At 47.9% G+C, this 72,089-nt stretch overlaps 1 long non-coding RNA gene across 4 annotated transcripts; it reads right to left on the reverse strand.

Moving 5' to 3' along the window:
• Window positions 1-7,679: 7,679 nt before the first annotated feature.
• Window positions 7,680-13,560, reverse strand: LOC149347205 (uncharacterized). 4 transcript variants are annotated; one of them, XR_016292512.1, is made up of 6 exons: window positions 9,407-13,560; window positions 8,681-8,828; window positions 8,418-8,568; window positions 8,137-8,301; window positions 7,965-8,034; window positions 7,680-7,766 (listed from the first exon to the last, which is right to left on the reverse strand). It is a non-coding gene; the product is annotated as an uncharacterized LOC149347205 (long non-coding RNA). The 4 variants fall into 4 exon arrangements; XR_016292513.1 differs by having other exon boundaries at window positions 8,681-8,737; window positions 9,407-13,498; XR_016292510.1 differs by having other exon boundaries at window positions 8,681-13,480.
• Between the last annotated feature and the right edge of the window lie 58,529 nt (window positions 13,561-72,089).

A 72,089-nucleotide genomic window follows, 5' to 3' on the forward strand; every position in this document is an offset into this window, starting at 1 on the left:
TGGCCTGGCTTAGCTTATGGTTAAGCCTAGGATGCGAAGCATACCGCCGGCGGAGGCTGCGCGTCCGCAAGCGAGCGCACGAGTTGAGCCCCAGCTTTCACAGCTGTTGTGACGTCATATCACGTGGTGCGCCGATGTAGGTCAAGTGGTAGCTACGCGGCCGCGCGCGGCGCAGCAAGGAAGAGCTCGGTTGTGCGGCTAGTATGCTTCACATAAAAGAGCCGCTTCACACTGCCACCACCTGACGCTACACTAGATTGAGTATGGTCTGGCGGGAACTGCAGACAAACTGCTGCATCTCTCCTTACCTTCATCTGTACCACCCTGCCTTGACCCTCCCACTCTGCTCCGCACGTCGGACGGCGAGGGCCACTCTCATACACTGCCTGTTTGAATACGTCCAATACATGGCAGTTCCCCCGCACCCAGCCCATCGCCCTCCTTATGGGAGGCCGCTCTGCGGGTTGCTCAACCAGCTGGCCAAAGATTGCTAATGGCCAGAGGTCTCCATCAGGCGCAGCTCCGTGGACTCGGGGACCAGTAGGAGCCCACCCTTGTGGACCTTCTTTCTTTTGTTGCAGTAGCTACACTAGGCTAGCAGAAGTGCATTTCGCGGAGCCACGCAAAGGCCACTACTGCGCATGCGCTGGAGCCACGGGCACGGCCGCTCGAGCTCCCTTGGGAGCGGCCTGCCGAATGCGCCTCGCGGCCTGTGATGGCGGAAGTACCAGCTTGCGCCGCCGCGGCAGCCGTGGCGCTGGCTATCGGTGAAGGAGTAGAAGCGCTGGCGGGGCGGTGTGCGCATTTTAACGGAATCGTTGCCTGCAGTTTTGCGGTGTATGCACTGCACCTCGCGGTATGCACTGGGCCTCGGAGCCCTGTGAGTTAGGGCTCCAAAATTTAATAAAAATTATATTTCGATCTACTGGTTGTTTATCCTGTAGTATTCATAATGGTATAAAGTAGGGAACGGGGTGGCCGGTTATGATTTCACACCTTTGGAAACGCAAATAAAATGAGCACGGTCGCGTACGCGGATGTTTGTCGATATCCGCGTGGTCGGTAAATTTCGCAGCACCGAAAGCTACGCAGAACACGCAACTAAGATTGCCATAACGACTACTGACATTGTCCACGCATGCTCAACTCATGCCCTTTGTTTACGGCACAGACGCACTTACGTTTTTCGAAGAAAGAGCGCCCTCAGATAACCAGAAATTTTTTTTTACTCAGTAGGCGAGCAGTAACAATTCTCCGTACATTTCCGCTTATGCAGGACATAAATACATGTTGTAACGTGACGGCGAGCCGAAGACAAGACTACACGGCGAATGGCCATGGCATGATTTAATAGTGGTGGTGGGCCTTGCGCGAGCGCTCCTGTACTCGCCACTGCTCGCTCTGTAGTCTTGTAGTTGGCGACAATATTGTGAATTATGTCAAGGTGGAGGGGCTAAAGGCGAACCATTCTTCTTCTCACGAGACTTTCACATGTGTCTCCTCACGAGACAAGCCGCCGCGGTGGCTCAGCGGTTATGGTACTCGGCTGCTGACCCGAAAGACGCGGGTTCGATCCCGGCCGCGGCGGCTGGAATTTCTTTGGAGGAGAAATTCTAGAGGCCCGTGTACTGTGCGATGTCAGTGCACGTTAAAGAACCCCAGGTGGTCGAAATTTTCGGAGCCCTTCACTACGGCGTCTCTCATAGCCTTAGTCGCTTTGGGACGTTAAACCCCATAAACCAACCAATCCTCACGAGACGAGCACATCTGACAACAGCACAAGGATACTTCGTGCACCTTTGATACAATAATAAATATACGCAGCACACAAAAATGAAAGGTAATAGCTAGAAACACTTTAATAAGACCATCGTCAAACATGTGCTCTCTATAGACGCAAGACTTTTCGAGACAGAGGCTTCCGCGAAAGTTTTAGGATACTTTCCAGCGAGCTATTCACGTCTCCTGCCCAGTTGGCTAGGAGTGGCCTCAACAGCTTCTGCAGCGTGCTTCGGCACGGCAGTTTCAGATGCTTTCTGCCGCGCACCAAGTCGTATCCTTTGGAGGACGTTGCTTTCCATAATATACACTCTCTCAATGTTGGCTCGTCCCAAGCTGGTCTTGCTTTGCCAAAGTTCATGACCTGTTCCAAGACAAACTTCGCAGTCTTGTCCCCGTCTGCTGCAGCCTTGGACATGTTCACTGCGGCCTGCACAGCTCGGTCATCTTCATAACGTTTCAATCGTTGGCGGACTTCGTCATAACTTTCTTGCAGCTTTTGCAGTCGCTCATTAAGTCCTCGGGTTTGCATTTCGAAGCGATGAGCTCTTGTTTTAGTCTCGTCGAAAAAGCCTGTCAAATTGAATGACGTCTGACAGTCTTCATCTTTACACTCCTTTATCCGACATACTTCTACACCAATGCAATCGTCCGAAGAATGGCTTTCTGCTACATCTGACTGGACTCTGAAACTTTCGCTTCCGCTGTGTTCAGTGCTGAAATCTGAGTGTGCAGATTTCTCTTCCGCATTTATTCCTCTCGATTTACCTTCTAATGTACCGGTCGTCTGAGATATAAGAATGTCAGGTTGCGCACGACAAAACACTTGCGCTTCGTTCCTTGTCGATAATCCTCCTGATTGAAATGCAGTGAGCATACAACAGCTCTGGAGCTCGGTTGCCACTGGCTGCCCTTGTCACCACCTTGCCGCGAGATGTTGCGTAACCACTCCTTCCGAAGTGTCGCATTGAACGGTAGTTCATGGTAACAAAGTTCCGGGTTTCTTGCAGCATTCGATAGGGAGCGCGGCACACAAGTTTTTAGGCATTATCGAAAACCCCTTAAAGGATCTGGCAAAAAAAATGGCTGAGGCTTAGCTAAGGTTAAGCCTAGTCAGATGCGAAGCATATTGATGGCTAGGCTTGGTAATACATGGCTTTCCTTGGTTGAATGCTTGGTCATTTTAATGCAACCACTAGAAGCCTTCGTCGTGGGGGAAGACAACGGCATGGCTACAGCGGAACGCCGACTAACCCCGAGACGCGCGTTGGGTGAGCGCCTGGATTGCCACGGAAGCCGCGTCCGCCTGCCCGGTGGAGCGAGCGTTTCACCTACACCGAGTGTGAACGCGCGTTCGAAATGCGCGGGAGTGTGACGTCACCATACCAGGTGATTCACACGGCGTGCAACCGCAGCGACGGCACAAGTTGGAGCCCCGTCTGTCATCTGTCATGACGTCATTGTGTCATGTGGTGTGACGTCACCATACCACGTGGTCTGCACGGCGTGCAGCCGCAGCGACGGCACAAGTTGGAGCCCCGTCTCTCATCTGTCGTGACGTCATTGTGTCACGTGGTGTGACGTCACCACACCACGTGGTCTGCACGGCGTGCAACCGCAGCGACGGCACGAGTTGAAGCCCCGTCTCTCATCTGTCGTGACGTCATTGTGTCACGTGGTGTGCACGGCGTGTAACAGTCACGAAGGGCTTGGGTTACCTATTGTAATATGCTTCGCATAAAACGTAGCTTAAACGCCATCGTGGTAGGAGCACGTGCAGCAGAGCTTACCGAGGAGCATTCTTTCGCTCGACGAAGGCATACGACAAGGCACCGCGTTTACGGTTATTCGCCAGTGTTGTGCGCAGCTACACTCATAAAAAGTGTTCACAATGCTTGTTTTCGACGCACGTACGTGGACGCAGTGAAGTTCGAACAGGAACACCATGTAAACGCAAGAGAAAACACACAAAACCTCAGCTTCCGAGCCTCCGACCGCGCCGGCCTGCCGGGAGCGTGTCACTAAAGTCACTGGAACTCTGAAAGTACCGCATCTGTTTTCTCTTCGCCGCCGCGCCGCCTATTGGCCAGTTGCGATCACGTGATTAGGCGCCTCCATAGAGGGTCCACTCGCTCTAGGAGCCGACGGGGCGCAGTGCTTCCGATGCGGTTGGACTGCGTGTTTTACGAAGTAGCACGTTCAGTATCGCATCTGTGTGCGTGTGTGTCTGTCTGTGTGCGTGCGTGTGTCTGTGTGCGCGCGCGTGTCTGTGCCTCTTATCTGAGCGTATGTCTGTGTGCGTGTGCGTGTCTCTGTGCGCGCGCGTTTGTCTGTGTGCGTGCGTGTGTCTGTGTATGCGTGTCTGTCAGTGCATGTGTCTGCGTGCGTATCTGTGCACCGCGTGTGTCTGTCAGTGCGCGTATCTGCGTGCGTATCTGTGCACCGCGTGTGTCTGTGTGCGTGCGTGTCTCTGTCAGTGCGTGTGTCTGCGTGCGCATCTGTGCACCACGTGTGTGTGTGCACCACGTGTGTCTGTGTGCGTGCGTGTGTCTGTGTGCGTGCGTGCGTGTGTCTGTGTGCGTGTGTCTGCGTGCGTATCTGTGCACCGCGTGTGTCTGTCAGTGCGTGTGTCTGTGTATGCGCGTCTCTGTCAGTGCGTGTGTCTGTGTGCGTATCTGCACACCGCGTGTGTCTGTGTGCGTATCTGCACACCGCGTGTGTCTGTGTGCGCATCTGCACACCGCGTGTCTGTGTGCGCATCTGCACACCGCGTGTGTCTGTGTGCGTGCGTGTGTCTGTGCATGCGTGTCTCTGTGAGTGCGTGTGTCTGTATGCGTATCTCTGTCAGTGCGTGTGTCTGTATGCGTGCGTGTCTCTGTGTATGCGTGTCTCTGTCAGTGCGTGTGTCTGCGTGCGTATCTGTGCGCGCGTGTCTTTGTGCACCGCGTGTGTCTGTCTGTTTGCGTGTGCGTGTCTCTGTGCGTCGTGTGTCTGTGTGAGTGTGACAGCTATAAATGTCTTCGGAGACGTTGCTTTACGAGATTTCGGAGAGCTCGTCGACTTTAGGGTCGCCCAACTGCCTCCCACAAGCCTCCGACCGGCTACTGACCACACGGAGGGAAGAACAGGCGGCAGGAAACAGTAAGCGTAAAGGGAACGTTTTATACGCAGCAGACTTCCAAGTGAACCTATTTACTAAACGTTCTGTTATATGCCGCTGGTATGTACGCAGCCTGCCGGCTTTAAAGTTTTCCGGGTCCCGAAAACATGCATTTGCGAGCCTCTCGCGGAAGCGATAGGACAAGCCTGCTTCTTACGTTGTTAGCTCACACCCATGGGCTCAAGAATACGAGAGGTTGCGCAGCTGTCGTGCAACGCTTTCAAGGTTTCCGAAACCCTCACCTCATCTGAGCTCTCAATCATGAATACTTTCATTAATTTTTGCGCAAAACCGATGAACAAGGCCGCCGCAAGGTAGACTTTCTTCGCCTAGCAGACGACGCGCTCGCCGCGCTGGACCACCTCTGGCAACAACACCTCAATGTTGCCTGCGCGCCGCCCGCTGGTTGCGGTACTTTCAGAGTTCCAGTATAGAGGCTAGAAGGTTTGACTAGTGTCGTGAACGCGCCAACGGAGTGGAAATGATTTGCAATGACGGCTCACAGATGGCGCTGCCGCTAGCAGGTGTGTTGTGCGCGCGCTCGGCAGCAATGCCGGGAAACGCGTTTCGCTACGCGCATCTCGCTGTAACGGCTGCGATATTCGTGTGGCCAAAGCATAAAATATAATACGAGTGTCCATATGCTCTGCGGTGCATGCGGCGTCGGTCAGCAGCGGTATTCTCAGCAAACCACTTTCGAAGCTACTTCTTCAGGTGGACACAGCCTGTTGAAGCCGCGAGCAGTTATATTTTTGCTTTTCTATGCTTTGGTTGACCCATTTTCGCGGAAAAAGGAACAAATAAAAACTGTGCAACAAGACAGCGACGAAGGGAAAGGAACGAGCACAACACGACATGCGCAAAAACAAGAAAGGCTCGTTATCCAAGAGTTTGAGCTTGTCTTGTATAGCGACCGAGCGAAATTACGGCCTCACGTGTGCAAGGCACCACTCGCAGATGGTTGTTACAGCCCCGAATACATTAATTTAATCACATAAATAAGGGAACAGAACGCATTAACGGAATGTTTGTTTAAGGGAACATTTCACTGATGCAGTTTCATTGGCACCGCCTCGAGCAGCTTTTGCTTCCCGCTATTGGACGCCTTATCTCTGCTCATTGCCTTAGTAAAAAAATGCTACCTCGTCAATACATAAAACTTAATGATATCCCTTGTAAGAGCGCGGGAGTGCTCGCTGCAGCCAACTTCTTGGAGTTCACGCCCTTGTAGAAAATGTAAAAAAGACATCATGCTACCAGCATATGCAGCTTGTTTCTGCTGAAAAAGGCAGTGAATGCAGTGAATGCATTTTCTAGTGCAGTTATTAGCACTTCAATGCGCTTTGAAGCGTTCACCAAACCTCCATTATCATCCTGCCTCGTCAGTGAGGCTAGCCACCCTAGTGAGGCATTCGCATTTTCATCAGCCTGTAGGGGCAAGACAGCCAAGATGCACATGCGAAGGGGCACGGGAATATTTTCAGTGATTTCCTGAGAACGCAGCCAGCGACATACAAAAAGTGAGTCGGCTGTCGCTTTTCTTTTCTACACAGCCTTTATGGTCAAACATGTTGTCCTGCTCTTGCAGCACTGCTGAAGCATGTGCGAGATTTCCCTCGTCCAAGAGATCATCGATTAGGCTCGTTATCTGTGCCGCCTTTTCTTTCCTTACATCACAGAGCTGCAGAAGAGAACTCACAACCTCAGCTGGTGAATTTCCATTCCTTGGCGACCTTGCCAAGTTGTAGAAGGCAAGATTACTTACTATAAGCAAAAACTGTGCTGGAGAGGTGGTCACTGCAGCCGAATGATTGTCTTACAATTCCAAATAAATTCTCCAATTTGTCGTGGCTCAAATTCGCTGTCAGGAGGTATTTGTATTTTATAATGATGACGCGTCATATGATTCACAAGTGACAGTGTGCTTTTCAGCGTCACACGAAGTCCGAGGGCAGTCCCTGCACTGAAATTCCTCGCCGTGCTGAGCGGCGTACTGTCCCATTCATTCAAAAAAAGCTAGAAATTTTTTAGAAAGCTCGCACTTCCCACGAAACACAAAAAGCGCTAATAGACGTCTAAGAAAAGTCTCGGAAAAAAAAACTTGACATCTAGAAGAAGTTTCATCTAAGCAGTTTTTTAGACTTAGACGTTTACTAGCCCTCTATTAGCTCTGCTAACGCTACGCTTGTATACGGCTAGAAAACTTCTGAGGTAGAACTTTATTAGAATTTTTTTAGACGTTCCTTTTTTTTTCCGAAATGGGTGCCTGTATTATTTTACGCATTTCAAGACTGATTTTAGTGCTTCCTTTAAACCCTCTAAAGCTTTAAAAATGTTATGGTTCATTTTTCTGGTATACACCACTCAAAAATGAACTCAAAACTGGTTTGCAATGACCCGATCAATGAGCCCACATTACAAGGGATGTATAGCTGTAGTAATGAGCCATAAATGCATGTGCTAGCACACTTTTCAGTCACTGCGTTACTCTTTATTGAATCCAGTGCATATACACCCATACAAAAAAAAAAGAAAAGGATCAGGAAATTAATGTTAGAAGCCACGGAGGAGGTAGCTTCACCAGTTTGGCTGACGTTACAACGGTAAGCACTTGGATGGCGGGAAAGTGTCGACCAGCAACCAATTGTTAAATCAAAAATTCATTCGGCCCCGGGCGTTGTTCACAAGGGTAGCGTTGATGAGCAAGTTGCTGTGATGTGGATGGCACTGAAGAGCTCGCTAGGTGTTCCAAAAATCGCTTTTCTTGCAAGGAGGATGCCAACTAGACGGTAACAAGGGGAAGTCAAATCCAGCTCTGTTCAGCAGCCTGCAGAAGTGAAAAATATTAGAGTAACCAAAAGCACAGTCAGTCAGGTGCATGTAGAATGGCCAATGAGGAGTCGGAAGCAAATAAGACCAGGAAATGGAAAGGAGTGACAGCACAGGCAATAAAATAAGCTAACCAAAAACATATATGCATATGATGTCACTGCAAGCGGCATTTCCGCAGAGTGCTACGGCTCACCATAAACTCAAGAAGTCAATCACTGTGGAGGCCTTTAACAGAAGCAAAATCCAAACAGCGTGCATGGACACTGAAAGCCAAGCAGTCAATAGCAAGTGCACTGCCTTACTGTGATGCACACTGTACTCATCGAACCTCCAAAGCTGCATCTTGCAAACAGGCTTTCTCTTACCTGCAAGATGTGGCTCAATCAAAAGTGGTTGATGTTTGACATCTTGCACCGTCGCATGAAAACATAGCAGAGATGCTGCTGTCCTGGTAATGCCTGCATCACTTCAGTATACACCAGAGATGTGTTAAATCTTGGACCTTAACTTGACAGCCACACAGGGCACATCTGAAAGATAAGACAAATAAAAGTGCATGTGTATAAGGTTCCTAACACTGCATTGCCAAAGAAGCCCTTTCTAATCTGTACGATGAAGCTCAAACAGTGGGCAAGAGATTACTTACACCACTGCACAAGAAGCATTAGTCCAGATTCCCACCTCAGAACTGAAACAATCTCCAGGCCAAGTCGTCTGAACAACCAAGTACAAGGTGCTGCTATTAATTTGCGTGAAACTAGACCAGGTCCTTGCTCCTCCGGCCAACAGTTGGAGTTCTAAAGGACAAACAAATAATGGGGCTTGTGGAATGAACATTAGCAAAGAGCCTAGACCTATACAAGAAATCATGAAGTGAAAGAAAAGGTGTCAGCTGCAAAGCGTGCTTACCAAAACTTGAGAAGTTGAGCAGGCAAGGAGGTCCCCTGAAAACCACTGGTGAACAGCCTGTACCCAAAACGAAATGTACACAGTGAAGTAGGGACAACGCCAGCTGTGCACGGTGCAATGGTTTTCCAAAAAATAATAGCTGCCATGCCTGCAAAGAGCCGTAGTACTTCACTGCGCTGTCAAACAGCCTGCACACATACAGAGCAGCACCACTGAGTAAACTACCTTTGTGCCGGGGCTCTCAATCGCAATGAAATAAAAGCTTGACGCAGTTAAGATAACCACAGCCTTTTTAACGCGAGTTTCACTGACGGCAATCACAGCAAGGAGAATTGGAGCACACAGGTGGCCAGATGAGAGTCCTTGGCAAGAATAAAACCCTGCCAGAATGCAATAGAGCACAGACTTTAATCAATGTGTAGGAAAAAATTCGCGCCTTATCAACGTACGCTTAAACAAAGCTGGTTGGTTTGAAGCTTTGTCACGTTCACCTTGTCATCGCCTTGGTAAAGAAAGCAACTCGCATGCGATAGCAGCCTAGCTGTATCCACTTAACAAAAGCTCAAATACATGCAAATGCCCTGTTTTAATACATTCAACGCTGCACTTTGGTATGTAAAACACTGGCTGATACTGTTTTGTGATTTGTAAACCAAAGGTTCAATCAGGCGCGTTAGTGGCAAAGCCGACACTTTCACCACAGAAGAGAAATGGAAGGTTACTTACTTTTGCGGAAAACGAGGCTCACATCTCAGTGCAACACTGGTAGTAAACGATACCGCAGAAAAAAGGGAAAATGCAAACTGCAGCGGCGTGAAGTGCCAACCAGCGCGGAAAAAAGTGCGCAGCGAAACGTACTACAACGTGCGCAGCTGTGAGGACTCTGTGAGATTGCAGGTCTTATTTTAAATAAACACAAAAGTACAAACAATAAACGAGGCGGCTTTTATCGGAAAGGAAACCAATTTCAATACGAGCGAGAAAAAAGGAAAGGAACAAGGGAGCAGGGCGGCAACGCACGGGAAAGAAACACACGGTGGAACAGAACAAAGTGCTTACGGACAATACAGGGAAAAGAAAATCAAAGCGGAAAGTTCACACTACTTGTCTTATTTGAGCAACAAGCGGAGAGGACTGGCTGGGTGTCGGGCAGTCAAGGAGTCTCTTGGCGTTCCGATGTTGATGCGACGCTACCGCAGCGTCGGCGTCTGTGGGCTCCCGGCACGGTTTCCAGGTCTGGTATCCCGGAAAAGTCACGTAGGCGCCAGAAGCGGCCTGTGTGGAGCAGCTGACGGATGGACGGAGAAGAGTGGCGCCTGGGCCTGGTGGTTGAGGCTCTCGACGATGGATGTCCAGGTCTGGTGGCCCGGACGTCTGCGGCTGAGGCCCAAGCCCGTAACTCGGGGAGCCAGCAGAACTCGTCCACGTCCGTCGTCCACCGCGCTCTTCTCTTCTCTGCCACGTAATCCTCTTCGACCTGCCCCGCGTACCCCTCCGCACGCGCTCCTCGTGCTTTTTCTTCTCCTCACGAACGCCGCTGGGTGGCGCATCTCCTTACAGAAGGCCCCCTCTTCGGAAGTTTTTTCCAAGGGAAAGAACTCAACTTCAGGAGAGCGACACCAGACGCGTTCGACGATCGCAACACAGAACACCGCACCACAGCGCGCACACTACACACCACACACAATACGACGGTCGTCAATGTTCGAAGCGTTCACAGACATTTGCACACACAACACAGAGAGCACATGGAAAGTCAACGTAAAGCGTCCATAGAGGGCGAAGAAACACGGAAAGCATAAAAAGTAAGTAGCCGACACCCAAAAACAAAAATGAACAAACACAGACAATGCCAACAAGAACAGGTGTGGGCTGCATTCTTCCGTATTCCATTCTTCACATCAAACCACTTCACCGTCGCGAGAACTCTTTCAACTAGTACTTCCGTTTTCCTTTGTGAAACCGGTTTCTCCAAACCGACCTCGGTCTCCACCATGGTTTTAAATATCCCCGTCCTACGATGTTATACACTCTGTGCCAGCCGTTGTCCGCCGGCACCGATGGAACAACGGCGTCATTTACTTTGTTCTCCCTTTCCTTTGACACAGTCGGTTGACACTTAGCACACGATCTGACATAACTCTTAATGTCAGCCTGTACACCGGGCCAGTAAAACTCACTGAGCACCCTTGCTATTGTTTTCCGTATTCCTTGATGGCCGGTTAATGCACTCTTATGCGCCAACTTAAGGACTTGTGTGCGTAAGCCCTTCGGTACCACCGCTTGCTCAACGACTCGGCCAGGACACACTTGGTACGTCCGGAAAAGAACACCGTCATCTGTATCAAAAGAGTGGGCGGTCTGTCCCTTGCCACGAAATATTTGCCCCAACTTCCTGCGACACACCTCTAAAGTCGAGTCTTCTTCCTGTTTCAGGCGAAACTCCGGCCGTGACAAGTGGAGTGTGTTCAGAGTGGGGCTTTTACTACTCACTGAAACCTTTGCTGTCACCGTAAGGGAAGGAACATCGACCGAACTCGTCATGGCAAGGGAAACTGCCTGATCAGTGAGAACTGGCGGGTCAACCGGGAATGGAGGTTTAGCCCCGGGGACATTGCCTATTATAATGTCGTATAAGGGTGTAGACAAGCAGCGCGCGATGGCCTTACCCGAGAAGTATGGAGAAGAAATCACCACCTCCGCTTCCGGAACTTCTACACGGGTCCCATTGGCCAAGAATAATGTAGCCTTTTTCCCTGTTAGTGCCGCTGGCGGTACAAGAGACTCACGCACAACAATACCGGTGCTGCCCGTATCCCGTAATACCGAACCATGCTGGCCGAACACCTCACCGTGCGCCACGGGCATAGCAGTTTCCACCGGGTTGGAAGGACAGACCATCTCCCCCAACTGGCCCTCTACGCGCGTTACCACTGCAGGGTTATCGGGACATGAATACCGAGGTGTCATGCAACATGCGGACGCCTGACGGTCTTCTGGTCTCTTAGCTCTGCATGACTGGGCATCATGTCCTACCTTGCGACACCAGGTGCAATACAATTGCTTCGGCTTCGTCCGACAATCCGACGCCTTGTGCCCCAGTCTTGTCACAAAGAAAACACCGAAGGCGAGACTGTGGACCTGAAATCTCGTCTTTGGCTTTACCTATCGTGTGCTGCCCCTTTTCTTTAAAGACCAACAAGTTATTTTGCCGTTGTGCTTCGAGAAAATGATCGGCAGCCTCCGCCAGCTTGCAGACTGTCTTGCCCTCCCGTTCACGTAAGAAGAGAGCTAAACGGGGATGACAGTTGTTCAGGAACTGCTCGCTCACGACCATTTCACGACCCACCTCAAAAGTGCGGCCTTCTCCCCGCATCTCGACCCAACGGTCAAAGAAACTAAACAATCTGGCAGCATATTGCGAGGCCGTTTCTCCATCCTGGGGCTTGCTCTGGCGAAACTTCTCTCGGTACCCTTCCGCGGTGAACCTAAACCTCTGAAGCAAGGCAAGCTTCGCTTTATCATAATCCACGGAATCCTCAGGCGAGAGCCGACCGAAGACCCTAAGTGCTTCGCCGCCAAGGCACAAGCTCAACGCCGTTGCCCACTTTTCTTTTGGCCAACCCTGCCCCGTGGCCACATGCTCAAACCTCTTTAAGTAGGCATCGAGGTCATCCCGCGCTTCATTGAACTGTGGTATGAGGCTGTGCGGGTTAATGGAGCTAGCCGGTGCGACGCTACGCTCTCCACGGTCACTCGGAGGATTTGCGCCACCCTCCATGAGCCTTATTTGTAGCTGCAAGTTCCGCGCCTCTAACTCCAATTTCTGTTTCTCCGTCTCTAAATTCCGTGCCTCTAATTCCAATTTCTGCTTAGCAGCTTCACGCTCCGTCTCTAAATTCCGTGCCTCTAATTCCAATTTCTGCTTCGCAGCTTCACGCTCCGCAGCTCTCTCTCCCCGTGCCTTACGAAGCTCGTCCTCCACCCACGCTCGTAACTCCGCGCCGCACAAGCCCATGCGCTCGCCTAAAGCAACCAAATCTGAAGCGCTCATATTGTTCCTAAATTAACACAACAGGCAAATGAATAAAAACCGACCTCGTCCTGTCGTAGTGGACGCCAAATTTGTGAGGACTCTGTGAGATTGCAGGTCTTATTTTAAATAAACACAAAAGTACAAACAATAAACGAGGCGGCTTTTATCGGAAAGGAAACCAATTTCAATACGAGCGAGAAAAAAGGAAAGGAACAAGGGAGCAGGGCGGCAACGCACGGGAAAGAAACACACGGTGGAACAGAACAAAGTGCTTACGGACAATACAGGGAAAAGAAAATCAAAGCGGAAAGTTCACACTACTTGTCTTATTTGAGCAACAAGCGGAGAGGACTGGCTGGGTGTCGGGCAGTCAAGGAGTCTCTTGGCGTTCCGATGTTGATGCGACGCTACCGCAGCGTCGGCGTCTGTGGGCTCCCGGCACGGTTTCCAGGTCTGGTATCCCGGAAAAGTCACGTAGGCGCCAGAAGCGGCCTGTGTGGAGCAGCTGACGGATGGACGGAGAAGAGTGGCGCCTGGGCCTGGTGGTTGAGGCTCTCGACGATGGATGTCCAGGTCTGGTGGCCCGGACGTCTGCGGCTGAGGCCCAAGCCCGTAACTCGGGGAGCCAGCAGACCTCGTCCACGTCCGTCGTCCACCGCGCTCTTCTCTTCTCTGCCACGTAATCCTCTTCGACCTGCCCCGCGTACCCCTCCGCACGCGCTCCTCGTGCTTTTTCTTCTCCTCACGAACGCCGCTGGGTGGCGCTATCTCCTTACAGCAGCATCCGCTTCGCGCGCGTAGCTATCGCTATAGCCTCTGCAACGCGAAATGATCAAATGAAGCACTAAATTTCTAAACGTAAAAATAAACAAATCATCAAAGAACCAAAAAACAAATTGAATCTAATACTTTCATGTAAAACTAAGCACTTGCAGCTTCCACTAAGATTTTTTTCTGCTTTAAACGGTTAAAACCATTTTGGCAAACTAACCTGCATCGCCACCGTGCGGATCGACACAAAGCAGCAAGCTGCGGCGTGACTAGAGTGTAGCGTGACTCAAGAAAGATTGCCTCCAAGATACGCCGCCACGAAAAGATAGCGCGTGGGTGATCTGCGCGATAAACCGCGCGAGCGAGCTCGGCGAAGGCGGCGGGAAGGCGGCAAAGGCAGCGTGCGCTGCGCCTGTCAATCCGCCTGCTGCCGCCAGCTAGCCGAGGCGTAACAGATGCGTTCGCAACGTGAAGCAAATTTTTTCACTCGCGTAACTACCGTCGGCTTTCAGGGCCATTATATGTTACCTAAATCCAGCCTTACGAGTGGCGGGTTAGCTGCACTCGATATGGAACGTGATTCGGGCTCCGTAGGATAAAGCGCTTTCTGTGTTTGAATACAAAGAGCGGTCTTTGCACCGGCGCGCCTGCTCTTCGAAACGTCAAGCAGGAGAGCCATATAATTTATGTGCCGTGATTTACAGCATGTTTAATACACGGTGGCAACTCTGCTGATTACTGGCGCATCTCCTTGACGTGGTCTCAAGTTCCACGCGTTAGAAACAAGTCTAGAAAACATCTGACTACAGATGTTTCACAGAAGTTTCACAGCAAACGTCTGACTGCAGATGTTTAAGAGACGTCGCAGAGGAAACTTCTCCTTGTCGACATCTATGAGACGTTTGAACACAGCGCAAGACGTTTGTAGTCATTTGAAGCTGTTCCGAGACGTTCGTAAGACGTTTTGTGTTTCGTGGGTTGCTTCTGGGCGAAGCCCAGAAGCAAGTGCGAGCATAGTGCGAGCAAGTGCATGACAAATATCAAGCGTTCCATGAGCTTCACCAATCGTTCTGTTGGCTCAGTAGTACCGAAAATTTTGTCGAGCTTATCCTTGTAAAAAAAAAGTCCTTTCAAAACCTCATCGCTGAACTGCTGGAAGGCTAGGTAGGCACGCATTTTATCAAATGCGTTGTCATCCGTTGCGCACAAACATGCCAGGCAATAAGGAATGAAGTGAGCGAAGCAGAAACAAATGAGAAAGACGCCCTTTCACTCGACGAGCGACACCAGGATCTGCGGCGGCATCGGTCTTCTCGGCTCGTCTAACTCGCCTGCCGCGAACAGCGCCACCTACGCTAGCATCTAAACAGGTTTCGGCGTGGCGGCTGGCGAGGGCGCCTCCTCACGACACTAGTCAAAACTTCTAGCCTCTATAGTTCCAGTGACTTTACGTGTCACCGATGCTTGGCGCACCTAGCGGCCGAAATGGCAAGCAGCCGCATCACACTCTCCCCTTTGTCTGCTCCGCGACTCGGCAGGCCGCTCCCAAGGGAGGAGAGATCGAGCGGCCGTGCCACGGGCAGGGTTGCCAGATGGCTCCGACCTCAGGTAGCCAAATTGGCCTCAGTAGTAGCCCAAACGTAGCCAAAAGCGAAATTTATGCGTAGCCCAAAAGTAGTCAAAAATATTTGTTTTTGAGACGACATTTTTTAAGCATATTGAATTAATTTCCGGCAAGAATATTTACATATTAGATTTCTTTCCCGCACATGATGTCTGCGGGGGTGCGCATGGTGTGTTATTTCTACTGATCTCCATTAGGGGAGCTGGATGCCGCATCGGGCGCCTGAAAGTGAAGCCACCGGAAGTAAGTGGCCTTGTCCCGGGAGTCAGCATTTGGCAGTGCATGAAATGGGACCTCAGCACGCTTTTTCAGTTCCAGTTTTGTTTTCATAATTCGCATTTCGTCTTTTCGTCGTTTTCGTCTTTTTACATGACAATGCCGACCTGTTGCACCGTCAACTGAGCGAGGAGACCAGCGAAGTCTTCGGTAAAGACGTTTCAAAAATAAGGGTGCATTGCATCTCAATGGGACGACACTAGCAGACGACAGGACGTCGCTACACGTAGCAAGTATGGAGCCTCGTCTACTCGGCTCGGTGTCGTCTCGTTTGCCTAGCTTCGCCTACTCTGCTCTTTACTGTGATGCTTGTTCCCACGCTCAAGCCCAAGTTATGCTATCAATGGGGGATACATATAAGAAAGAATAGGTTGAAACATTCACCAGGCAGCTTACTTTGCAGCTACCATTTTACCGAATTATGTTTAGGCCGAACCGGAGCGAGGGCTAGGCTACTATCTGGGCAGGTGTCGACGGTGTTCGGTTGGTTCACATTAGCGCCTCCAAAATGTATGGTACTGCTTTTTCGACGGAGCGTGTCATGCTCTGTTTCGTACTGTAGCAAGTAAAGCCTGAATGGGCTTTTATTCGTGGCGCTTGGGGCAGTTGACTTCTAACAGCGCTTCTCACGCACACTGCAGCATTTGTCTTTCTTGTCAGTCGTTCCTCTCGCACTGTGCCTTTTCTTTCCTGCACGAAAATTTCTGTTTTAAGATGAGCTAGCCTCATCGTCATTCCACTACTTCTCCTTCACGGTCGGAAGACAAGAACCAGACAAGAACATAGTGTTTAATGCACGTACCCCTTTGCCGCGGCAGGGTGAGACATGCATGACTGTTTTCTTCGGTTTCTCTGAAATTACAGGGTTATGCAAACAATGCTCACATTTATCGCGTTAAGCTTGCTTGTTCCTTTCATACAACAGCAGACATTACACGAGAACAGCGCAAAAAACTGAGAACGAAAGGGCGAAAGATGCGACTTTTTGCATTGAAATACACAGCAGACACCTGACTTCCGGGACAAGCCGCCTAACTTCCGGTGGCTTCACTCGCGCTCGTCTCGGAAAGCGGGAATGCGGCATCCAGCCACCTAGTGAAGATCAGTGGTTCTTTCCGTTGTTACGTTTCGCATCCGTCATACACGCTAACCAGTGCGGCTAACTAGGTGCGCTAACCAGGTCCTAAAGATGGGGCCACAGTTCCACTTTGCCGGCGCGGCAGTAGGCCATATCACCCGAGGCGGGTGACGACAGCCAGTCTGCACGCAGAAAAGAACGGCGGCGCTACATAACGCAATCGCAGCTCTAGTTTAGGAATATTTCACCTTTTAAATGTTCACGCGCAGATTAGACACATCGACAGTGAAAATACCTTACTGTATACTTACGTAGCCTCACATTTCAATTTTATGCTTTAAGAGAAAGGTTCTCACTGAGAGCGTCACCTGAAAGCATCTATAAAAAAAAAGGATATAAGCCATTAGATGATATTCTATGTCGATATTATCTTCAGTCTAAAGGCATGTTCACAATAATGATAAAAACATATTACCCTTGAATTCCGGCTCCTTTTTCCATTTCTTTTTGTAGTTCCGGATGTACATCGCCCACTTGCCCATTCTGATTAAAGTTCTCGTAGCGACGGATCTAATGCCATGTCATGCCACTAACTTCCGCCGCCTTCGTTAGTTACAGTGGGTTCCGCGCCGCGCCGAAGGATGGCTCCATGGCTCCGCATGAGGGCACGCAGATTACGCAACGGAGAGGGCGCTCTCGCGTCGCTCGCAATGAATCTCGAGGGCTGCACGTGTGCCGCTTGAGGCTGCGGAAAAAGCGTAGGCTCTTGCGAGAGCCGCGCTTGCTGTGTCCACCACGAGAATAAGAAGAAACAGGAAGAGACCTTATTAATGCGTAAGCATTACATGCCTCATGCGTATCTTGAGCAGAATGTGTCCGCAGAACCAGATTAAACAGTACAAGAAAAGAACATGCCTGGCGGTGGGTTTCCAACCAGCCACCTACCGCAGCCGAAGCGGACGCCCAAACCACTAGGCCACGTCTATTGTTAACGGTTAACATGTGAGTATCACGAAACCGCGCAACAGAAGCGAAACAGTAGCATTTAATGCTTACGCATTCGCACCACGTAGGGAGACATAAGTTCTCTTCGTGTTTTACCTCTATTCTGGTACCATGGTCACCCGTGGTGCACCGTCAATTGGAGAACGCTCACATATGCAGACGGCAACAGTCTACGTTCGGTGGCGCGTGCGCGCGGGTGGCGTTAGTTCGCGGATTAAGTGGAATCTATAGGCCGTGAAGTGTTTCCGGGGGGCAACTTTCACGTAGTGTCCACTCTTTATGAAAGAAATCGACAGGCCATTATCCTTGACCGCCTGAAACACATAAGTTTTCTTGAACACAGCGTTTACAAATTGTCATTTTGTAGCAGACGCGCTCAATTTTTTTAACCATCTATAGCCTGCATTTTGATTCCAGCATGGCTTTTATTTCTGTCACTGTATAACTGTAACAGATCACATTATAATACTTTAACTTTTTTTTCACGCATGAAAAAGACGTAGCCCAAAAGTAGCCACATAGCCAAAACGAAATTTCTGACGCCAACTCGGACAAAAAGTAGCCCAATTTGGCTATTAATAGCCCAATCTGGCAACCCTGGCCACGGGTTTGTTCCTCGCGCCGTCGCTCCGCCGCAGCCGCTGCGCCGATTTTCGATCACTTCGCTATGAGGCTCACTACGCATGCGCAGAGTTGCGCCGCGCAGCTGGGATGTAAGTCGTACGCGATGCGCTCGCTTCTCAGACGCTCACCGTGGAAGAGCGGCCCTGCTCGTCACGGCAGCAGTATAGGTTACGTGAAATTCAGTCTTCCAATCGAGAAGTCGACGAATGGCACAAGGCCGGCCGACACCGTGACAAGGAGAGGAGAAAGGCTAAGCGGGTGCTCGAAACACCCGAAGAACGAGAGGAATGTCTCGCGAAGTGACGCCGTCAATCAGCTGAACGACGACGACGACGGCGTGTCGTTCTTCCTCCTCGTCTTCATTTCTTGTTTCACTCCATCCCCTTTTCCGGCGCGGTTCGGGTCTACATAGAAATGTCAGTCACTGCGCTATTTCCTTTCCGGAAATGCAGTTTTCAATTTGCAACTTTTCAGAGCTGCTAGGCTTAGCCAGTGCGCGTCATTTAATGTCATAAAGTGCGAAAGGTTCAAACAAATTAATGATTTTAGCCCAGAAAGGCACTGCTGAAAAATTAAGGCCAATCGCTTCTTTCCTTATGTTACTCTGCATAACGAGCTTACGGGCGACCCTGAGGAATGCAATTTCTGCAACGTACCTCTGAGTAAAAATCTGGCAGTGCCCTGAATCTCAGGAACCTCAACAGACTGATCCCTTTGATCAAGTCGCCTGGGAGTCCTACATCTGTGGCTGTGCAGAAGATAGTCCTCCACCTGGCGGAGGAGGCTTACTCCAGGACCTTCTCTGCGGTCATGGCGCGCGAGAGCCGGCAAGGGAGAGACCTTCCTGAGCCACTACCCGGAGGTCCAGGTCGAGGTGAATAAAGTCCTCTCTCTCTCAGGAAGGGGTCACAAAGAATAATTCTTCCTCAGTCGCCATTGAATAAATTATGGCTTAATTATAGAGTGGGCACCCAAAAGTTTCAGTGATCAACATGAAATATAAAAACACATAATGGTCACTTGCAGCGGTCAGTCACAAATATGCCGTTATTGCATAAGTATGCATAGAAATGACACTGGTTATGTACAAAAAGTTTTATGTAGATATCTTTCTTCTGTATTGCAATGGAAACTTTTGGATACCCCCCTCGTATATTCTAAGCTCTCCGTTCCAGCTTTTTACTCAGGATATAGGATCATACCATTTCAAGAAACACTGAAAACACTTCGGCAGCCGCCTGTTTTTCGCAGTTCGTGATGCAGGATGGAGACTGCGTCGACGTCACGCCGCGCTGGTGTTTGGCGCGCGAAGTTATAGAAAAATACGTTACACATAAATGTGATTATTGCACAAGTATGCATAGAAATGACACTGATTATGTACAAAAAGTTTTATGTAAATATCTTACTTCTGTATTCCATGGTAGAGAGAGGGTGTGGTAGATGGTCCTTGGCGATCACAAAATGAACAAGGGAGGGGAAAACCTCAGGTTGCTTGAGCCAACGTTTCGACAAGAGGACTTGTCTTCGTCTGGGCAACGTGTTCATCATTGGAAGGGATTAAATAGGGCCTTCGCTCCGAGGAGGAAAGCCCCGGGGGTGGAGAAGGAAAGTGGTGTGAGAGGGGATGCGTGTCAGGAAGGGGAGGGAGGTGAATCTTGAATCGTTAAGCTGCTATAGTGGAAAAAACTTATATCCGGGGGATGTGTAATGAACAAAGGCTTTGAAGGGGCTGCGACGGCGGGGAGGCGCTGGGCGGACCTGTAAAACTCAGATAAGAGGATTAGCAGCGTGGCACAGAGAAATGAGAACAAGGCAAACAAAATAGGCTGGCACTGGAAGGAGAAAGAAAGGGGGGGGCATTTCTAAGGAAGGACATGGCAGGCAGGGGGGGGGGGGGTTAATGGCTCGAGTTTAGAGAAAGCCAAAAGGTGGGGGCGGAGGGGGTAACAGGAATGTCATGGTTTCCGAGAACTGATACGGGATTAGGGAGAAAAAAATGTGAACAAAGGGAGAGGGTGAGAAGGCCAGAAATGCGGTGGAAGATATGACGTGGGAAGGGTGCAAAGAGCGATAATATACTTATGCGAGGTTCTAGGAAATGGTCTGACCACGTGGAAGACATTTGTTAGTTTAAAATTATGCTAACCCTGGAATGTACCTGAGAGATTCCAGGTTTCCTCTGGACATGTTAATCCCTGTTGGCTGCAGTGTTTTAAATTTTGTGGATTAGGAATGCTTCTCTGTATTTTCTGTCCCTAGTCGATTTGAAGCCTGACTGAAGAATGAACAATTTGAGTTCATCGAATTTGTGATGGCGTTGATTAAAATGGGTTGACACTGCCTTCTGTTCATTCCGTGTTGTGTCAGCCCGGTGCCCGTTTAATCTGGCACTCATTGTTTGCCCGGTTTCTCCGATATATTGTTTCTGGCAGAAAGAGCACTGGAGCATGTAGATAATATTGGACGATGTGCAGTCAAAACTAGTTTTTATATCGAAACTGAAATCGCTTGCCGTACTTTTAACCGTAGTGTCCCTTTGGAAATGTTTGCATGTCTTGCATCTAGGTCGAGAGCATGAAGTTACTGTCGGTGGTGATTTCTTACCGAGCCTAGCATGCACCAGTATGTCCTTCAGGTTTGTGTTGCGTCTGTATGTTACCCTTGGTGCGTCGCGAAATATTTTCTTGAGACGGTCGTTACCAGTTAAAATCGGGTGGTATTTCCGCAAAATATTGTTTATGTTTGGAAGCGCGTTTGAGTATTTCGTTATAAGTGCAGGAGGTCGTTGACTGTTAGCTTTTGTTCGTTTTTTAACAACTACATCTCGTTTCAAAGTAGTTGCTAATTGGAACGCATTATTAAGGGTTGTCTGTGGATGGTTTCTGGTAATTAGTGTGTTTTTTAGCGAGTGGAGCTGTTTCAGGTAGTCGTCGTCGCTACATATTCTTCTTAGTCTCGTTGCCTGTCCTACGAATATGCCTTGTTTGCAGTGTATTGGATGATGGCTAGTGAAATGTAAGTATTGCTGTCGGTCAGTAGGCTTCCTGTAAAGTGTGGTTTAGAGCTTGCTATTTTCTAAATGGACAGTGGTGTCAAGGAAATTGACTTGCGTTTTCGAGGAGTTGAAGGTGAATTTAATGCTGGAGTAGCATGAATTGAAATGTGTGAGGAATGCTTTCAGCGTCTCAGCCCCATGCTCCCATATCATGAAAATGTCGTCTATGTAACGCAGGTATATGAGTGGTTTTTTTAGAAATGAATTTAGAAGTTTAGATTCTAGTCGCCCCTTAAAAATGTTCGCGTAGGTGGGTGTGAAGGGAGTGCCCATACTTGTTCCAAATACTTGAAGGTATTAAGAAGAATCGAATTCAAAGTAGTTGAGTGTTAGTACCAATTCAAGTAGCGTGAGGTACACTTCAGTTTCGTGCGGGTGAGGACTTTGAGTTAGAATTTTGGAGAGCGCATCGATACCTTCATTTATGGGAATATTTGTGTACAAAGCGGCGACGTCAAGTGTGACAAGTATGGTATCTGCTGGGATAATGGAAGCGTCATTCAGAGACTCTATTATGCGAAGAAAGTGCGGTGTATCCTCGACAAAGGAAGGGAGGTGGGGGGGGGAATATCTGCAAGATAGTTGTTCAGAAAAATTGATAAATTCTCTGTGGGTGTGTTATTGTTTGAAACGATAGGTCTGCCGGGGATATCTGCGGTAAACAAGTCTTCTGCGGAAACCTTATGGTTTGGGGAAGTAGGTAAAAGCGTCCTGCCTGTTTGTTTAGCGAATTTAAGAAGTGGTAGTGGGACTGCGTGGTTAGTTCCCTTGATAATAAGTTTGCCAGGTTGTTCAGAATCAATTTGCAGAACTATGAAGTGGGATCTGAATCTAATTTCCTACAATGACAAGGGTTGTTGAGTTGCCTAAAAGCTTCTTTTTTGTATTTTTCGGCCAGCACGATAACTATGCTACCTCCTTTGTCTGCAGGCTTAATGACTATATCGGCTCTAGAAGCTAAGTGGTTCAGAGTAGCCTGTTCCGTTGGGGTAATGTTTCTGCGTTTTCGAGCTTGCTTTGTTTGGTCTATAATTTCTTTCGAGACAGATTTAATGTACAAGTCTAATTCGGCACTCTGCTGCGCTTCCGGCGTCCACGTGCTGTCGGCTTTGAGAGGGATGGGATTAAGGCTGGTTACTTCAGTAGGGTGAGCACGTGTTGACCACGTGTTACTGGAAAGAGCTAGGTTAGGAATCGGGGTGTTCGTTTTTTCGGTAAAGAATTACTTAATTCGCAATCTTCGCGCAAATTCTGTGAGATCTCTGTGAAGTTCATACTCGTTAAAATTATTGTTAGTTGGGCAAAATGTAAGGCCATGCTTCAGAATCCGTTTGCCGCTATCACTTAGGGATTTGCAAATATCGACAACGTTGCTGTCAGTGCCCTGCGGCGGAAAAGGCGTATCTTTTGTCTGTATCGAAATTGGCGGGCGGTTGTTAAACTGTCCAGATGTGTTCGTATCTAGCGGAAATTTATCTCTAATTTGTTCACGCTGTTGTTTATCGTGCAGCTTGCGTTCCTTTGTGGCTACAAAATCTGCTAGTGCCTGGCTTTCGTCCGAATTTAGTTCGATCTTACTAAGTTGATCATCGAGGGAATTTAACTGCTCTTGACAATATTCTTTTACAATAGCTATGAATGAAAGGGATGCGTCATTTGAAACCTTTTCCCATCGAGCGAGGAGTTCAGGCCTGAGCGCACCGAGGGAGCACCTAACATTAACTCTAAGTCCTTTGGGTATTGTCCTGTGCTGCGAGTAGGATTTGTAAGTGTATAGGTGGAATCGGTAGTTAGTTTGTTGAGTGGCTAGTTTTCTGACGACCAGGAAAATTCGTCTTTTGGGTTCGGGGCGATTGGTGCTGCCAGATGTAAGTCATCTGCGCTTGTGGCGAGTGGACCTCTTGACGGGTGTTGTGTGTTTAGGGGACTTCTGTTTGGGGGCGGTATCGGTGTCGAGGTCCGCGTTGGTGAAAATCTGAGTGCTAATGTGCGTCACTAATCGCGTAGGTGTCTGTGTGAAGTGGTCGCTTTGTTGTTTAGTGGCTACTTTCGGTGGGATTCCTACGTGCTGTTCCGCTGGTGTGGGATCCACGGTTTCCGTCTGTGTGCCAGCGTCGCGAGTCTCTGGAGTGAACTGTGTGGAAGTGTTCTGGGTCCTAGCAGGGGGAGGCTGTGTTCGTTCCTGGGTGTTGTCACTTTTGTGGGTGGTCTGTTGTTGAGTGTTGGCCAGAGTGGGAGAGGGAGCATGAGTGGGCTGTAGCGTCCGCTTAAATGTTTCTCAGCCCGTACTTTATGTTGTCTGCCATTACTTGGACGCCAAAAAACTTGGGGTGAAGTCTATCTCTGGCCAGGAGTGCCTGAGGGTCATGATGGATCTGAGTGTGGTGGATGATTTCAACGTCTTTTTGGTAATGTTCCATGTCCAGCAAAAATTTGTTGAGCTTAAACGAGTCCTGTGCCTGAGCTGCGAGTTGGCGGGATTGTGGCATATGTCTGTGGTGCAAGTTGACTACCCTAGGAAGAACGGTTGTCAGGTGCAGTTTCGTATTTGGTCTGTTGGCATGGACCTCGTGTACCAGTGTATTCATGGCCTCAATAGTCTGTTCCGCACTGCTGTGTTTCAGGTCATTAGTCCCGCAGTGAATGACGAAGTGCGTGATGTTCTGTGGTGCTGCGGCTACCAGTTTCCTTATGTCATTGGTTTTGCCGCCGCTATGAAACCTAATGTATGATGCATGTTCTCCGGGAGGAAAGTGATTGTGGATGTGCTTGTATTGACTATCACCTATCAACGCTACATGTGCCAATGAAAGAAGGGGGAGAGGCTTACCTTGTTCCGTCATCTTCCGTTGAATGGAGTCCATGGCAGAGAGAGGGTGTGGTAGATGGTCCTTGGCGATCACAAAATGAACAAGGGAGGGGAAAACCTCAGGTTGCTTGAGTCAACGTTTCGACAAGAGGACTTGTCTTCGTCTGGGCATTGCAATGAAAACTTTTGGATACCACCTCGTTTATTCAAAGCTCTTCATTTCAGCTTTTTACTGAGTATATAGGATCATACCATCTCAAGAAACTGAAAACACTTCGGCAGCCGCCTGTTCTAAGCCGTTCGTGATGCAGGATGGAGACTGCGTCGGCGTCACGCCGCGCTGGTGTTTGCCGCGCAAAGTTAGAGGAAACTACGAGACACAAATGCTCTTATTGCACAAGTATGCATAGAAATGACACTGGTTAAATCAAAGGTATGACGAAATCTCGTCTGGCAGGGTGAATACATGTCAAAAATAAAGAGCCACCGACCAAAAAGGTGTAGTCAATATGACAGACGTTTCGGCTTCCACACGGAAGCCTTGTTCACTGAAGGAAAAAATTTCCAACATAGTGCTTAAGTACGCTGCACTAATCGCCGCAGGCATCTAGCGTACGCGGGTGGCAGATTACCGATGTTACGATTCAGCGTGTGATCTATTGTCTGTATAAACAAGGACTCCATATATTGGCGTGACGTCCAGTTTTTTTCACGGCCGAGAACTGCGGCCTCTTCCCAAGCGATACTGTGCTTCGCGCTTTCGGCGTGGTCAGCAAGTGCGTTGGAAGCCACCTTCTTGTTTCTGACGTCATTCTTGTGATCTTTCAGCCGTCTCTCGAAGTTTCCGCTTTCCCCTATGTAGGAATAATCGCAGTCTGAGCAGGGAATTTTATAAATTACGCCGGGAAATCTTTCCTTCTTCATCTTGCTTTTTACGGCCACCACCTCATGACGAAGCTTGCACGCAGGAACGTGGACTATATGCACATCATATGTGGGAAAAGTGCGAGCCAATGACTCACTCACGCCTGGCACGTAAGGGATGGCAGCTTGTGAACGGCAAAGAATGCGAGCGGGCTGAGATGGCCTGGCTGTTTGGCGTATAACAGCATCCACAAAGTGGTTTGGGTAGCCACATTCGTTGAGCTCGTGGCGTACTTGGCATAGGTTAGAGGCTTTATCCTGAGGCTCCGAGCATATTCTTTCTGCACGTCGGACGAGGGTAGAAACGACGGAGCGCTTGTGGCAAGTAGGGTGGACCGAGTTAAAATGAAGATACCGGCATGTGTGCGTGTCTTTTCTGTGCACTTTGAATGATATTCGGTCATTGCATCGCTCAATCATAACATCCAGAAAAGGAAGACGTCCAGGAATCTCCTCCTCGACCTTGAACTGAATGGAATCTTCCATGCTGTTCAAATGTTTCGTGAAAGCAGCTAAGGCATCCTTTTTGATTATGCAAAAGCAGTCGTCAACGTATCGAAAAAAGACCTTCGGGCGTGGCTGGAACGAAGCCAGAGCTCGGCCTTCCAATGCTTCCATTGTAAGGTTTGCTGTTGTGACCGAGATTGATGCTCCCATGGCAGTGCCGTGAACCTGCTTGTAGACAGTACCCCGAAAGACAAAGTATGTGTTTTAGAGGCAGAACTGCAGCAACCTCAACAGGTCCGGTAGCTCGATAGGTGTTCTGGCACTCAGTCCGTCGTCGTTCTGAAGAACTGATCGGCACACACCCACAGCCAGATGCACGGGAACACTCGTGAACAGTAATATGACGTGATATGAACAAGGCTTCCGTGTGGATGCCGAAACGTCTGTCATATTGACTACACCTTTTTGGTCGATGGCTCTTTATTTTTAAAATGGCACTGGTTATGTACAAAAAGGTTTATGTAGATATCTTACTTCTGTATTGCAATGAAAACTTTTGGATACTCCTTCGTGTATTCAAATCTCTTCATTTCAGCTTTTTACGGTGTATATAGGATGATACCACCTCAAGAAACTCTGAAAACACTTCGACAGCCGCCTGTTTTTAGCCGTTCGTGATGCAGGATGGAGACTTTTTACTACAGGGTCTTTCTCGCTTGTCGTTATAATAAAATTAGGGAGGGCCTTTTGCACTTCTTCAGACACATTGAGCAAGGTCGAGCCCTTTCCAAGACCCGGCTCCTAAGCAGGTCTTGTATTTGGCGATTGTAGTTACCGATTGCCCAGTTATTGGTTTGGCTGCACAGCCTGAGGTCAGACTTTTCTGGCTTTGTGCAGACACTTTGATGAATGATTAGTTGAATGCGATGGGGATTCCCATGCCACAGTGCGGGTACAGACAAGGGGGGGTTTGGGCAAGCAGCATGTTCCACCTGAAGCACATCTCATTTATTTATTTATTTATTTATTCAAATACCCTAAGGGCCCACGGGGGGCATTACATAGGAGGGGACAAATCAGAGCACAATTTTCCAAGGCAAAAACGCACTTTAGGTGGTTAATACATCATGTTGAGAAAGAACATAACAACGTAAAAACTGTTACAAAACAATGCACAAATAACAAAGAAAGAGAACATACTAGTTTTCTAGTAAGTGATATAAAAGCAAATCTGGTTACTGAACGCGCTGGGATTCCAGATATGTTAGCAATTCTGACTGAAATAAAGAAAACTGGGTTATGGTAGCGATACTGGAGGGCAACTCATTCCATTCTTTTATTGACAAGGTTAAAGGCGAATTCTTGTACTTTTCCGTACGAGCGAAGATGGGGTTAACTTTTTAGATATGATTCGTGCGACGTGAAGTATGAGGTGGCGGTAAGATGTGCGACCGAGCAAATGATGTACTGCTGTGAAAGAGAGTGTGAAAAAAAGATAATCTGGCAAATTTTCTGCGCATTGCGAGGGGCGGCATGTTGAGCTCTTGCTTCAAAGATGAAACGCTTTGAAATCTCGAGTACGATGATAAGATGAATCGCGCGGCTTTATTCTGAACGGCTTCAAGTATATTGGAGAGGGTGGTTTGGTAGGGATGCCAAATGATTGACACATATTCCAGTGAAGGGCGAACAAGAGAATTAAATGCTTGAAGCCTGGTGTCCCTGTCGGCTAGATATAAGCGCCGCTTTAGAAAGCCAAGTTTTCTATGTGCTTTGGGCTCTTTCGGGCTCTTTCAATATCACCAGCGTGAATACCAAGATGAGTGTCTAAAAATTCCCTAACAATGCGCTCGGATTCAGCATATCCCTCGTTGTCAGTTTCAGGGAGGCCTTTGATAATCAGATTATTTCTTCGCATGCGGTTGCTGATGTCTTCTACCACATCTATTAGCTCACTGTTTGTTTTTCGGATGTTCACCTTACATTCCTGTACGGTGTCGGTAACGGCGTCAAAGCCGTTCTTGAGCCCCAATCCACTGGTTAGGCTTTCTTCAATAGAGGACACTCGGGCATTGATGTCGTTGATTTTTCGACTGATTTAGGTTAAAGTCTCTGTGGTTTCAGCATGGCACTCTTTTAGTAGCGTCAATACGTCATCCACCTTAGGACCGGGATTTGCTTCTACGTCGCCAGCACAGAGTAAGAGCATGGAAAGGCACACAGACAGCAAAAGTGAGGAGGGTCTGGGGCAGAGCTCGAGTAAAAATCCGGCTGCTACACTGAAACGGTCCCTATGGGAGCAGTCATGTAATCAGCAAGCAAAGAAGGAACCGATGCGCGCACGGTACGTGCACACGTCGATACCCATTTGAGCAGAGGTGAAGGCACAACAATTGGGACTAGCGGCCACACGGTTCAAAAACGTTGAATGAGCAAAGAATGCCTACCTATAACAGCAGAAGGGTACAGATTATGCCGATGCCAATCGTGCCCGCGAATGCCAGGGAAGTGATGCCAGGCCGTCCTTTTTATGGGGCTGTGGTGGCGCTGCGTCCTGTCGTAGCCGGTCTGTGTCCGCTTGTGATGGTGCGGGATGATCGCCCGGTCCTCAGCTGACACGTTTGGAAGCCAGATGAGTAGGCGCGCTTGTTCCTAGGTGCGATGCAGCGACGAAGCAGCGGCGCTTGTCTGGCTTGATGCAAGGCACGTTGATCTATAACAGCAGAAGGGTGCAGATTATGCCGATGCCAATCGTGGCCGCGAATGCCAGGGAAGTGATGCCAGGCCGTCCTTTTTATGGGGCTGTGGTGGCGCTGCGTCCTGTCGTAGCCGGCCTGTGTCCGCTTGTGACGGTGCGGGATGATCGCCCGGTCCTCAGCTGACACGTTTGGAAGCCAGATGAGTAGGCGCGCTTGTTCCTAGGTGCGACGCAGCGACGAAGCAGCGGCGCTTGTCTGGCTTGATGCAAGGCACGTTGATCTATAACAGCAGAAGGTTACAGATTATGCCGATGCCAATAGTGGCCGCGAGTCGTTATGCGATGTACTGCATGCAGTTTTAACATGCGAATTTATCTGCATAAGAATACTTTGTCTTTTCTAGCATTTGGGACAGTATGCGACCTTTTGCCACTCTAGAGTGCGCGAGAAAATAAAACAACATATGTAAAGCAAAGCCCGAACTGGATTACCAGGACCAGGTCGTTTACTCTTCAGTAACCAACAACATTTAGATGAAAGCTACCTTACAATGTTCAGCCTTTCATTCTCGCTATTTCTGCGAGTGGGTCACTGTGTCGAAATAATGCTTTATGATGCTGCACTCCTCTCCAACCTGTTGATGCAGCTATTATCCCTGTGCACATCAATCAATGACACTATGGCATTCTTGTGGAGCTATCCCATATCCAATTGACGCATCCTGCACTAAGTGGCATGCATTTTTCGTGTTTTCTATAAATTCATGAACCTCATCAGATCCGATGTGCAAACACCTAAAGTTCGTCTGCATGAAGGATATGTCTAGTGTCCGCGACATGTCAGTTTCAGTGCACGTCTTCTTGAATTACAGAGCGTCCTCTATACATCGGATCAAGCAAGTTTTCCGCTGCATGTGCTGGACGGAAGATGAACTCGCGGCTCTCAAGGAGAATTTTTGCTACAGTTTCTTTCTCGCTTCGCGTTATAATAGAATTAGGGAGGGCCTTTTGCACTTCTGTAGACACATTGAGCAAGGTCGAGCCCTTTTCAGGACCAGGCGCCTGAGCAGGTCTTCTATTTGGCGGGATTTGAAAGCACTTTTTCGGCGCTCAGATCGAGGCCCTCTGCATCTTGTTGTATATAGTCAAAGGCGTGTTGCACGTCTTATTGTATTAGAGAGCGTCCTTTATACTTCGGATCAAGCGACTTTTTCGCAGAATGTGCTGGACAGAAGATGAACACGCTTCTGTTACGGATAATTTTTACTACAGTTTCTTTCTCGCTTGTCGTTATAATAGAATTATTGAGGGCCTTTTGCACTTGTGTAGACACATTGAGCAAGGTCGAGCCCTTTCCAAGACCCGGCTCCTGAGCAGGTCTTGTATATGGCGATTGTATTTACCGATTGCCGAGTTATTGGTTTGGTTGCACAGACCCAGGTCAGACTTTTCTGGCTTTGTGCAGATTTGATCAATGATAAGTTGAATGCGATGGGGATTCTCATGCCACAGTGCGGGTGCAGACCAGAGTGCATTTGGGCAAACAGCATGTTCCAACTGAAGCACATCTAATGCGATGTACTGCATGCAGTTTTAACATGCGAATTTACCTGCATAAGAATGCTTTGTCTTTTCTAGCATTTGGGAGAGTATGCGACTGTTTGCCACACTAGAGGGTACGAGAAAATAAAACAGCATATTTAAAGGAATGCCCGAACTGGATTACCAGGACCAGGTCGTTTACTCTTCAGTAACCAACAACATTTAGATGAAAGCTCCCTTACAATGTAGAGCCTTTCATTCTCGCTATTTCTGCGAGTGGGTCACTGTGTCGAAATGTTTTGATACCCCACTCCTGTCCAACCTGTTGCTGCAGCGATTCTCCCTGTGCACACCAATCAATGACACTGTGGCATTCTTGTGGAGCTATCCCATATCCAATTGAAGCATGCTGCACGAAGTGGCATGCATTTTTCTTGTTTTCTATGAATGCATGAACCTCATCAAATCCGATGTGCAAACAGCTAAAGGTTTGTCTGCATGAAGGACATATCAAGGGTCCGCGACATGTCTGTTTCAGTTCTAATTTTAGTGAATGACAAACATCAAACAGGAACCGTTTTTCATTGTGGCCCCTGTGTCATGAATGTAGCAATTATCAAGTCTAGCATCATCACAACACTGTTACCTTTGCTTCATACTTCCATTTACTATTACTGTCTTAAGTGTGTAAAAACTGCGTGCGGTTATCGGACATTTCACACGTCACAAAGCTCCATAACGAAACTCTGCTTTCAAGCAAAAAATGCCATGCTAACTCTTGCATATTGTTATGAAGCAAACAAGCATATTAAAGCCATCACCGTTGCTTCATAGCGAAAACTCGACCTCAGGGCACAAAATAAATCCTGTACTCTGTAAAACATATGGGCACCAACTGTCTTTAGCATTATGTTCCTTTGAACTCTCCGAAAGAGCTGCAATGTAAATTGAACGATATTCTCCTTTCCTAGTATATTCCAGGGTGCAATGAAATTTCGTCTGGAGAGGATAATACCGATGAATCACGTTGCCTGCAGGAGCACAAAGGTGAAGTGGCGAATGGCAATCAAGCATCCAACGCTGTTGCTGAACACGCTGAAATACATCATAATGTCGACTTGTATAATGCCACCGTGAAAGCTGGAGAGAACGTGTCATCAAGGTTGCCACTGCAGTAATTGATCATTCAGGCAACCACTAACACTATGAAGCGGAAAAATAGAAATCTGCTGACAGTTTACAGACGCCCATTACGTCACATGCTACATACTTAAGGAAGACCGAATCTTAGCCACCTCAGTTAACGGGAACCCATACGAGTGGCGAAATGTCTGTCATAATCTCGAAATGGTCGGTGATCTTGAACTTCATAGACATTTGCCTACAGGAACTAAGCAATGTACACACGCCTTTGCGAGCTCACCATACCCCGAAATAATATGGAGATAATGATCCTTGGCGACTTGCAAGCTTTTGCCTCAAAGCTACCGTCCAAGGCTACTACCCTCCAGCTACGGCAACGGCACACATTTGTGACAATATCCATCCCCTTCACAGCGCGCGCCATGGACAAGGTCGCAGCTAGCCTCCTAGAATTCCAGGGCCAGTATCTTCACCTCAACCACTAATTTGATCAAGAGCACTACTCATAACAGGGGCGCAGTACTCTACCCACAGGGCAGTCACAAGAGGCGTACGAAAAATTCCATGCAGTCAACTCTGGGAACCAGCAGAACGAAACAATTTCAAAAAGGGTAAATAAACTCCTTGTGGTAAACCAACAGTTCCACACAATGACCTTTTCAAGCACCGTATAACAATAAGGGTGTTCTAAGCGTCCGGATTTCTTGCAAGTTTTAAAAGGCTCGACATTAGGTAATTTGTTCAGCACATTTGGTACATTTTTTGTCGCTAAGGGCATCACATGCCATGGTCGCATTATCTGCAGGTGTAGAGATCAATAGCACAGGCCGTCGGAAAAGGTCACAGAACTACCAGACACGGATCTACACGGTTTATTTTCTTTTACATTCGCGTCATCGGCCACATTTTAGTAATTCAGTTTGGTTAATGTTGAAAAATCTATCTTTTCATCCAACCTGACGACTTTAAACAAAAGAACCTAAGCTTGCCTCGACCCTGAGGTGTGCAAACAAAAGGAGAACATAACCACTCATAACAAAACTGCGCGAAGAAGACAGGACAAGAGAAGGCACTAACAGGAACACACAAAGCGCCGGTTCGTGTTATTTTGACTGATTCTAAGAACCAACTAGCCGAACTACATGTCTTACTTGAGAACATAGCATTCCCGTGAACATGAGAAGTGTGAACAAGAGAACACAGATAAAGGGAAAAGCAGATAACCGCTCTTATACTTAGAAGCAAAAAATTAAGACAAGACCCTACTCCAGAAAGAGCCCGGCCACGTCGGGACTCCCGCGGGGCCTCTGTCTGCCGCTAGCAGGTGCCGAGGTGACGAGGCAAGCCGCTGCCCCTACATGGCTGGCTACTGCTGGTGGATTAGCAGCTACTCTTGCTGAACAGCAAGTTGCTGCATCCAGACCGCAGCCTGGTGCTGCTTGGTACACCGCTTGCCCCTGTGCGACTGCCTGGTCACCGCGATGGTGCTGCGAAAGATTTGTAGTAAATGTATTCTCAAATATTTTTCTCCATCATTAAAAAATGTACCATTTTTTATATACGTGTATACCAGAGAAAGCCAGTCTAGTTGACGACTAGTCTTAAAATGCGTCTTGAAACCGCGCAAAAAACACAAGGGACGAGGAAGAAACCAAAAAGACAAAGCGCGGAACTTCACCTGAATTTATTATCCAAGTACGTGAAGTTTATACATTGGTTTCTCTGTGTCAATACCTCTATTACATTTGTTTAGAATTCGCGTTTTTGCCTGAATGAGGTCTTGAGTACTGTTCGCTCCAGATGACTGCACTTGGACATCATTTATTGTGATGTCCGCGCTGCCGTTGTAATCTGTGGGCGAGAAGCCTCGTTTCTGTGATTGGAGCATTCGCTTTTTTACCTGAACAAAACCTTCAGCAGTGCTTCCTCTGGGTGACTACATTTGGACATCGTGTAGTGTGCTGACCCGGCTGCGGTTCAAATCTGTGGGCGATAAGCCATGTTTCTATTCCTGAATTCCAATGGCAGATCGAGACCGCTCCGTCGGATCGCGTACGGAGCGCGTCGGAGCGCGTAGTTTTGCCACCTCTCAATTTGCAATTGGAATGCCAGTGCTCCCTCGGGCGCGCGACGCCAGCGCCGCAGCGGCGAGCCGCGGAAACTAGGCGCGCCGCCGGGGCGGACGCCCTGCTATAGTGTACTAGAATTAGCCCTGCTAGCTTCGTTTTCGAGTGCGACAGGAGTTGCGCGAGGCGCGATCTCCGCATTGACAGACGCCGTCTCGGCGAAACAAAAAGGAGGTAGTACGAAGGCCGTAATGTAAAACCAAAACGTATGTACAGGATGGTCCACTCTCCGTGAACACGCGAGTATGCGGCCGCGGTCTTCGGAGAGCCAGTGAGCCTGTCCCTACCGTTCACGAAAGAAGTGGCGGACGACGTGCAGGCAAGTTGCTCGCAGCTCGTTTTTCCAGCCTTGCGACTGCGAGACGCAAGCCGCTGAACCAATCAGCGAGACAGTCGAGCTTTCGGCAACGACGCCGCCCGCGGACACGCCGACCGACGAATTGCGCTGCCCCCCGGCCAACGTTTCTCCCTGGCTGCCGTAGTCGTCGCTAAGCCTAACTGTTTTTCATCGATGCCGCAGCTGAGGGCGCTTCGGAATTGGCCAGCGCTGTAGTAAAGGTGCTACTCGCGTCACCGTTTTACTGTGTTCCTCGTCTCATAATAAAATAAAGACATGATCGATTTCTGCGACGCCTCCAACAGCGGAGCTAGCAGACAGCAGGTCACAAAACACTGCCCCAGGCCAGCCGCACTCGGCATCAGGAAGAAATTTGCTTGTATCGCAGTTATCACTTCTACCAGCAACTCGGTATTGGCTAGCGATCCTCAAAAATGATTCATTTTTTTACATTCCTCTACTCAAGGGCGTGTTATGAACGCGAACAAAGAATATTAGCGCATTTTTCTGACGCCGGCGGCAGGCATACAGGCCGGCAGCTCCACACTAGCTGTCCGTTTCAGACGAATCTTCACTGCTGGACTCTGAGCTTTCAGTGCCCGAGTCGGAACTGTCACTTCCATGAAGCAAAATTAGTGCCGCACGGCTCGAAGCAAGATCATTGCCGTCCACTGTTGACTGGAAAGTTCCCGGCTGTTCCGGCTCGCCCGGCTCACCACGTAGCGACGACAGGAACGAAGCGGCTGCTGCCGGTCGCGACGGGAAGCAGACGCAGCGGAAAAGAAAACGTCACGCGAGGTTCCGGTCAAATCGGCCGATTTCGACGGATCAAGTATCGCTGCTCCACGGAGCGATCCGGGATCTACGCCTGATCCCGATCTGCCATTGGAAGATACAACTCGCGCTCCCATTTTACCATTGGAATACGACTGATTCAAACCGAGCAGAAAAACTTGATCCCGATCTGCCATTGGAATTCAATATATGATTAGAAGATTCGCGTTTTTACCTGAACATCGTCTTCAGTACTGTTGCTCAGGGTGACTCCACTTGGACGTCATTCAGTGTGCTGACCCGACTGCGGTTGCAATCTGTAGGCGAGAAGCCACGTTTATATGTGTGGCGCATGTGTTTTTAGCCTGAACAAGGTCTTCAGTAGTGTTTGCTCTGGGTGACTCCAGTTGGACGTCACTTAATGTGCTGACCCGGCTGCGGTTGAAATATGTGGGCGCGAATCCACGTTTCTATGTGTGGAGCGTATGCGTTTTTGCATGAACGAAGTCTTCAGTAGTGTTTGTTCTGGGTGACTGTACTTGGAGATCATTTCGTGCGCTGACCCGGCTGCGACTGAAATATGTGGGCGCGAAGCCGCGTTCCTGTGTGTGGTGCATATGCGTTTTTACCTTGAACAACGTCTTCAGTTCTGTTCACTCTGGGTGGCTCCTGATCTTTTGCGTTGAGTTTTCTGAACCGGCTGCGGTTAAAATTGAAGCATGCTGCACTAAGTGGAATGCATTTTTCTTGTTTTCTATGAATGCATGAACCTCATCAGATCCGATGTGCAAACACCTAAAGGTTTGTCTTCATGAAGGATATGTCAAGTGTCCGCGACATGTCTGTTTCAGTGCACGTCTTCTTGAATTACAGAGCGTCCTCTATACTTCGGATCGTGCAAATTTTCCGCTGCATGTGCTGGACAGAAGATGAACGCGCGGCTGTCAAGGAGAATTTTCACCAGTTTCTTTCTCGCTTGTCGTTATAACAGAATTAGGGAGGGCCTTCTGGACTTCTGTAGCCGCATTGAGGAAGGTCGAGCCCTTTCCAGGACCAGGCGCCTGAGCAGGTCCTGTATTAGGAGAGATTTGAAAGCACTTTTCCGGCGCTCAGATCGAGGCCATCTTCTTCTTGTTGTATATAGTGAAAGGCCTGGTGCGCGTCTTTTTCAATTGGAGCGTCCTCTGTACTTCGGATCGAGCAAATTTTCCACTGCATGTGCTCGACGGATGATGAACGCGTGGCTTTCGGGGAGAATTTTCGCCGCAGTTTCTTTCTCGCTTGTAGTTATAACATAATTAGGGAGGGCCTTTTGGACTTCTGTAGACACATTGAGGAAGGTCGAGGCCTTTTCAGGACCAGGCGCCTGAGCAGGTCTTGTATTCGGCGAGATTTGAAAGCACCTTTTGGGCGCTCAGATCGAGGCCCCCTACAGCTTCTTTTATGCAGTCAAAGGTGTGTTGCACGCCTTATTGTATTAGAGAGCGTCCTCTGTACTTCAGATCAAGGGAATTTGCCGCTGAATGTGCTGTACACAAGATGAACTCCCGGCTGTTACGTAGAATTTTTACTACAGTTTCTTTCTCGCTTGTCGTTATAATAGAATTACCGAGGGCCCTTTGCACTTGTGTATACACATTAAGCAAGGACGAGCACTTTCCAAGACCCGGCTCCTGAGCAGGTCTTGTATTTGACGATTGTATTTACCGATTTTCCACTTATCGGTTTGGCTCCTCAGCCTGAGGTCAGACTTTTCTGGCTTTGCGCAGACAGACTTTGATGAATGATAAGTTGAATGCGGTGGGGATTCTCATGCCATAGTGCGGGTGCAGACCAGAGTGGGTTTGGGCAAGCAGCATGTTCCAACTGAAGTACATCTCGTGCGATGTACTGCATGCAGTTTTAGCATGCGAATTTACGTGCATATGAATACTTTGTCTTTTCTAGCATTTGGGACAGTATGCGACCTTTTGCCACTGTAGAGGGCACGAGAAAAGAAAACAGCATATTTAAAGCAAAGCCCGAACTGGACAACCAAGACCAGGTCGTTTACTCTTCAGTAACCAACAACATTTAGATGAAAGCTACCTTGCAATGTTCAGCCTATCAATCTCGCTATTTCTGCGAGTGGGTTACTGTCTCGAAATTAGGTTTTATGATGCCCCACTCCTGTCCAACCTGTTTCTGCAGCAATTCTCCTTGGCACAGCAATCAATGACACTATGACATTCTTGTGGAGCTATCCCATTTCAAATTGAAGCATGCTGCATGAAGTGGCATGCATTTTTCTTGTTTTCTATGAACGCATGAACCTCATCAGATCCGATGTGGAAACAACTAAAGGTTTGACTGCATGAAGGATATGTCAAGGGTCCGCGACATGTCTGTTTCAGGTCCTAATTTTAGTGAATGACAAACATCAAACAGGAACCGTTTCTCATTGTGGCCCCTTTGTCATGAATGCAGCAATTATCAAGTCTAGCAATATCACAACACTGTTACCTTTGCTTCATACTTCCATATACTAATACTCTCTTAAGTGTGTAAAAACTGCGTGCTGTTATCGCACATTTGACGTCATAAACCTCCGTAACGAAACTCCGCTTTCAAGCAAATAATGCCGTGATAACTCTTGCATACTGCTATGAAGCAAACAAGCATTTTAAACGCATCACCTGTGCTTCATAGCGAAAACTCGACTTCAGGACACAAAACAAATTCAGTACTTTTGCACATGGCCTGTAAAACATATGGGCAAACAACTGTCTTTAGCATTACGTTGTTCTGAACTCTCCGAAACAGCTGCAATGTAAATTGAATGATATTCTCCTTTTCTAGTATATTCCAGGGTGCGATGAAATTTCGTCTGGTGAGGATAATACTGATGAATCACGATGCCTGCAGGAGCACAAACCTGAAGTGGCGAATGGCAATCAAGCATCCAACGCTGTTGCTGAACACGCTGAAATACATCACAATGTCGACTTGTACAATGCCACTGCAAAGCTAGAGAGAAAAAGGTCTCATCAAGGTTGCCACTGCAGTAATTGATCATTCAGGCAACCACTAACACTATGAAGAGGAAAAAAATGGCTAAGGCTTAGCTTAGGTTAAGACTAGTGAGATGCGGAGCATATTGTCGCCGAGTTGCATATCGAGCGTGCCGCTTGACTAGACGTTCTTCATGCTCTTGATCAGTCTCTGTAGCACGCCGCAACTCTGCTTTTCATTCCAACGAGCAGCCCTGTCTCCAGGAGGCATCTCTATCCCGTGTACTCCTAGCAGAGGCAGGCGCACCCCCTTGTATAGGGAACTGTGAGGACTCTGTGAGATTGCAGGTCTTATTTTCAACAAACACCAAAGTACAAACAATAAACGAGGCGGCTTTTAACGGAAAGGAAACCAATTACAATATGAGCGAGAAGAAAGGAAAGGAACAAGAGAACAACGCAACAATACACGGGAAAAACACGCGGGGGAACAGAACAAAGTGCTTATGATAAATGCAGGAAAAAGAGTCAAAGAGGAAAGTTCACACTACTTGTCTTATTCGAGCAACAAGCGGGGAGGACTGGCTGGGTGTCGGGCCGTCAAGGAGTCTCTTGGCGTTCCAACGTCGATGAAACGCTACCGCAGCGTCAGCGTTCGTGGGCTCCCGGCACGGTTCCCAGGTCTGGTATCCCGGAAAAAGGTCACGTAGGCGCCCGAAGCGGCCTATGTAGAGCAGCTGACGGATGGACGGAGAAGAGTGGCGCCTGGGCCTGGTGGTTGAGGCTCGCGACGATGGATGTCCAGGTCTGGTGGCCCGGACGTCTGCGGCTAAGGCCCAAGCCCGGAACTCGGGGAGCCAGCAGAACTCGTCCACGTCCGTCGCCCACCGCGCTCTTCTCACCTCTGCCACGTAATCCTGTTCGACCTGTCCCGGCGTACCCCTCAGCACGCGCTCCTCGTGCTTTGTCTTCTCCTCACGAACGCCGCTCGGTGGCGCTATCTCCTTACAGAAGGCCCCCTCTTCGGAAGTTTTTTCCAAGGGAAAGAACTCAACTTCAGGAGAGCGACACCAGACGCGTTCGACGATCGCAACACAGAACACCGCACCACAGCGCGCACACTACACACCACACACAATACGACGGTCGTCAATGTTCGAAGCGTTCACAGACCTTCGCACACACAGCACAGAGAGCACATGGAAAGTCAACGTAAAGCGTCCATAGAGGGCGAAGAAACACGGAAAGCATAAAAAAAAAGATAGCCGACACTCAAAAACAAGCATGAACAAACAAAAACAATTCCAACAATAGGTGTGGGCTACATTCTTCCGTATTCCATTGTTCCCATCAAACCACATCACCGTCGCGAGAACTTTTCCGGCTAATACTTCCGTTTTCCTTTGTGAAACCGTTTTCTCCACACCGACCTCAGTTTCCACCATGATTTTACATGTTCCCGTCCTATGATGTTATTCACTCTGTTCTCCCTTGCCTTCGACACAGTCTGCTGACACATGTCACACGATCTGACATAACTCTTAATGTCAGCCTGTACACCGGGCCAGTAAAACTCACTGAGCACCCTAGCTATTGTTTGCCGTATTCCATGATGGCCGGGTAATGCACTCTTATGTGCCAACTTAAGAACTTGCGTGCGTAAGCCCTTCGGTACCACCGCTTGCTCAACGACTTGTCCGGGACACACTTGGTATGTCCGGAAGAGAACACCGTCATCAGTATCAAAGGAGTGGGCGGTCTGTCCCTTACCACGAAATATTTGCCCCAACTTCCTGCGACACACCTCTAAGCTCGGGTCTTCTTCCTGTTTGAGGCGAAACTCCGGCCGTGACAAGTGGAGTGTGTTCAGAGTGGGGCTTTTACTACTCTCTGAAACCTTTGCTGTCACCATAAGGGAAGGAACATCGACCGCACCCGTCATGGCAAGGGAAACTGCCTGATCAGTGAGAACTGGCGGGTCAACCGAGAATGGAGGTTTAGCCCCGGGGACATTGCCTATTATAATGTCGTACAAGGGTGTAGACAAGCAGCGCGCGATGGCCTTACCCGAGAAGTATGGAGAAGAAATCACCACCTCCGCTTCCGGAACTTCTACACGGGTCCCATTGGCCAAGAATAATGTAGCCTTTTTCCCTGTTAGTGCCGCTGGCGGTACAAGAGACTCACGCACAACAATACCGGTGCTGCCCGTATCCCGTAATACCGAACCGTGCTGGCCGAACACCTCGCCGTGCCCCACGGGCATAGCAGTTTCCACAGGGGTGGAAGGACAGACCATCTCCCCCAACTGGCCCTCTACGCGCGTTACCACTGCAGGGTTATCGGGATGTGAATATCGAGATGTCATGCAACAGGCGGACTCCTCACGGTCTCCTGGCCTCTTAGCTTTGCATGACTGGGCAACATGTCCTACCTCGCGGCACCAGGTGCAATACGATTGCTTTGGCTTCGTCCGACAATCCGCCGCCTTGTGTCCAGTCTTCTCGCAAAGAAAACACCGCAGGCGAGATTGTGAACCTGAAACCTCGTCCTGTCGCGGACGCCAAATTTGTGAGGACTCTGTGAGATTGCAGGTCTTATTTTCAACAAACACCAAAGTACAAACAATAAACGAGGCGGCTTTTAACGGAAAGGAAACCAATTACAATATGAGCGAGAAGAAAGGAAAGGAACAAGAGAACAACGCAACAATACACGGGAAAAACACGCGGGGGAACAGAACAAAGTGCTTATGATAAATGCAGGAAAAAGAGTCAAAGAGGAAAGTTCACACTACTTGTCTTATTCGAGCAACAAGCGGGGAGGACTGGCTGGGTGTCGGGCCGTCAAGGAGTCTCTTGGCGTTCCAACGTCGATGAAACGCTACCGCAGCGTCAGCGTTCGTGGGCTCCCGGCACGGTTCCCAGGTCTGGTATCCCGGAAAAAGGTCACGTAGGCGCCCGAAGCGGCCTATGTAGAGCAGCTGACGGATGGACGGAGAAGAGTGGCGCCTGGGCCTGGTGGTTGAGGCTCGCGACGATGGATGTCCAGGTCTGGTGGCCCGGACGTCTGCGGCTAAGGCCCAAGCCCGGAACTCGGGGAGCCAGCAGAACTCGTCCACGTCCGTCGCCCACCGCGCTCTTCTCACCTCTGCCACGTAATCCTGTTCGACCTGGCCCGGCGTACCCCTCAGCACGCGCTCCTCGTGCTTTGTCTTCTCCTCACGAACGCCGCTCGGTGGCGCTATCTCCTTACAGGAACCCAAGCTCAAGTTTGGGAGCGCGACGCCAGCGCCGCAGCGGCGAGCAGCGGAAACTCGGGGCGGCGCCGTAGCAGACGCCCTGCTAGCTTTGTGTGCACGCGCGACGGGAGAGTCGCGCGAGGCGCAATCTTCGCGTTGACAGACGCGGTCTCGGCCACGGAGCTATCTCCGTGGTCTCGGCGAAGCAAAATGGAGGTAGTACGAAGGCCGTAATGTAAAAACCAAAGCGTATGTACACGGTGATCCACTCTTACCGCGAACACGCGAGTATGCGGCCGCGCTCTTCGGAGAGCCAGTGAGTCTGTCCCTACCATCCACGAAAAAAGTGGCAGACGACGCGCAGGCAAGTCGCTCGCTGCTCGATTTTCCAGCCTTGCGACTGCGAGTCGCAAGCCGCTGAACTAATCGGCGAGACAGTCGAGCTTTTGGCAATGACGCCGTCCGCGGACAGTCGAGCTTTCGGCAACGACGTCGCCCGCGGCCACGCCGGGCGACGAGCTGCGCTGCTCCCTCGCTGCCGTAGTCGTCGCTAAGCCTAACCATTTCGCATCGCGATGCTGCAGCTGAGGGCACTTCTGAACTGGCCAGCGCTGTAATAAAGGTGCTACTCGCGTCACCGTTTTACTATGTTCACCGTCACATAATAAAACAAAGACGTGATCGATTTCCGTGATGCCTTTAACTGCGGAGCCAGGTGACAACAGGCGAGCAGCACTGGGCATCAGCAAAGCGGCTTTGGAAAAGAAATATGCTTGTATCGCAGTTATCACTTCTACCAGCAGCTCGGTATTGGCCAACGGTCCTCAAAAATGATTCATTTTTGACGTTGCTCTACTCCAGGGTTTGGTATGAACGCGAACAAACAATATTAGCGTATTTTTCTGACGGCGGCGGCAGGCCCTGAGAAGAGCGCCGCTGTCGCTGTCATCATGACGCTTATACGACTGCGGTGCACATCAATACCGTCACGACATCCTCCTGGTCGCCGTAGTGCATTGCGAATCGCACCGAGCGCGAGTGCAGGAGACGCGGTCAAAGCAGACGAAATTCTCGAAAGCGCGCAAGCAATGTTATTCCGGAGAGTTTTCGTTTCAAGCGAGAAGGCGACCCGCAGGTCGCACTTGCAAGTGCGAACAATGGTGGTCATATGTTTAGGGGTTCCCCAAGGTGGAGTAGAATGTTGACGAACTGTTGCCTGGTCGCATGTCCTTTCGACTCGCACGTAAGTGGGTCGCCCTGCGCATCGCGTGCAACAACTGACAACTACGATCAACAAGTGTCTCGCTTTATTTCGCAGAGCTGATAGTACTTCGCATATTTCGAGCACATAATTATACATGGGACCTACCTCTAGTTACATGTCATACAGTACGACGTTAATACTCACTCGAGAAACGCATTTTACAGTCAAATGGGCCTCCTCATCGTCGATCGTCTGCTCCACACAGTAGACGCGACTAATCAGTTTCCCTCCTTTAATTAAGTTTGCATTGCAGTACTGCGCGTCAGTCTGAACGATCGTATTGTGGCTCATGCAGGCGACACATCGCGACAGCGCTGGCGCGCGCACGTGCAAAAAAGCGCGCGTGCAAAGAAGCGTGGTGAAAGCAGCGCGAGCAGCGAGCAGCGCCCCAGTTTTTACTTTTCTCCCATAGATGGCGCTGCCCATCAGGCGCAGCAGCGCCACCCGGCGATGCTTTGGGAGCCTATACCGCCGCTCCAGCATCACGTGTTCACTACAGCGCACCTAGCGGCAGAAGCAGGAAACACATTGGTCGCGACGCCTCGCGCGACGGCGCGAGCTGGGGCCCCGTTTCTCCTATGTCGTTACGTCACGCATCACGTGGTCCTCCTTGGTCGCGACGCCTCGCGCGACGGCGCGAGCTGGGCCCCCGTTTCTCATCTGCTGTGACGTCACGCACCACGTGGTCATCCTTGGTCACGACGCCTCGCGCGACGGCGCGAGTTGGGCCTCCGTTTTTCATCTGCTGTGACGTCACGCATCACGCGGTATGACATGGAGGTCACGAAAGGTCAATGGTAACGACACCGCCGCGCTCGAGGAGCTGGTTTGGGCTATTTTAGTATGCTTCGCATAAAATACAAATCTGCTGACAGTTTACACACGCTCATTACGTCACATGCTACATACTTAAGGAAGACCGAATCTTGGCCACCTCAGTTGACAGGAAGCCATACGGGTTCCGAAATGTTAGTCATAACTTCGTCATGGTCTGTGATCTTCAACTTCATAGACATTTGACTACAGGAACTAAGCAATGTACACACGCCGTTGCGAGCCCACCATACTCCGAAATAATATGGAGACAATAATCCTTGGCGACTTGCAAGCTTTTGCCTCAAAGCTACCGTCCAAGGCTACTACCCTCCAGCTACGGCAACGGCACACATTTGTGACAATATCCATCCCCTTCACAGCGCGCGCCATGGACAAGGTCGCAGCTAGCCTCCTAGAATTCCAGGGCCAGTATCTTCACCTCAACCACTAATTTGATCAAGAGCACTACTCATAACAGGGGCGCAGTACTCTACCCACAGGGCAGTCACAAGAGGCGTACGAAAAATTCCATGCAGTCAACTCTGGGAACCAGCAGAACGAAACAATTTCATAAAGGGTAAATAAACTCCTAGCGGCACACCAACAGTTCCACAGAGTGACCTTTTAGAGCACCGTATAACAATAGGGGTGTTCTAAGCGTCCGGATTTCTTGCAAGTTTTAAAAGACTCGACATTAGGTAATTTGTTCACCACATTTGGTACATTTTTTGTCGCTAAGGGCATCACATGCCATAGTTGCATTATTCTGCAGGTGTAGAGATCCATAGCACAGGCCGTCGGAAAACGTCACAGAACTGCCTGACACGCAGCTACACGGTTTATTTTCTTTTACATTCGCGCCATCGGCCACATTTTAGTAATTCAGTTAGGTTAATGTTGACAAACCTAACTTTTCCTCCAACCTGACTTCTTTAAACAAAAGAACCTAAGCTTGCCTCGAACCGGAGGTGTGCAAACAAAAGAAGAACTTAACCACTCATAACAAAACGGCGCGAAGAAGACAGGACAACAAGAGAAGGAATGAATAGGAACGCACAAAGCGCCTGTTAGTGTTTTGTTTTGACTGATTCCAAGAACCAACTAGCCCAACTATGTGCATGCCTTACTTGAGAAGATAACACTCCCTTGAGCATGAGAAGTGTGAACAAAAGAACACAGCTTAAGAGAAAAGCAGATAATCGATCTTATACTTAGAAGCAAAAAATTAAGACCCTACTTCAGAAAGAGCCTGGGCACGTCGGGCTCCCGCGGGGCCTCAGCACCTGCCGCTGGCAGGTGCTGAGGTGACGAGGCAAGTTGCTGTCGCTACATGGCTGATGGATTAGCAGCTACTCTTGCTGAACAGCAAGTTGCTGCAGCTAGACCGCAACCTGGTGTTCCTTAGTTCGCGGCTTGCCCCTGTGCGACTGCCTGGTCACCGCGATGGTGCTGCGAAACAATTGCAGTAAATGTATTCGCAAATATTTTTCTCCATCACTTAAAAATGTACCATTTTTTATATACCTGTATAACAGAGAAAGCCAGGCTAGTTAACGACTAGTCTTCAAATGCATCTTGAAACCACGCAACAAAGAAAAAGGACGAGGAAAAAAGCAAAAATACAAAGCGCGGAACTTCAACTGATGTTAATATCCAAGTCCGTGAAGTTTATACATTGGTTTCTTTTTGTCAATACCTCTCTTACACTTGTTTAGAATTCGCGTTTTTGCCTGAATGAGGTCTTGAGTACTGTTCGCTCCAGATGACTCCACTTGAACATCATTTAGTGTGATGTCCGCGCTGCCGTTGTAATCTGTGGGCGAAAGCCTCGTTTCTGTGATTGGAGCATTTGCATTTTACCGGAACAAAACCTTCAGCAGTGTTTCATTAACACTTCTTCTTGGGCGAGTTGGTGCATACTTGATTTGAAGAAAATAGCGCGAGAGCATGCAAACCACGAAAAGACAAGGACGAGACACAAAGCGCTAACTCACAACTGTGAGTTGTGAGTTCACAACTCTTAGTTGTGAGTTAACTAACTCACAACTCACACAGTTGTGAGTTAGCGCTTTGTGTCTCGTCCTTGTCTTTTCGTGGTTTGCATGCTCTGGCGCTATTTTCTTCAAATCAAGCAGTGTTTCCTCTGGGTGACTCCACTTGGACATCGCGTAGTGTGCTGACCCGGCTGCGGATGAAATATGTGGGCGCGAAGCCACGTTTGTATGAGTAGATCATATGCGTTTTTACCTGAACAAGTCTTCAGTAGTGTTTGCTTTGGGTGACTCCGCTTGGACATGGTGTAGTGTGCTTACCCGGCTGCGGGGCTGCGGATGAAATATGTGGACGGGATGCCACATTTTTATGAGTGGAGCATATGCGTTTTGTCTTCTGTAGTGTTTGCTCTGGGCGACTCCACTTGGACATCGTGTAGTGTGCTGACCCGGTTGCGAACGCTTTGTCCGGCTCGCTTTGTCCACGTGACTCTGCCCACAGTGACGAGACTTGAATTCGCATGCTCCTTTCCTAAGCTATGCAACCCTGTGAAGCCGAGTACCAGGCCGGGCCATAGGTTGTACCCATTTTGAGAAAACCGGTGGGTACCCGGCCGGTGGCGGGAGTCGAACCCACCACCTTCCGAAGCCGTGGCGGGCGCTCTGCCACGAGGCCACACTTTTATTTCGAACAATATGTTTGTTGGGGCGCAGCCCCTGCCGGCCAGTTAACAGCAAGTAGCATAGATGTCGGGCCCAGGTTTGGGCGCGAAGACACTCATTTTTTGTTTTTTTCGTACAAAAAAAGGCACATCACATTTCTTTGGCGGGTACTAAAAACAAAGTAGTCGCAAGAAGAAAATAGAAAACACGAAAATATAGATACAATGAAAGGGGGTAAGGAATAAACAAATAAACATAGTGAGAGGCAACAGGAATAACAGTGGTGACCACCTCAGCAGGGTCGGCTGTCCCCAACACACTGTTAAGCGCCTGGATAATAACAAACAACACTTTATTAGAATTGTAATGGGTATAAGTTACCCAACTGCAGCAATTGTGTGCTGTGATAAGATGTCTACATCATGGCAAATGCCATTTACAAAGTAGTGACAGGGAGATAATTTCCATTCATACAATCATTCACACAGGAAAAAAAACAGAAATATGCAATGAAAAAAGAAATGCTAGGGGCGAAAAAAAGGAAGATAAAAGAGGAAAAGAAATAAATAAATAAAATATTGGACAAAAAAACTATGGGAATGCATGCTATAATAAAAAAAGATGAATACACACGCAACCAAATGAGGTGCCCTAGCGCATGAGCTGGGAGAGGGCAGCTGATCAGACCAGTTTAGCAAATCTGCGCAAGACAATTAATGTGCCAATAATAGCACGAGTACGTAACCAAATGAAATCCCTTTCAGATAACCCCAGTTGTTTTGCTGCCCTCCTGGTACCAGCACAGAGGAACCCACGTGCACCAAACGAGAGGCCTTGGACCTTGCAGGGCTTACTACATCTTGCCACTACTTATTCGAGGGTCCTATACTTATCTCGCTTGTTTGCACATGCGCTCCAATGTCTCGGTGTCGTATTCCCAGGTGACCGCCACATCTAAAACATACGTGCAATGGCCAGCTCAAGTACGATGTCGGGCTTGAGCCCCGTCCCTGCACGGTCAGTGCTTATTTTTTCTGTGGTCACCTGGCCACCGGATGAATCTTTCTCAGTTTAGTGGCGATGACAGCCGCAATGAAGTTATGGCGCGCGATCCTGGGGAGGTGGACAGATTTACATTTGCCAACGATATGTGCTGCAGTCTCCGGTTGAAACTTACAGCTTCTACAGAGTCTGGAGGAAGGGTCACTGGACTGCTTGTTAGAGAGCGACGTGGTTGGGTATAGGGCTCCGCGTAGACGGAGTGCTTTAATCCTATCCCAGTCATTCACGTACTTGGAATTTGGCTTCAGCCATTTGTTACCAAGTGCCTCGCAACGGAATGCCACTAAGTCCTTATGTTGGTAAGTATCCTCCCACTCCTGTAGTGCAGCTGTTCGGGATATCTTAAGAGTCTTGTTGACATCTCGGAGACACCTAAGGGGACGTTGAGGTGACGATATAGCTTGTCTCTGTCATCCCGGAGGCATTCCTCAATCACAGTGTCCACCTGTGGTGAGCCTAGTCGCTGCAGCCTGGCAAAGGCCTTTAATTGCACCGCCCCAAACGGCTAAGGTGCAATGTGCCCAGCCCCCCTGGTTATAAGACTGATGAAGGATTATACTAGGATATGATAATGGCAGGTAAAAAAGCCTTTTGACCTCGATGCGGGTGTGGCGGTCGAGATATGTCCTGCACTTCGCCGCGAGAACGCTGGACGTTCCATACAGCAATTCAGGCACCAGAACACTGGTGAAGCAGTATAACTTTTGGAAGGGCTTCAACCTAGCCGATTTCAAAACAGCCAATTCGTGACTAATACATCGGTTGAAACCCAGGGCGGTTTATTAACAAACAAATCAACCCCCAAGTAGCGGATGGGCTCATTACGAGCTTTAGGCCTGACCACAGCACCCTCGTGCCGTAGCTCGGGGATGCCGTAGTCAATCCACTTCCGCCAGTGTGCGTCGTAGTGCCACCCAAAGTATTGAGTCTTGTCCGGATTCAGAGCAAGACCCAATATAGCAAAATACTTTACTGAGACGTTCAGGTTTCTCCGCAGTTCAGCGAGGCTGCTGGCGACAAGTACAATGTCGTCAGCATTGGCTAATGCAGCCAGGGTGATGTCCTTAATGTGGCGTCCAAAACCGGATCCGTTAAGTTCATGCATCAGCGGATCAAGCGCCAGATTGAATAGGTTTGGTTTGGTTTTATGGGGTTTAACGTCCCAAAGCGACTAAGGCTATGAGAGACGCCGTAGTGGAGGGCTCCGGAAATTTCGACCACCTGGGGTTCTTTAACGTGCACTGACATCGCACAGTACACGGGCCTCCAGAATTTCTCCCCCAAAGAAATTCTAGCCGCCGCGGCCGGGATCGAACCCGCGTCTTTCGGGTCAGCAGCCGAGCACCATAACCGCTGAGCCACCGCGGCGGCACCAGATTGAATAGGAAGGGTGACAATGGGTCATCCTGCTTGATCCCCCGGTGCATGAACCCCCCGATGCAGGCAACCGCCTGTTTTTCGCCGTTCGTGATGCGCGGCGGCGACGGTGCGTCTGCGCCCTGCCGCGCTGGTGTATGGCGCGCGCAGTTAGCGAAGGCTACGTTACACAAAAATGTGATTTTTGCACAAGTATGCATGGAAATGACACTGATTATGTACAACAAGTTTTATATAAATATCTTACTTCCGTATTGCAATGAACTTTTGGATACCCTCTCGTATATTCAAAGCTCTTCATTCCAGCTTTTTTTCTGAGTATGTAGGATCATACCATCTCAAGAAACACTGAAAACACTTCTGCAGGGCGCTCCATGTGTGTCTCCCTTAACTGTCAGTTCCCCAGGTGGGCACCTCAACCTTGTTGTCAGGTGAGGGAGGAAGGCGGGAGTATACGAGGGGGTACCCAAAAGAAACCGGACTTATTTTTGTTTGAACTTATTTGTTTGCATTTTAAGCACAGACCTTCAATTTCCTTCAAAGTATTCCCCACTTGCAATGATACGCTTGTCGAATCTTTCATTCCATTTTTCAAAACATTGTTTAAATTCATCTTTTGTGATGCTTGACAGTGCCTCCGTCGTTTTTTCTTCACCTCAGCAACATCAGCGAAACGCTTTCCATTAACCTATTTTTTCATTCTAGGAAACAAAGAATGTAGCACGGGGCAAGGTCGGGAGAGTATGAGGGTTGAGGAATAGGGGTCATGCCATTTTTGGTCCAAAATTGTCGTAGAGACAGCGCTGTGTGAGCAGGGGCACTGCCATGATGGAAAAACCAGTCACCCGACCGCCACAAATCTGGCCGCTTCCACCGCACACTGTTGCCCAATCTTTTCAAAACATCCAAGTAGAAAGCCTGGCTAACTGTCTGACCCTGCGGAACAAATTCTCAATGGACGACTCCTCTCACGTCGAGAAAACAAATCAGCATTGTTTTGAGGTTTGGTTTCACCTGACGAGCTTTCTTGAGGCGAGGTGAATTTGAAGTTTTCCATTGGCAGGAGTGTTGCTTTGATTCAGGATTCGATTAAGGAACACTTGAGTTGTCCCCATAGCATCGTCCTTGTACGTCTTTCTTAATATTTCAAGAGTTTCCATTCTACTTTTTCCGAGCAAAAATCAGAATTTCACCGGCGCACGCTGCTCAAGAAAATCAGCCATTGCAAAAACGACATTCACACGAAACAGTCGTCACTCTAAAACTCTGCCGAAACTATTCTGACCTCCTTCAACGACGGAACTCGGCTTACTGACTCTGGAATGTTCGTTCTATGCGCTCCTAGTGGCAAAACGCGCTACCACAGAAGCTCTGCCGACCAAAAAATTTAGTCCGGTTTCTTTTGGGTACCCCCTCGTACAGCGAAATGCAAAACGCAACCGCCTATGACAGTGCCACTGAGAACAACCCTCCATTCTGGCGTTTTCCACTTCCGAGTGCTTACTAGGAATGGGAGGGCTAGGAAAAAAACAATTTTGGAAATATGTTTCTTTTCTGTCTTTTTACCAAGACATGAAAATCGGAAAAATCTAGGCACTTTTTTTTCGCAAATCAGCAGGAATCTCTTGAAAATTTGTGTTGAACAATAATACCCTGTTCAATGGTTGTGCGAAAATAATCACAGAATACGTCACAGATAGCGTGCCGTTTTCCATTTGTTATTAGTTTTTTTAGGAATTAGCTATGACACCGTTTTGTAAGAGCCGAAACTACTGAGACCATTTAGTATGCTGCGTTCTTGTATTGCCCATTTCGCATTGCGTTGGTCTTGATCGGAAACCTAGAATTAGCATTCGTCAAGGGCGGGCACTGCTGAGCTGTACTGTTGTGCACTGTCCCCTTTGACATAGGAGGACGTAGGTGTATATGGCAATATTTTGAAAGTGAAATTTTACCGCAGCTACGGGTACCATTCTCATCAATGCAGTCGCTGTCTGCGGCTTATTTACGCTTAAATCAAATTCACCTCTCCCGAAAAGAGGCGAATTTCAGGTAATTCTGGCATTGGGAAGAATATAGCGCTCATTTGCTTTTATTATTACTATACGCCTCATGCCACTGGTTGTCGAGCCTGGTGATACTAGACCAAAAAGCGCTATTGGAAGCATCAATTACGGACTGTGCCATACTACGTGCTTTACTTTGAAGAACATATTGTCGCGAGTGAGAAGGAATCATCACCACATCTTTCGGGTCAATCAGTTCCGAAAAAAATATGCCGAGAAGCAACATACAAAGAATCATAATCATTTTCTCATAGTTGATTGTACATTCTTGGCTAAGGATTGCTTTATTGCCGCAAGGTTTCTTTAAGGAAAATGCGACAAATTTTCAACCCTATCAAGTTATTTACTGGGGAGTACATATGGACTGAACTTGCGGTCAGCTCAGACTACTCAGAATATCTGCTGGAGTCATTTCCATCATAGACGCATTAAACCAGTTTTTCAGCTCCAGCTTCAGCACTTTGTGCCCCTTGAGCCTATTCCTGCTCCAGGTCTGGACAATGCCGAACCTTGACCAGTTTCTTTCGCAGGCAGCAGTGGAGGGAGGAACTTTTAGAAGGCGAGACGCAACTCGTGTAAGAGGCTCTGTAGCACAAAGCTCTTACCACCATGCGGATGGCGAGACGTGGTTCGCCGCGTCATCGAGTCCTTTCCTGGACCCGGCGCCTTAAGGGGTCTTGTATTTGGCGAGATTTGCGAGCACTTTTTCGGCGCTCAGATCGAGGCCGTCTGCAGCTTGTTGTATATAGTCACAGGCCTGGTGCATGTCTCCTTGAATTACTGAGCGTCCTCTGTGCTTCGGATCAAGCAAATTTTCCGCTGCATGTGCTGGACGGAAGATGAACGCGCGGTTGTCAAGGAGAATTTTCACTAGTTTCATTCTCGCTTGTCATTATAATAGAATTAGGGAGGGCCTTTTGCACTTCTGTAGCCGCATTGAGCAAGGTCGAGCCCTTTCCAGGACCAGGCACCTGAGCAGGTCTTGTATTCGGCGAGATTTGAAAGCACTTTTTCGGCGCTCAGATTGAGGCCCTCTGCAGCTTGTTGTATATAGTCAAAGGCCTGGTGCATGTCTTCTTGAATTACAGAGTGTCCTCTGTACCTCGGATAAAGCAAATTTTCTGCTGAATGTGCTGGACAGAAGATGAACTCGCGGCTGTTACGGAGAATTTTTACTACAGTTTCTGTCTCGCTTGTCGTTATAATAGAATTATCGAGGGCCTTTTGCACTTGTGTAGACACATTAAGCAAGGTCGAACCTTTTTCAGGACCAGGCTCTTGAGCAGGCCTTGTATTTGGCGATTGTATTTACCAATTGCCCAGTTATTGGTCTGGCTGCACAGCCTGAGGTCAGACTTTTCTGGCTTTGTGCAGATAGACTTTGATGAATGATAAGGTGAATGCGATGGGGATTCTCATGCCACAGTGCGGGTGTAGACCAGAGTGGGTTTGGGCAAGCAGTATGTTCCAACTGAAGCACATCTCATGCGATGTGCTGCATGCAGTTTTAATATGCGAATTCATTGCATAAGAATACTTTCTTTTCTTGCATTTGGGAGACCATGCGACTTTCTGCCACACTAGAGGGCACGAGAAAATAAAACAGCATATTTAAAGCAAAGCCCGAACTGGATTACCAGGACCAGGTCGTTTACACTTCAGTAACCAACAACATTTAGATGAAAGCTACCTTGCAATGTTCAGCCTTTCATTCTCGCTATTTCTCCCGGTGGGTCACCGTGTCGAAATGATTTATGATGCCCCACTCCTGTCCAACCTGTTGCTGCAGCGATTCTTCCTGTGCACACCAATCAATGACACTATGGCATTCTTGTGGAGCTATCCCATATCCAATTGAAGCATGCTGCACTAAGTGGTATGCATTTTTCTCGTTTTCTATGGATGCATGAACCTCATCAGATCCGATGTGCAAACACCTAGAGGTTTGTCTGCATGAAGGATATGTCAAGGGTCCGCGACATGTCTGTTTCAGTTCCTAATTTTAGTGAATGACAAACATCAAACAGGAACCGTTTCTCATTGTGGCCCTTTTGTCATGAATGCAGCAATTATCAAGCCTAGCAATATCACAACACTGTTACCTTTGCTTCATACTTCCATTTACGATTACTCTCTTAAGCGTGTAAAAACTGCGTGCTGTTATCGCACATTTGACACGTCATAAACCTCCGTAACGAAACTCTGCTTTCAAGAAAATAATGCCGTGATAACTCTTGCATACTGCTATGAAGCAAACAAGCATTTTAAACGCATCACCTTTGCTTCATAGCGAAAACTCGACATCAGGGCACAAAACAAATTCCGCACTTTTGCACATGGCCTGTAAAACATATGGCCAAACAGCTGTCTTTAGCATTATGTTGTTTTGAACTCTCCGAAACAGCTGCAATGTAAATTGAACGATGTTCTCCTGTTCTAGTATATTCCAGGGTGCGATGAAATTTCGTCTGGTGAGGATAATACTGATGAATCACTATGCCTGCAGGAGCACAAACGTTAAGTGGCGAATGGCAATCAAGCATCCAACGCTGTTGCTGAACACGCTGAAATACATCATAATGTCGACTTGTACAATGCGACTGCAAAGCTAGAGAGAAAAACGTCTCATCAAGGTTGCCACTGCAGTAATTGATCATTCAGGCAACCACTAACACTATGAAGAGGAATAATAGAAATCTGCTGACAGTTTACACACGCTCATTACGTGACATGCTACATACTTAAGGAAGACCGAATCTTGGCCACCTCAGTTGACAGGAAGCCATACGGGTTCCGAAATGTCAGTCATAACCTCGTCATGGTCAGTGAACTTCAACTTCATAGACATTTGACTACACGAACTAAGCAATGTACACACGCCGTTGCGAGCCCACCATACTCCGAAATAATATGGAGACAATGATCCTTGGCGACTTGCAAGCTTTTGCCTCAAAGCTACCATCCAAGGCTACTACTCTCCAGCTAAGGCAAAGGCACACGTTTGTGACAATATCCATCCCCTCCACACAGCGCGCCATGGACAAGGTCGTAGCTTGCCTCCTAGAATTCCAGAGCCAGTGTCTTCACCTCAAGCATTAATTTGATCAAGAGCACTACTCATAACAGGGGCGCAGTGCTCTACCCACAGGGCAGTCACAAGAGGCGTGCGAAAAATTCCATGCAGTCAACTCTGGGAACCAGCAGAACGAAACAATTTCAAAAAGGGTAAAAAACCTGCGGTAAACCAACAGTTCCACACAGTGACCTTTTCGAGCACCGTATAACAATAGGGGTGTTCTAAGCGTCCGGATTTCTTGCAAGTTTTAAAAGGCTCGACATTAGGTAATTTGTTCACCACATTTGGTACATTTTTTTGTCGCTAAGGGCATCATATGCCATGGTTGCATTATTCTGCAGGTGTAGAGATCAATAGCACAGGCCGTCGGAAAACGTCACAGAACTGCCAGACACGCAGCTACACGGTTTATTTTCTTTTACATTCGCGCCATCGGCCACATTTTAGTAATTCAGTTAGGTTAATGTTGACAAACCTAACTTTTCCTCCAACCTGACGACTTTAAACAAAAGAACCTAAGCTTGCCTCGATCGGAGGTGTGCAAACAAAAGAAGAACTTAACCACTCATAACAAAACGGCGCGAAGAAGACAGGACAACAAGAGAAGGAATGAATAGGAACGCACAAAGCGCCTGTTAGTCTTTTTTTTTAACTGATTCCAAGAACCAACTAGCCCAACTACATGCCTTGCTTGAGAAGATAACACTCCCTTGAGCATGAGAAGTGTGAACAAAGTAACACAGCTAAAGAGAAAAGCAGATAATCGATCTTATACTTAGAAGCAAAAAATTAAGACCCTAGTCCAGAAAGAGCCCGGACACGTCGGGCTCCCGCGGGCCCTCAGCACCGGCCGCTGGCAGGTGCTGAGGTGACGAGGCAAGCTGCTGTCGCTACATGGCTCTATAGCAGTAGCCAACTGCTGATGGATACGAAGCTACTCTTGCTGAACAGCAAGTTTCTGCAGCTAGACCGCAACCTGGTGTTCCTTAGTTCGCCGCTTGCCCCTGTGCGACTGCCTGGCCACCCCGATGGTGCTGCGAAACATTTGTAGTAAATGTATACGCAAATATGTTTCTCCATCACTTAAAAATGTACCATTTTTTATATACCTCTATAACAGAGAAAGCCAGGCTAGTTGACTAGTCTTCAAATGCATCTTGAAACCACGCAACAAAGACAAGGGACGAGGAAGAAAGCAAAAATACAAAGCGCGGAACTTCAACTGAGGTTATTATCCAAGTCCGTGAAGTTTATACATTGGTTTCTCTTTGTCAATACCTCTATTACACTTGTTTAGAATTCGCGTTTTTGCCTGAATGAGGTCTTGAGTACTGTTCGCTCCAGATGACTCCACTTTAACTTCATTTAGTGTGATGTCCGGGCTGCGGCCGTAATCTGTGGGCGAGAAGCCTCGTGTCTGTAATTGGAGCATTTGCATTTTTACCGGAACAAAACCTTCAGCAACACTTCTTGGGCGAGTTGGTGCATACTTGATTTGAAGAAAATAGCGCCAGAGCATGCAAACCACTAAAAGACAAGGACGAGACACAAAGCGCTAACTCACAACTGTGAGTTGTGAGTTCACAACTGTGAGTTGTGAGTTCACAACTGTGAGTTGTGAGTTAGCGTGAGTTAGTTATAAGTTAACTAACTCACAACTCACACAGTTGTGAGTTAGCGCTTTGTGTCTCGTCCTTGTCTTTTCGTGGTCTGCATGCTTCAAATCAAGCAGTGTTTCCTCTGGGTGACTCCACTTGGACATCGCGTAATGTGCTGACCCGGCTGCGGATGAAATATGTGGGCGCGAAGCCACGTTTGTATTAGTAGAGCATATGCACTGGGGGACTCCGCTTGGACATGGTGTAGTGTGCTGACCCGGCTGCGGATGAAATATGCGGGCGCGAAGCCACGTTTTTATGAGTGGAGCATATGCGTTTTACCTGAACAACGTCTTCTGTAGTGTTTGCTCTGGGTGACTCCACTTGGACATCGTGTAGTGTGCTGACCCGGTTGCGAACGCTTTGTCCTGCTCGCTTTGTCCACGTGACTCTGCCCACAGTGACGGGATTTGAATTCGCATGCTTCTTTCCTAAGCTATGCAACCCTGTGAAGCCGAGTACCAGGCCGGGCCATAGGTTGTGCCCATTTTGAGAAAACCGGTGGGTACCCGGCCGGTGGCGGGAGTCGAACCCACCACCTTCCGAAGCCGTGGCGGGCGCTCTGCCACGAGGCCACACTTTTATTTCGAACAATATGTTTGTTGGGGCGCAGCCCCCGCCGGCCAGTTAACAGCAAGTAGCATAGATGTCGGGCCCAGGTTTGGGCGCGAAGACACTCATTTTTTGGTTTTTTCGTACAAAAAAAGGCACGTCACATTTCTTTGGCGGGTACTAAAAACGAAGTACTCACAAGAAGAAAATAGAAAACACGAAAATATAGATACAATGAAAGGGGGTAAGGAATAAACAAATAAACACATAGTAATAGGCAACGGGAATAAATGAGTGGTGACCACCTCAGCAGGGTCGGCTGTCCCACACATATTTGTTAAGCGTCTGGATACTAACAAAGAGCACTTTATTAGAATTGTAATGGTTATAAGTTCCCCCACTGAAGCAATTGTGTGCTGTGAAAAGATATCTACATCATGGCAAATGCGATTTACAAAGTACTGACAGGAAGATAATTTACATTCATACAATCATTCACGGAGGAAATAAAAAACCAGAAATATGCATTGAAAAAAAAATGCGAGAGGAAAGAAAGGGAACATAAAAGTGGAAAAGAAATAAATAAAATATTGGAGAAAAAAAACTATGGGAAACCATGCAATAATAAAAGATAGAGATGAAAACACATGCAACCAAATGAGGTGACCTAGCGCATGAGCTGGGAGGGGGCAGCAAATCAGACCAATTTAGCAAATCTTCTCATAACAATTAATGTGCCAATAACAGCACGAGTACTTAACCAAATCAAATCCCTTTCAGATAACCCCAGTTGTTTTGCTGCCCTCCTGGTACCAGAACAGAGGAGACCACGTGCACCAAACGAGAGGCCTAGGACATTGCAGTGCTTACGTCTTGCCACTACTTCTGGGGGGGGGGGGGGGTCCTATACTTATTTCGCTTGTGTTTGCACATGGGCTCCAATGGGACGGAGTCGTAGTCCCAGGTGACCACCACATCTAAAATGTACGTGCAATGGGCCAGCTCAAGGACGATGTCGGGCTTGAGCCGCGTCCCTGCACGGTCAGTGATTATTTTTTCTGTGGTCACCGGGCCACCGGGATGAATCTGTTTAGTGGCGATGGCAGCAGCAATGAAGTTATGGTGCGCGATTCTGGGGAGGTGGACAGATTTACATTTGCCAACGATATGTGCGGCAGTCTCTGTTGAAACTTACGGCGTCTACAGAGTTTGGAGGAAGGGTCACTGGACTGCTTGTTGGAGAGCGAGCTGGTTGGGTATAGGTCTCCGCGTAGACGGGGTGCTTTAATCCTATCCCAGTCCTTCATGTACTTGGAATCTGGCTTCAGCCATTTGTTACCCCGTGGCTCGCGACGGAATGCCCCTAAGTCCTTATGTTGGTAAGTATCCTACCACTCCTGTAGTGCAACTGTTCGGGATATCTTAAGAGCCTGGTTGATATCGGCCCTCTCGGAGACACCTAAGGGGACGTTGAGGTGACGGTATAGCTGGTCTCTGTCATCCCGAAGGCATTCCTCAATCACACTGTCCACCTGTGGTGAGCCTAGTCGCTGCAGCCTGGCATAGGCCTTTAATTGCACCTCCTGCCCCAAACGGCTAAGGTGCAATATGCCCAGCCCCCCTGGTTATAAGAGAGATGAAGGATTATACTGGGATATGATAATGGCAGGTACAAAAGCCTTTTGACCTCGATGCGGGTGTGGCGGTCGAGATATGTCGCGCACTTCTTCGCCGCGAGAATGCTGGACGTTCCATAGAGCAATTTAGGCACCAGAACACGGGTGAAGCAGTATAACTTTTTGATGGGCTTCAAACTAACCGATTTCAAAACAGCTAATTGGTGATTAGCAACATCGGTTGAAACCCAGGGCGGTTTATTATCAAACAAATCAACCAACCCCCAAGTAGCGGTTGGGCTCATTACGAGCTTTAGGCCTTACCACAGCACCCTCGAGCCGTATCTCGGGGATGCCGTAGTGAAGCCACTTCCGCCAGTGGGCGTCGCAGTGCCACCCAAGGTATTGAGTCTTGTCCGGATTCAGAGCAAGACCCAATTTAGCAAAAATACTTTACTCAGACGTCCAGGTTTCTCCGCAGTTGAGCTAGGCTGCTGGCGATAAGTACAATGTCGTCAGCATAGGCTAATGCAGCCAGGGTGATGTCCTTAATGTGGAGCCCGAAACCGGACCCGTTAAGTTCATGCATCAGCGGATCAAGCGCCAGATTGAATAGGAAGGGTGACAATAGGTCACCCTGCTTGATCCCCCGATGCATTAACACGCGGATCCCGTCCTTGGCCCCAGCATAGGAAAATGTATTCCTTTGCAGGGAATGCATGTCTCGCACAGTATTCAAGTACGTAGGGCTCGCACCCCCCTCCTTCAGGGCTGTGAACAGTGCATGGTGACTGACACTATCGAATGCCTTTCGTAAGTCGAGGGTGGCGGCATAGCAGTCTCTCTTACTAATTTTACTCCACCTCATCATACCGTGCAAAAAGAGAAGGTTGGACTGTGTCGAGCGATCTTCAGAGAACCCGCTCTGCAAGGGGTGGAAATGACAAGTGTGAGTGAAACGACACAAGATCAGACGAGAGAACAGACGAACCCGCAGTGAAGTTATTGTGATAGGCCTCAAATCGGCAGCCGAGGTCGGAATGTCACGTTTCGGGATGTATACTGTTCGTGACACACGGAGGTCCTCAGGAAGACAGTGCATGCATAGGGAGTTATTCATGATGAGTGTTATTATGTAAAGAGGAATTTTGCCCAACTGAGCAGTAGTAAGGCCGTCAGGACCTGGTGCGGAATGTTCACGCATTTCCTGATAGGATGAGAGAACCTCACTGGAAGTAAACAGTGGCGCATCTGATAGTAGTATGCCAAGTTGTATTCGTTCCTCCGGAACCTCAGGAGACTCACTTTGGAAAAGGATGTCATATTGATTGTGAATCTCAGTTGAAGGTATGTCCCTGCCCTCGCTGTGGCATCGACTGAGCTGGGCGCGAAGCAACGCTTCTATGAGTGGAGCATATGTGTTTTTACCTGAAAGGTATTCAGTAGAGTTTGCTCTGGGTGACTCCACTTGGACATCGTGTCGTGTGCTGATCCGGCTGCGGTTGAATTACGTGGGCGCGATGCCACGTTTCTATGAGTAGAGCATTTGCGTTTTTAGCCTTTACAACGGCTTCAGTACTGTTTACTGTGGGAGTCTCCACTTGGATGTCATTTATTGTGCTAATCCGGCTGTGGTTAAAATATGTGGGCACGAAGCCGCGTTTCTATGAATGGCACATATGCGTTTTTAGTCTGAACAAGGTCTTCAGTTCTGTTTACTCTGGGTGACACCCGTTCGCTTTCATTGGGTGTTCTGACCCGGCTGCGGTTGAAATATGTTGGCTCGAAGCCACCTTTCTATGTGTGGAGCATATGCGTTTTTACCTGAACAAGTCTTCAGTAGTGTTTGCTCTGGGTGACTCCGCTTGGACATGATGGAGTGTGCTGACCCGGCTGCGATTGAATTACGTGGGCGCGATGCCACGTTTCTATGAATAGAGCATTTGCGTTTTTAGCCTGAACAACGGCTTCAGTACTGTTTACTGTCGGAGTCTCCACTTGGAGATCATTTAGTGTGCTAACCCGGCTTTGGTTAAAACATGTGGGCACGAAGCCGCGTTTCTATGAATGGCGCATATATGTTTTTAGTCTGAACAAGGTCTTCAGTTCTATTTACTCTGGGTGACACCAGTTCACTTTCGTTGAGTGTTCTGACCCGGCTGCGGTTAAAATATCTGGGCACGATGCCACGTTTCTATGAGTGGAGCATATGCATTTTTACCTGAAGAAATCTTCAGTAGTGTTTGCTCTGGGTGGCTCCGCTTGGACATGATGTATGTGCTGACCTGGCTGAGGTTCAAATATGTGGGCGCGATGCCACGTTTTTATGAGCGGATCATATGCGTTTTTACCTGAACAAGTCTTCGGTAGTGTTTGCCCAGGGTGACTCCACTTGGACATGATGTGGTGTGCTGACCCGGCTGTGGTTGAAATATGTGGGCGGGATGCTACGTTTCTGTGAGTGGAACATATGCGTTGTTACCTCAAAAAGTCTTCAGTAGTGTTTTCTCTGGGTGGCTCCGCTTGGACATGATGTAGTGTGCTGACCCTGCGGAGGTTGAAATATGTGGGCGCGATGCCACGTTTTTATGAGTGGATCATATGAGTTTTTACCTGAACAAGTCTTCAGTAGTGTTTGCTCTGGGTGACTCTGCTTGGACATGATTTAGTGTACTGACCCGGCTGCGGTTAAAATATGTGGGCGGGATGCCACGTTTTTATGAGTGGAGCATATGCGTTTTTACCTGAAGAAGTCTTCCCCGCAGGGGTACCTTGTGTAACGAGGTGTTGGTGCTTGGCGCCACCACGGACCCTTAGCCCCCATACCGAAACTGTCATCCGTACCGTGGCGATAGGTTGAAAGGTGGAGGGAAGAAACCTTGAACGGTGGCGGTCGAGGAAGTGGTCAATCCTCGGCCGATGGGCTCCTCGTCTGTCTACCAGGCGGGGAATCCCGGGACCTTCCTCTGTGTATAAGGGTGAATCAGAGGCGACAAAGTATCAGGAACCCTTAGTTTATACATTCCGTATGGAAAAATCTGCAAAAAAAATCTAATCGGCCCCCGAAAAGGGGTCGCACCGATGTGAAGAAACTCAGTCCACAGAACCCAGAAGCGTTTGCGAAGTTTTTTATGCTTCACTCAAACACTAATCTACCGGTAGCCAACCTATCTGCATTTGTCATCGCCAACACCCTAAATAGTTATGTAGGCAAAGACTACGAAGCAAAAAAGCAACGAACCGGAGACCTCCTTGTAGAAATAAAGACAAAAGAACAGAGCACCAAACTGAGGTCATTACAGAATCTTGGAGAAATGAGCGTACAGGTAACCCCGCACCGCACCCTGAAACACTCAAAGGGCGTCATATCTGAATATGAACTCCTACAGAGTACCGATGCGGAAATGGAATAAGAACTAGCCGAACAGGGAGTAATAGCAGCCGGACGAATAACCATCCGGAAAAACAATGCTGAAATCAAGACCAAACATATTATACTAACTTTCAATAGCACAACTTTGCCTGACTCCATCCACGCCGCATACCTCCATTGTAAAGACCGCCCATACGTACCGAATCCGAGACGATGTTTCAAGTGCCAGCGCTTTGGACACAGCATGTTGGCCTGCCGGGGCAAACCCACTTATGTCACATGCGCAGAAGACGCACATACAGAAGAAAGATGCGAACGGACACCAAAATGCATCAACTGCAATGGCGCACATGGCGCGGACTCCAGGTCGTGTCCAGTCTGGAAAACAGAAAAACAAATCATAACTTTGAAGACCACAGAAAACCTGTCCTACCTTGGAGCAAAAAAACGCGTCTCTTTCAAACAGAAAGGGACATACTCTGAAGCGGTGACGCGGGGACCGCCGCCGCCTTCAGTTTCTGTCGGCACAGGTCTATCCGGTGGACCTGGTGTCGACACCCAAGTCCCCACCACAGAAGTCGGTGGTACAGTTCACAGGGCTGAAACTTTCGCGAGAAGACCACGCGATCCTCGCCGGAGGCCCTCAGGCCCCACTTTCAGCAGCGGCGTCCTCGGCGACAGGCACCCAGAACAGCTCTGCTGAACTGGACCTCTCGCCCCACCCCTCTAAGAAGGCAACTGCTGGCCCAAGAGACTCTGCCCCTGGAGCAGAGCCTGGTTCAGTGGTGCCAACAAAAAATACGAATGCGAAGGCCACGGGCCATCGCAAACAAGAAGCATCCTTCACGTCCACCGTGGAGGAGATGGATGTCAGCGAAAGTCCGCTGACATCTAAAACACACGCATCCGTGGATTCTCCGCGGAAATCCGGCGCCACGAAAGTGGCGATGGATACAACTCCTGGTTCGCCACCGCTCCAGCGGCGGCGAGACTCCCTAGAGAAAAAAGGGAAACCACGAATCATTGCTCCTGAGAATAAGTAACTTTCCCCAATCCCCAACTTATCACAGTGGCGTATCTAATACAGTGGAACTGTAGAGGTCTACACAGAAACTACACAGACATAACCGATATGCTCAAAACAATGGCACCTACAGCTGTGTGCCTGCAAGAAACGAACCTTGGGCCACAGCACACAAACATCTTAAAAAAATATGATATTTTCCGGAAAGACCGAGTACAAGCTAGCCGACTCTCAGGAGGCGTCGCTATCATTACGCAAAGCGATGTCCCTGCAAGAGAGGTGTCATTCAAGACGAACTTAGAAGCGGTCGCAGTAAACATCATTAGCCATAAAACAATAACAATATGCTCTGTGTACATACCACCACACAACACAATAGCCATGCATGACCTAGAAGAACTTCTGGAACAGTTGCCAGAGCCATATGTAATAATAGGGGATTTTAACGCACGCTCCTCATTCTGGGGAAGTGAGCATACTGATTCCAGGGGTCAGCTCATCGAGGATTTTATTCTTTCGAATAACATATGTTTAATGAATACGGGAAAAGCTACGTACTGCTGCCCTAGCTCTGGAGAAATGACCTGCCTCGATTTAGCATTTGCATCACCACCTGTTTTTAATGATTTCATTTGGGATGTTTTAGATCACCCCCGGGGAAGTGATCACTTTCCTACTGTTTTAAAACTAACATCAGCTACATTCATCCACCCTGCGAAGCCACGGCGATGGAAAATTCACCTCGCCGATTGGGCACTTTTCAGAACGAAGGCCACACTAGAAAAAGAATATCCCGAAACCCTTACTATAGAAGAACTAAATGAAAAATTAGTCACATGCTCAATATCTGCAGCAATAGAAGCCATCCCAGAAACGTCTGAAATTGCACGAAAAACACAAAGTTTGGTGGTCAAATGAATGCTCATTGGCTAAAAAGCAGCACAACAAGGCTTGGGGGCAACCTTCGCAGATATCCCACTGCAGGAAACTTGCTCATCTTCAAAAGAGCTAGAGCCAAAGCACGATACACTAGACGCAGCGCAGAAAGGGCATCATGGCAACAGTACATATCCTCCATAAACAGCTCAATATCATCAAAGAAAATGTGGGAGCAGCAGGTACGGAAATTCACAGGAAATTTTACTCCATTCACATTTCCAATGCTAACACCCGGTACTCAAACAACATTAGAAGAGCAGGCCAACATATTGGGTGAGCATTTTTCCACAGTTTCAAGCTCATCCACCTACACACACACATTTCAAAAGCACAAAATAATAGTAGAAAAACAAAAACTGCCCTTTGGAACTTGCATACATGAAGACTACAATCAGCTTATTACAATGCAGGAACTAAACACAGTACTAACATCCGGTAAAATGACAGCACCAGGCCCAGACAATATACATTATGCCATGCTTGCTTACCTCTCTGAGACTGCCATAGAGGCTCTCCTAAAATTTTTCAATAAAATATGAATGAGTGGAGAAATTCCCCAAGCATGGAAAGAAGCAATCATAGTACCCTTCCTAAAACCAGGGAAACCACAAACTAGTCCCACCAGTTACAGGCCGATAGCACTCACTAGCTGTATAGCAAAATCATTCGAAAGCATTCTAAACATCAGACTAACCTTCATACTTCAATCCCAGCAACTTTTAGATATACACCAGTGCGGTTTTAAAAAGACATGTTCCACAACCGATCACCTTGTACGCTTTGAGAACACAGTTCGGGAAGGTTCATCCTCAGCCAACACTGTATCGGGGTCTTCTTCGACCTGGAGAAGGCTTACGATACCACGTAGAGGTTCGGTATCCTCCGTGACCTAGCGGACCTAGGTATCCGCGGCAGGATGCTGAGCTGTTTGAGCGACTTCCTGACCTCCCCGCAGGGAGGCGTCTGCAGCATGCAGACGTTGGTGAGTGGCGACACCACGGGGTTAACCCGAGCATCCGCAGGGACATCCCCGCAGGGGGATGATGGTGAACAATGCGTCACCACGGACCCGAGCATCCGCGCTTAGCCGTGCGTGGCATCGCCGTGTCCGGGGAAAAGGGGATCCTGGTGGTTGAGCCGATGCCGAGCGTTTGGACCCTTAAGGCCCCTCGGCGGAGGCAACACACCACTTTGGCCCCAGCTTCCTGTAGACGGCACCTCCGGCCTGACCCGACCGGGGGAAATCGGCAGTCGCCTTTTCCTGTTCTCCTCTCCATCTTTCACTTCCCTATCTTCTTTCTTACAACTCTCCTTTATCCTCCTCCCTTCGTGGTTTTTTCCTCTTTTTCCTGGCGGCGAGGGTTAACCGTGTGACCAACTACCCTGTGTTGAGTCATATTAGGTTATAGTTAAGGTGTACAGCTGGCGTGGGCAGAGCTTTCTTTCAAGTTCCTGTCGCGTCCCCTTGTTGGACTCCATGGTGGGTGGCTGGCACCATGACCGAAAAACATCAATTTTTTATGGCTCCCCCCCTTTGCAAACTTGATCGCTCTCTAAAAAGAGTGCGGAACGAAGCAGAGAACTTTTTTTCGAAAAAGAAAGCAACATTTGCCAAATTCCATGTCATCCACAGTGAAGTTCAAGATAAACAGGCCAGAATTCTTTCTCCATTCATGGTATCGAAATGCTTAACAGAAGCTTTGGGCCCCGGCTACAAAGTATAAAAATGACCAGTGGCGATTTATTACTGGAACTCCGAGACAATGTCCAAACCACCAAACTCTGTAACATAGTGTCTATTGGGGACACACCTGTCTCCATCACTGCACACCGATCACTCAACACTGTCCGTGGCGTCATCTCAGAAAATGACTTTCTACATCTCACAGAGAAAGAAATGCTGGAAGGACTCTCAGATCAAAATGTCATAGATGTATACCGCATCAAAATCCGCAAGGACAATAAAGAAATAGATGCCAAACACCTAGTCCTGACTTTTAACACATGCACATTGCCCGAAACCATCGACGTTGGATACCTCAAAGTAAATGTAAGACACTACATCCCTAACCCCCGAAGGTGCTTTAATTGTCAACGGTTTGGCCACGGATCACAGAGTTGCCGCGGCCGCAAAACTTGCGCGAAATGCGCGTCAAAGGACCACCATTCTGAGGAATGCGACGCAGCTCTACGCTGCGCTAATTGTGAAGGAGACCACGCTGCGTACTCCAGGGCGTGTCCGTCCTGGAAAAAGGAAAAAGAAATCATCACCATTAAGACCAAAGAAAACATTTCATTCAAAGAAGCCAGAAGGCGTTTTGCACTTAACAACACATTCTCCTTCACAGCGAAACCAAACTTCGCTGATGTGGTGCGCAGGGGCGTAGCACCACACAGCACTCCGGCACCTGCCGCGGCCAGTTCTACTGCGCCTGTAGCAGGGCCACCTACGCCCCAGGCAGGGACAGTAAAGTTGCTCTGCCAACTCCAAGCCAGGGAGTGCCGGCCCATGGGTCGACATCCCGCAGGACTTCCCCCCGTCGGTGGAGGCCTGACACAAACACATACGCGGCTTCCCCGCGGTCTTCCAGCACCTCCAGTGAGGTGATGGAGGTAACTCCCGATCCGCCCGCTTTGCAGCGGCGGAACAGCTCTCTTGAGCGGAAAAAAGGCAGGGCCACCATAACGGCCCCAGAACATAAGTAAACCCCCAATCGTTCATACCCCAAACATAAACATGGCTTTTATAGTTCAGTGGAACTGCCGAGGAATATTGAGAAATTACGATGACATAAAAATATTTTAGGGTCAATGTCACCCGTAGCCTTATGTCTCCAGGAAACCAATCTAGGTCCACAACATATGAACATCCTGAAGCATTATAAAACTTTTAGACGCGATCGTGAGCAGGCAAATAGACTCTCGGGAGGCGTCGCGATTGTCATACAAAGCGGCGTCCCTGCTCAAGAGATCAGACTGAAAACAAAACTTGAGGCAGTTGCAGTCAGCATTGTCAGCTACAAAACAATTACAATCTGCTCTGTATATATTCCTCCACATCTCACAGTAACAGTCCACGATCTACAAGGCCTCATTGATGAACTTCCAGAACCATATCTAGTAGTCGGGGATTTTAACGCTCACTCCCCTTTTTGGGGAAGTGAGCGCTGTGACTCTAGGGGTCAAATAATCGAAGATTTTATCCTCACAAACAATGTATGTCTTTTAAATACAGGAAAAGCCACCTACTGCTCCCCTGCCTCGGGGAAAATGACCTTTTTAGATTTGTCTTTTAGCTCACCTTCTGTTTTTAATGATTTTAAATGGGATGTCATTGACAACCCATATGGCAGCGATCACCTCCCTATACTAATCACTTTAACATCCCCACCGGAAATAATCCCCACAAGGCCACGGCGCTGGAAGCTTCACCTCGCCGACTGGTCACTTTTTAGAGCAAAGGCAAATTTAGAAAATATACTTTTAGATAATCTCTCCATCGACCAGATAAATGAAAAGTTCACTAATTGTATCATAACTGCCGCACTCACAGCTATTCCACAGTCGTCAGGAGTGGTGCAACAAAATCATAAAATATGGTGGACAAAAGAGTGCAACGAAGCAAAAAAACTACAAAACAGAGCTTGGGGTAAATTTCGCCGGTATCCGACACATGAAAATCTCGTTAATTTTAAGAAGGCAAGAGCCAAAGCTCGGTACGTCCGTCGGGGTGCCGAGAAAGCATCATGGCAGAGTTATGTTTCATCCATTAACAGTCAGATGACATCTAAAAAAATGTGGGAGCAGGTTCGCAAATTAAATAGAAACTTTTCACCCTTCACAATTCCTTTTTTAAACACCCGGCACACAAACAAGCATAGAGGAACAGGCAGACATACTAGGGGAACATTTCGCTGCAGTTTCAAGTTCATCTCACTATACACAGTCTTTTTTAAAATACAAAAACACAGCTGAAAAACAGAGGCTCCCAACAAGTGGAGGCACACATGAAAAATACAATTGTCTAATTACCCTCCAAGAAATCAATAAAGTACTATCTGCCGGCAAAAAAACTGCTCCAGGACCCGACGAAATACACTATGAAATGCTTGCGCATCTTTCCGAGCCAGCCGTGGACGTACTTTTAAGATTCTTTAACACAATATTCATGTCTGGGAAAATACCGGAAGCCTGGAAGAAAGCTATTATTGTACCGCTTCTTAAGCCTAGTAAACCCCCAACTTCTCCTAGCAGTTATAGACCCATAGCCCTGACTAGTTGCCTTGCCAAATCCTTCGAAAGTGTCCTAAATATAAGACTAACCTTTGTTCTTCAATCTGGTGAACTTCTTGATATCCATCAGTGTGGATTTAAAAAGGGATGCTGCACTACAGACCACCTAGTCCGCCTTGAAAATACTGTCAGAGAAGCTTTTATAGGAAAGCAACACTGTCTTAGCGTCTTTTTTGATTTAGAAAAAGCATATGATACTACCTGGAGGTTCGGGATCCTCCAGGACTTAGCTGAGCTTGGCATCCGTGGCAGAATACTGAACTCAATTAAAGACTTTTTGACTAATCGTTCATTTAATGTTCGTCTAGGCTCAACCCTTTCAAGGGATTTTATTCAGGAAAATGGAGTGCCTCAAGGGTGTATTTTAAGCACAACTCTTTCTATTGTAAAAATGAATTCTCTTAACAAAATTATACCAAGGTCCATAACATATTCAGTCTATGTCGACGATCTTCAGATAGCGTGCACATCTTCCAATATATCTACATGTGAAAGACAAGTACAACTTACAATCAACAAACTGGCAACATGGGCAGAAAAGAATGGTTTCCAGTTCTCACCACAGAAAACAGTAGCCTTACTTTTTTCACTCAAACGAGGCTTGCACACAAATCCAACATTACACCTCAACCAAACCACACTGCCTTTAAAAAAGGAACACACGTTTCTAGGCATCACCTTCGATAAAAAGCTTACTTTCCTGCCTCACATAAACGCACTAAAGAAGAAAGCGTCGCTATCACTGAACATACTGAAAGTCCTATCACGCAAACACTGGGGTTCCGATCGGGTATGCCTTCTACAGATTTATCGCTCTGTAGTACGTTCCGTTTTAGATTATGGCTGCATAGTGTATGGATAAGCAAGGCCGTCGTACTTGAAGCGACTGGACCCTGTGCACAATATGGGTTTGCGTCTTTCAACTGGTGCTTACAGGACATCACCCATAAAAAGCCTTTACGTAGAAACCATTGAACCACCACTTGCAGACAGACGAACAATGCTCACATGCTCATACATTTTAAAGATCCGTTCCCAGCCTAAACACATCTGTTACCCACTCGTTACACAGTGTCCATCTCGAACACTATTTACCAACAAACCTCTAGCAATCAGACCACTCTTTCTCCGCTTTGAAGAGAAATGCCAAGAACTAGACATAATGAACATATTACCTAATATTGCCCGCAAACCTGATCCACTCCCGCCTTGGTACTGCCTACCATCTGTGTGCGACTTCACATTAACACAATTTCAGAAAAAACATACACCACATGAACAGATATTACAAGAATATTTAGCACTCAACGAAAAATACGGAGAATACGAAGCATTTTATACCGATGGATCAAAATCGGCGCACTACGTGGGAAGTGCTGTAGTTCAGAATAATTGGGAAAAAATAGTACGACTACCTGAGTGTGCATCCATTTTCACCGCCGAGTGTTACGCAGTCTTGCTGGCTGTAGAAAAAATAATAAATGAGAACATTCAGAACAGTATCATTTACACTGATTCTCTGAGCATACTAACCTCACTTCACCATAGCAATGCAGTGATGCCACTAATCGGGGATATCATACATAACGTAACGAGCGCCACAATACAGGGACAAGACATAAAATTTTGCTGGGTTCCCAGCCACATTGGAATCGCTGGCAATGAGAAAGCAGATGAATGTGCTGGAAAAGCTCGCAACAAAGAAATAAAGAAAGTGAACATTCCCTACAAAGATAGCATGAAGTTAGTACAGTTTAAGCTCAGAGATAAATGGCAGTCTTAATGGAATATTGAAGGTAATAATAAGCTCCACTTAGTAAAACCATTTATAGAAGAATGGAAGTCATGCTCCCACCAAGAACGTTTCATTGAAGTTATTTTATGCCGCCTCCGTATTGGACACACACATCTCACACACAACTTCCTACTTACAAAAAAAGACAAACCTGTTTGTGAAAAGTGCGGAGATGATCTAACAATAAACCACATATTATTCTCATGTACAGAACTTGAATCACTAAGGAAAAAACATTTTACTACCTTTTACAAAGAACACATTCCTTTTCATCCAGCATTGATTTTAGGCGAAGATGCACTTGTCAGTATACCCTGTGTTTTTAGCTTTTTAAGGGAAGCCAGTATTCTTCATCAACTCTAATCTACTCACCCTGTGCTTCACTACATACAGTTATACACCTCAGCCACTTTCTCAGTCATGAGAAGGAGGCTGAGGTCTTTTTCTGAGTTGTTGGGAGCCTCGAAATCCTTGCCGAGCCAAGGATGTCTGCGGAGGTAACCCAACCTTTAAAAGTTGCTCTATCAGACATTTTTAAAATTCTTGTCTTTTATCAGCTAGTTAGTAAAATAACTTTTAGGCGCTTTACACCAACGTTTTTATCCACTTTGTTTTCAAACGCTGCTCAAGCATATTTTTTCCATACCTTGTTCTTGGTGCATGATAGCCTTAGCTGCTTATGCGCCAATAAACCCAACACAACACACAAACACTCATTCTCCTTCACAACAAAACAAAACTTCGCCGATGTGGTGCGTGGGCGCGGCACACCACACCAGGCTTCGGCACCCGTCCAGGTCACACGCAGTGAGCCTGTGGCGGTGCCATCCGCGCCCCAAGGCAGAGCAGCTAACGCTGCTCCGCCAACTGCAATCCAGGCTGCGCAGACCCCCGGGTCGGCGGGCCTCAAGACCTCTTCCCACAGGTCGAGGTCAAACTCGAACGCGACCGTGCCTCCTGCACGGTCGTCCAGCGCCTCCGCAGAGGCGATGGACACGGCCCCGGGCAGCCCCGCGCCGTCCACGTCGGACTGTCGGCGGAGCTCTCTGGATCGATCAAAAAAAGACAGGCCCCGAGTCACGGGGCCAACAACAACTTGATCTACCTTTCCACCCTATAGAAACACAAAATTAAGATGGATTTCATAATACAATGGAACTGTAGAGGACTTTTAAACAACTACAGTGACATAAAAGACATACTAGGAGCACACGCTCCTGTCGCCTTATGTCTACAAGAAACAAATTTAGGTCCCCAAAAAAATAACTTTCTAAAGAATTACACTGTTTTCCGCCGCGATCGGGAACAGGCGAGCCGACTATCGGGAGGCGTAGCCATCGTAGTGAAAAGCGGCGTCCCGGCTCGAGAGCTTAAACTAAAAACAAGACTTGAAGCTGCCGCAGCCACTGTGGTTGCCCATAAAACCATCACAGTGTGCTCACTCTATATCGATCCGCACTTTAATTTAACACTACATGACTTAGAGGATCTTTTAGAGCAGCTACCAGAGTCATACCTGGTAGTTGGAGATTTTAACGCACATTCATATTTTTGGGGAAGTGAGAAAACTGACGCTAGAGGCCATCTCGTAGAGGATTTTATTTTAATCAATGACGTCTGTTTACTAAACTCTAATAAACCAACATACTGCTCCCCAACCTCGGGGAAAATGAGTGTTTTAGATTTGTCTTTTAGTTCACTGTCTGTTTTTAACGATTTTAACTGGAGTGTTTTAGACAATCCATATGGAAGTGATCATCTCCCTGTCGTAATAAGTCTTTCATCCTCGCTAACAGTTACTCCCACAAAACCACGGTGTTGGAAGCTACATTTAGCTGACTGGCAACTTTTTACAGCACAAGCTACATTAGAGAAAATAGTTTTAGAAAATGTTGACATCAATGAGATAAATGAAAAATTCACGAATTGTATCTTAGCTGCCGCACATTTAGCTATTCCTCAATCCTCTGGAATAGTAAAACAAAATCACAAATACTGGTACACAAAACAATGTAAAGATGCAAAAAAGAAACAAAACAAAGCCTGGGGTATTTTTCGGAGATATCCAACACATGAGAATCTCATACCGGTAAACAGCGCCGGTAAACAGGTAAATACCGGTAAACAGCGCCTGCAATATAGACTTCCTTCTCTTCTAAACACATACAAATCTGCCAATTTCAACTTGTCTACCTGTACTAATCGCGAGCTGCGTTGCTTATACATAGACTGTGTTACAAAATGATTTTTTCTTTCTTTAAACTGCACTAAGAGGTGTTTTTTTGTTTTTTTTAATTTGTATGTTTGATTCATTGTGCTTTTGTTGTACTGCTGAAAGATACTTATGCAATGATGTTTGGATGAACATGTAAATTGCCCACATGTACAAACTAGAGGTAAGATTTTTTTGGTGTTAATGTGTTTTTCTCTGAATTGTTTCCTTTTGTTTTCTTTGTTATTTTTTTCTCGTCGCCTGTCACTGCTGCCCGGTAAAATGGGGGCTGCGGCTCAGCCAAGCTGTCTATGACAGCTTTTTCTGCAGCTCCTCTGTCACTTTTTTGAGGCAGAAATAAAATGATTGATTGATTGATTGATAAACTTTAAAAAAGCAAGAGCAAAAGCACGATACATCAGACGCAACGCAGAAAGGGCATCATGGCAACAGTACATATCCTCGATAAACAGCTCAATAACATCCAAAAAAATGTGGGAGCAGGTGCGGAAATTCACTGGAAATTTTACTCCTTTCACATTTCCAATGCTAACAACACCCGGTACTCAAACAACATTAGAAGATCAGGCCAACATATTGGGTGAGCATTTTGCTACAGTATCAAGCTCAGCCAACTACACACACTCTTTTCAAAAGCACAAAACAATAGTCGAAAAACAAAAACTTCCCTTCAGAACATGCATACATGAAGACTACAATCAGCTAATTACAATGCAGGAACTAAACGCAGTACTAACATCCGGTAAAAAGACAGCACCAGGCCCAGACAATATACATTATGCCATGCTTGCTCACCTCTCTGAGACTGCCATAGAAGCTCTCCTAAAATTTTTCAATAAAATATGGATGAGTGGAGAAATCCCCCAAGCATGGAGAGAAGCAATCATTGTACCCTTTCTAAAACCTGGCAAACCACCAACTAGTCCCACCAGTTACAGGCCGATAGCACTCACTAGCTGTATAGCAAAATCATTCGAAAGCATTCTAAACATCAGACTAACCTTCATACTTCAGTCCCGGCAACTTTTAGATATACACCAATGCGGGTTTAAAAAGACATGTTCCACAACCGATCACCTCGTTCGCTTTGAGAACACAGTTCGGGAAGCGTTCATCCACAACCAACACTGTATCGGGGTTTTCTTCGACCTGGAGAAGGCTTACGATACCACGTGGAGGTTCAGTATCCTCCGTGACCTAGCGGACCTAGGTATCCGCGGCAGGATGCTGAGCTGTTTGAACGACTTCCTAACCAACCGCACGTTCCGAGTCCGCCTAGGCGCAACCTTCTCCAACACTTTTATTCAAGAAACTGGCGTACCCCAGGGGTGCATCCTCAGCACGACCTTATTCATAATCAAAATGAACTCAATAGGCAAAGTAATCCCAAAATCCATAATGTACTCAGTTTACGTAGATGACCTCCAAATAGCATGCACGTCTTCCAGCATACCTACCTGTGAGCGACAGATACAAATAACAATAAATAAACTGGCCACCTGGGCAGATAGAAACGGATTTCGGTTTTCTCCTCAGAAAACAGTAGCGGTTCTATTCTCTTTGAGACGAGGCCTACAGGCCGACCCCACACTATATCTAAACCAGACCCCATTACCTGTCAAACAAGAGCATAAATTTCTAGGAGTAACTTTCGATAAAAAGCTCACTTTCTTGCCACATATAAATAGCTTAAAAAAAAAGGTTCCCAGGCCCTCAATATACTGAAACTACTGTCAAGAAAACGCTGGGGGTCTGATAGGGCATGCCTGTTACATATATATCGTTCTCTGGTTCGCTCTAAGTTAGCCTATGGGTTCATCGTATATGGCTCAGCAAGACCATCCTACATAAAACGACTGGATCCTATCCACAATCTTGGTTTAAGGTTGTCTTCCGGTGCTTACAGAACTTCACCAATAGCAAGTCTGTATGTGGAAAGGAATGAACCTTCCTTAGAAGATCGAAGAACTGCACTAACTTGTACATACATCCTCAAAATCCTTTCACAGCCCAAACATCTCTGTTACCCAATTGCCACGAAATGCCCATCCCGAATACTCTTCAATAACAAGCCTCAGGCGATTAAGCCGTTGCTCTTGCGCTTCGAA

Source organism: Amblyomma mixtum, chromosome 4 (assembly GCF_055824585.1).
Source record: "Amblyomma mixtum isolate Tamu chromosome 4, ASM5582458v1, whole genome shotgun sequence".
Classification (NCBI taxonomy): domain Eukaryota; kingdom Metazoa; phylum Arthropoda; class Arachnida; order Ixodida; family Ixodidae; genus Amblyomma; species Amblyomma mixtum.